This window comes from Corythoichthys intestinalis, chromosome 1, assembly GCF_030265065.1.
Source record: "Corythoichthys intestinalis isolate RoL2023-P3 chromosome 1, ASM3026506v1, whole genome shotgun sequence".
In the NCBI taxonomy this organism is placed as follows: Eukaryota; Metazoa; Chordata; class Actinopteri; order Syngnathiformes; family Syngnathidae; genus Corythoichthys; species Corythoichthys intestinalis.
The window spans coordinates 9,403,697-9,475,785 of NC_080395.1; the positions used below are offsets into that span (position 1 = coordinate 9,403,697).

General features: G+C 38.8%; 5 protein-coding genes across 7 annotated transcripts in view; 2 read left to right on the forward strand and 3 right to left on the reverse strand.

Annotated features, from left to right (window-relative positions):
• Nucleotides 1-2,567, forward strand: part of LOC130913216 (zinc finger protein Xfin-like) — a 17,989-nt gene extending 15,422 nt beyond the window's left edge. For 2 of the 3 annotated variants that reach the window (XM_057831660.1, XM_057831651.1), the window contains exon 4: nt 1-2,567. This exon is cut by the window's left edge and continues 2,933 nt beyond it. In XM_057831660.1, the coding sequence (XP_057687643.1) occupies nt 1-2,097 (2,097 nt within the window). In that variant the 3' untranslated portion in view covers nt 2,098-2,567. The other variant, XM_057831668.1, reaches the window with a different exon arrangement.
• A 4,430-nt stretch (nt 2,568-6,997) lies between these two features.
• LOC130913265 (gastrula zinc finger protein XlCGF57.1-like) lies at nt 6,998-22,793 on the forward strand. Its single transcript, XM_057831731.1, has 2 exons — nt 6,998-7,282; nt 20,801-22,793. The coding sequence occupies exons 1-2, from the start codon at nt 7,156-7,158 to the stop codon at nt 22,180-22,182; spliced, it is 1,509 nt and encodes a 502-aa protein (XP_057687714.1). The 5' UTR covers nt 6,998-7,155; the 3' UTR covers nt 22,183-22,793.
• Nucleotides 22,794-27,328: 4,535 nt separating this feature from the next.
• On the reverse strand, nt 27,329-33,093 carry LOC130913279 (gastrula zinc finger protein XlCGF17.1-like). The gene is made up of 2 exons (XM_057831756.1): nt 32,735-33,093; nt 27,329-30,156 (listed from the first exon to the last, which is right to left on the reverse strand). Exons 1-2 carry the CDS (start codon nt 32,844-32,846, stop codon nt 29,231-29,233), a joined length of 1,038 nt encoding a protein of 345 aa, XP_057687739.1. The 5' UTR covers nt 32,847-33,093; the 3' UTR covers nt 27,329-29,230.
• Nucleotides 33,094-40,975: 7,882 nt separating this feature from the next.
• LOC130927397 (oocyte zinc finger protein XlCOF6-like) lies at nt 40,976-59,879 on the reverse strand. The gene is made up of 4 exons (XM_057853202.1): nt 59,648-59,879; nt 52,520-52,600; nt 46,619-46,798; nt 40,976-43,127 (listed from the first exon to the last, which is right to left on the reverse strand). The coding sequence occupies exons 1-4, from the start codon at nt 59,832-59,834 to the stop codon at nt 41,191-41,193; spliced, it is 2,385 nt and encodes a 794-aa protein (XP_057709185.1). The 5' UTR covers nt 59,835-59,879; the 3' UTR covers nt 40,976-41,190.
• A 6,909-nt stretch (nt 59,880-66,788) lies between these two features.
• The window catches only part of LOC130920310 (gastrula zinc finger protein XlCGF57.1-like), a 9,659-nt gene continuing 4,358 nt past the window's right edge, over nt 66,789-72,089 (reverse strand). The window contains exon 4 of the mRNA XM_057843422.1: nt 66,789-68,496. Within this exon, the coding sequence (XP_057699405.1) occupies nt 67,190-68,496 (1,307 nt within the window). The 3' untranslated portion in view covers nt 66,789-67,189. The remainder of the gene's footprint in view (nt 68,497-72,089) is intronic.

Consider the following 72,089-nt stretch of genomic DNA (forward strand, 5'->3'; position numbering starts at 1 on the left):
CTTTGTTGGAAAAGATTCACCAAGAAAGGAACTTTACAAATACACATAAGAACACACCCTGGAGAGAAGCCTTTTGCCTGCTCACGTTGCGATAAAAGATTTTCTTCGAGGTATCATTTAAAGAGACATGAGCTTACACACACTGGAGCAAAACCTTTTGCCTGCACAGTTTGTGGTAAAACATTTTGTCGAAAAGAACACTTAACATCACACACACGTTCACACACTGGAGAAAAGCCTTTTTCATGCTCACTATGTGGGAAAAGATTCACTGAGAAAGGAACTTTACAAATACACATAAGAACACACCCTGGAGAGAAGCCTTTTGCCTGCTCACGTTGCGATAAAAGATTTTCTTCGAGGTATCATTTAAAGAGACATGAGCTTACACACACCGGAGCAAAGCCTTTTGCCTGCACAGTTTGTGGTAAAACATTTTGTCGAAAAGAACACTTAACATCGCACACACGTACACACACCGGAGAGAAGCCTTTTGCCTGCTCAGTTTGTGGTAAAAACTTCACAGAGGAGGGAACTTTACAAAATCACATAAGAACACACACTGGAGAGAAGCCTTTTGCCTGCTCACGTTGCGATAAAAGATTTTCTTCGAGGTATCATTTAAAGAGACATGAGCTTACACACACTGGAGCAAAACCTTTTGCCTGCACAGTTTGTGGTAAAACATTTTGTCGAAAAGAACACTTAACATCACACGCACGAACACACTCTGGAGAGAAGCCTTTTGGCTGCTCACATTGTGATAAAAGATTTTCTTCGGGGACTCATTTAAATAGACATGAGCTTACACACACTGGAGCAGAGCCTTTTGCCTGCACAGTTTGTGGTAAAAGATTTTGTCGAAAAGAACACTTAACATCACACGCACGAACTCACTCTGGAGAGAAGCCTTTTGGCTGCTCACATTGTGATAAAAGATTTTCTTCGGGGACTCATTTAAATAGACATGAACTTACACACACTGTAGCAAAGCCTTTTGCCTGCACAGTTTGTGGTAAAACATTTTGTCAAAAAGAACACTTAACATCACACACACGTACACACACTGGAGAAAAGCCTTTTTCATGCTCACTTTGTGGGGAAAGATTCACTGAGAAAGGAACTTTACAAAAACACATAAGAACACACGCTGGAGAGAAGCCTTTTGCCTGCTCAGATTGTGGTAAAAAGTTCACAGAGAAAGGAACTTTAAAAACACACATAAGAACACACACTGGAGAGAAGCCTTTTGCCTGCTCAGTTTGTGGTAAAAGGTTCACTGAGAATTCGAATTTAAAAGTACACACAAGAACACACACTGGGGAGAAGCCTTTTGACTGCTCACGTTGCGATAAACGATTTTGTACAAAGCAAGATTTAACAAAACACACAAGAACACACACTGGAGAAAAGCCTTTTTCATGCTCACTTTGTGGGAAACGGTTCACTGAGAAAGGAACTTTACAAATACACATAAGAACACACACTGGAGAGAAACCCTTTGCCTGTTCACTTTGCGGTAAAAGATTTTGTACAAAGCAAGAGGTAACAAGACACAGGCATCCAGGCAATGGAGAAAAACTTTTCTCTTGCTCAATTTGTGATGAAAAATTCACAGAGAAGGAAATTTTTAAAAAACACACAAGAACACACACTGGCGAGAACCCTTTTGCCTGCTCAGTTTGTGGTAAAAGATTCACTGAGAAGGGAAATTTAAAAACACACACAAGAATACACACTGGAGAGAAGCCTTTTGCCTGCTCACTTTGTGGTAAAAGATTCACATTGAAAGGAACTTTAAAAACACACATAAGAACACACACTGGAGAGAAGCCTTTTGCCTGCTCAGTTTGTGGTAAAAGATTCACGGAGAATTCAAATTTAAAAGTACACAGGAGAACACACACTGGAGAGAAGCCTTTTGCCTGCTCACATTGCAATAAAAGATTTTGTACGAAGCAAGAATTAACAAGACACACGTATACACACACTGGAGAAAAGCCTTTTGCTTGCTCAGTTTGTGGTAAAAGATTCACCTGGAAGAAGTGCCTAACAAATCATACAAAAACCCACACTATGGAGAAATCTTATTCCTGAGCGGTTTGCCGTGAAAGATTTGGAACCGCACGCAAGAAGCCACAGGGGAAAAAGCCTTTCAATTCCAGTGTGTGACAAGATATTCTGATTTCTTTCAAGTATTAACATTGGGGGGAAAACATTTCAATGTCCTAATTCCATTTTCCTTGAGCCTCTTTTGAAAAAATTGTTGCAGTGATTTTGCATGTCTTTTTTTCTGTCGACCAATTCAATATTCTTAAATTTGATACTTTATATTAGACTGAATTGGGCGACTTTTTTTCTGTTGCTGTTATTCCAGATCTTTCTGAATGCTTTTCGCTATTTTTTATTTTCAAATGTGTGCTTTTAAAATAGTTTGATGCTGCCCTTTCCTATGTTGTTGCTCAATTTCCAACATTGTTTCAATAGTTTCAGGGAAGATGTTTTTTGCATTGTAATATTTTCTAATCTGATTCATGATACAATTTCTATACCTTTTTTTTATTACTAATAAATATATTTGTTCATTGTGGACTTTATTTTTTAAAGCTCTTTTCTATTAATACGTGTTGTATATATTTGCCTTGCATTAATGCTCCTATTTCAACACAATTGCACTATGGAATAATTCTTATGTAAAATTATAATAACAATACATACTTGTTGAAAGTAAATTTTATTTCATCTATGAGCAATGTGGCTAACTGTAACGTCCCTCTGTTCCTCCTGTTGGCCGCCTGCTTCTCGTGAGGATCTTCATTCTGGTTTACCCAGAGATGGGTAGAGTAGCCAAGTCCCAGTAAAGAGTATTTGGTGAAAATAATGCTCAAATGCTGAGTAACTTATTATATTGTCTAATTCATTTTTAAGATAATGTCATCAGTCAGACAAAAACAAAACTGAAAATTCAGGTTTCTCAAAATAATAAATGGACACATTAAGGAACAAGAAATTCAATTTTGTGGAAATTTCAGCTTCTTTTGGCAGAAACAGAAGATACCATATTTTGTATGTAGCTGCTTTTTTTCAGTCTGTAAGCCAAACATGGTTTGTGCATGAGCTCGCTGGTGTTTATTGTCTTTAGGTTCAACATCAGAGACCATTGCCGCTGCCATTTTCCAAATGCTTTTTAATGCTTTTTAGGTCCTAACCCATTAAAAAAAAAAATTATTCTCGATATATTATGTAAAACTTTTCAACGTTCTTTGGACATCTTGGTTGGTTTATTTTTTCTCAGCACAATGTCATCTTTATGAATTCACCATATTAAGCCAAAAAATATACCTAAATTATGAAATTCTGACTGGAAAAATGTACAGAAATGTAAGTTGTCCCACGAGCGAATGCACCTTTATTTGTTGCTACTAGGGTTGTTCCGATCAGGTTTTTTTGCTCCCGATCCGATCCCGATCGTTTTAGTTTGAGTATCTGCCGATCCCGATATTTCCCGATCCGGTTGCTTTTTTTTTGCTCCCGATTCAATTCCAATCCCGATAATTTTTCCTGATCATATACATTTTGGCAACACATTAACTGTATTTGTTTATTATGACAATAAATCCTCAAGATGGCATTTACATTATTAACATTCTCTCTGTGAGAGGGATCCACGGATAGAAAGACTTGTAATTCTTAAAGGATGAATGTGACTTTGTATATTGTGACTAAATATTGCCATCTACAGTCGTGTATTTGTTGAGCTTTCAGTAAATGATACTGTTGCCATTTAACTTCTGCCCAAATGCATGATGGGTAGTGCAACCATGACTGTGCTTAGTGGTACCAATTTATATATCTTCTCTGTGTTGGGAAATAACATAGGGTGTTAAGAAAAAGATCAACTACTACCTTTCTTCCCCACATTGCTTCCCACGATATTTCTAATTGTTGAGGGAGGGATTGTAAAGCTTTAGCCAATTAAATAAAGGCATCAAAGGCTGCTAAAATTCTCTGTACTCATTTTACGTTGCCTTTTAGCTCTATGTATACGTAAAACGGTGCCATTATAGATTGAACGCGACAATGCGTGAGTGGGTAGTGCAGCGCATGTGTTACTTGCGTTAAATATTTTAATGTTATTACCGCCGTTAACACGATAAATTTGATAGCCCTACTTTAGGCCAAAACTAAAGACTCTGGATGAGTGTAAGACATTTTGTCTGTAACGTTGAAAACAATTAGAAAACGATTTAATTGAAATATATATGTATATATATATATATACAGTATATATTAAAAAAGGCATGTCTGATATTTTTTTGCCGATTCCGATACTTTGAAAATGACGTGATCGGACCAGATCATGCCGATCGATCGGGACATCTTTAGTTGCTACCCTTCCACTTCAAAATGGATTAAGGGCTTAGGTTTAGTCTCAATTTTGGTACGGACGATATAAGCATAACCTGCACGTACACTTTTTGCTGGGAACAGGGCATTAATAAAACCAAACGTGGTGAATGGGGGTCAGGCCTACATTTGTCACGAATATGAACCTAATTAATTGATAGGCTAAATGATCAAGCAAAATAAATCTGTATTGAGTTATACTAACTTTCAGTCTGCAAAGTTATAAAATCTTAATCTGTTATTTTTTCTTAAATCAAGTCGAATAATTTTCTCCATCTTGTTTTGAATTTTCAAGACTAGTTAACAGATCAATGGGTTAGATTATTCCATTTACTGTAAGTAAATATTACCATTTGTATTTATTGAGCCCATACATCTAAAAGTTGCTCATTTTTCTTCTAAATCTAGAAAAAAATTGCTTTCAAACAATGTTTTGAACGATATCTATTCTTGATTTGAGAACATTTTTGATTTTCTTTTAGATGAAATATGCTAACTTTTTGATAAAATAAGTGTGTTAACATTATTTTCAGCTAGCCATTATTCTTATTTCAAGAAATCTGAGGAAAATTTACTTGAAGCACTGGAAGATCATTTCACTTATTTCTAGTAGAGCTACAGTGAAAACAAGGGAATTTAACTAGTTTTAAGGAGGTGTGCTTTGGCAGTGCTTATGTTTTGGTTCAGGAGATACACCGTTGTATTGTTTTAAAAAGCTTCCTACTCGAGTTCGAGAAATTCACACAGATTAATGCTATGCTAACTCTGATGCAGGTCGGACTTTCAGTAGCAAAATTAGTGGTGTGTTCAACACCTCCACAACTCTGATGTGTTTTTACATTACTTACAGTTGCTGCTGCTGGCCGAAAATAACTTCTAATATTCCTCATGTTCGAAGGGGGCGGAGGAGGCTGCATGCAGTTTTTCGGTCACGGCAACAAAATTATTTTTCTAACAGATCATGTGACTAGCACCTTAGACCAGGGGTCCCCAAACTTTTTCCTGCGAGGGCCACAAAAGTTTTCCCTTCTCTGAGGAGGGTCCGGGGTCAGTTTGTAACAGAAAAAGTGTGACGATTGCAGGAGTGCCTAAATGTAAAAAATTTATGTTTTTCAGAAAGCCACAATTAAATAACCCTTTCTGGATTCTTCATGGAACAAAAGTAAATAAAATAAAAATAGTAATATAATATAATATAATAATAATAAATAATATTAATAACATTATTAATTAAATAGATAATAACCAAATAACCCTCTCTGAGTTCTTCACAGAAAAATGCCAAGAAATAAATAACACTATTGAGAAAAAAAAATTCAAAATGCTCTCTGGTATTGTTCAGGGGGCCGGACCAAATGTGGATGTGGGCCGTATCCAGCCCGCGCGCCGTAGTTTGGGGACCCCTGTCTTAGACGGTCATTTGCTTTGCTTAGCCAAAACCAACCAAGGACCAAAGTGGCCAGATGGATATACGTCATTTTTTTCAAACCTAAGCTTTCAAAAACAACAACTACTGAGCAAGAACCAATGATTGAAAATGTGGAACATTAAACGCTAGAGACCACTGTCAAAATGGAGAGGCTAGTTTCAATTTGCCCCATTAAGATGCTAATTTTACAACTAAGCCACCACCAATGTGTTGCCAATGTAGTTACCCCCCTCAAAAATTGTGTCCCCTGGCCGCGGGACCAAACCCACACACATTAGTTATGAGTTATGTCGACTTAAACAATTAATTGAAGCCAAAAAAGAACCACGGTTATATATTTTGGAGATTGACGTTTATTAAACTGGAGAAACTCCATACAGGACTTGAATTACAATAATGGCAGTTATAGGTCATCCTACGAGTAAAACAGGGAAACATTGCCTTTTTACGTTCGTACAGATGTTACGTTATATAACGAAAAAAACATTTTTATTCATTTTTTTTATGGCTGGGCCTTGTTTTAAAACCTTGTAGATAACTACATCACCAAAACACAGAAATCAGTGCAGCGCAATGGCTCCGCCCATGGGATACAATTTTCGACTGGGGTAACTACATTGGCACGACACCGGTGGGCGTACCATATTCGATGGATGACAATCTTGGCGAAAAGTATAGCCTAAGCAGCCCGATCTAGAATTCCCCTCATGAATGATGGGAAACAAAAAACGCTCATGTTCAACTTATTATAAACATTCTTGTAGGTTAATTTTATTGCTGACACTGCATTTCGGGGTCATCAACATGTTGTGCCCCCCCCCGCTCCAAAAGTCAAACTGGTGGGTGTCCAAACTTTTTTCTTTGAGGACCACTTTCAAAAAATTTAAAAATTTTTAAAAATCAAAGGATGAAACAGGAAATCCTTCCACTTTCGGGTAATTTTTTTTTTTTAAGTTTGGATTTGAAAAATTACTCATTATTAAGTACTAAATCATTGGATCAGCTGAAATGGGTTGGACGTCTTTTACCGTCAATAGGTGTTTTCAATATCAATTTCCCTCTTTTACTAATTACCACAACACGTACTTTGTGAGAGAAAGAGTTAAGATCATGATAACTTTTTAATTGATCTAAACCGAGAAAATGGTTCACTTTACATCCGCGCCACAGATGCCAACCGACGCAAGATGGCCACCAAAGATTTACGCTGTCAACTAGCCCAATAGTTATCTAGCCTCATATATAATATCTACGGTGAGGACGAAGGACATTAATCGCATACAAATGTTTGCTGAGTTTTGGCAGCTATTAAAAAAAATATGTGCGCACGAACGACAGCAGGATACCCTAAAGAACTTTGCAGGGGAGAAGAGGAGGACGAGCGACGACGTATAATTTTGGAAGCTGTTTGCAAGCAGCCTCGAGTCGTCATCCGGAGACTAGCAGGTCGGTTTTCGCACGTGTCTATTGAAACGTATTTTGCAAATACTCAAATGATTGCACAAAGTATACTTTCATTATTTTTTCCCGCATTAAAATTCTACTTTTTTCTCTGATACATTCAAATTCATTTGTATGATGTAGTTTAGAGGCCTTTTACGAACTTGAAGAGTTAAAACTACGAGAATAAAGTCATGCTGTGTAATATTACCTAATTAGAGTAGTAATATTAAGAGAAAAAAAGACATTAAAGTCGTAATCAGTGGCGGAGTTTGACTTTTGGGCCAGAGGGAGCAAATGTTGATGACCCCAAAACGCAGTGTCAGCAATAAAATTAACTTCCAAGAATATTTATAATAATAAGTTGACAATGAGCGATTTTTGTTTCCCATCATTCTTGAGGGGAATTCTAAATCAGGCTGCTTAGGACAGCTATACGTTTCGCCAAAATCATCATCCATTGAATCTAGTACGCCCGCCGGTGTCGTGCCAATGTAGTTACCCCAGTCAAAAATTGTATCCCCTGGGCGGAGCCATATGGAGGTAGATTTGTGTCTTCATTATTTGATCAAAAAGTGCGTTTGAAAGCAAAAATAAATTTGAAACTCAAAAAAATGTATTTGAAAGCTATTTTTCTTTGATTCTTTTTTCTTTTTTTTCCATTGAAGCAACTTTTTTGATTGAAGTAATGTTGTTTTGAGTTTGGGCCACATTTTGGCTAGGACATTTGTGTCTTTATTATTTAATCAAAAAATAAGTTGCTTCAAACAAGAAAAATATAAAATTAAAAAAAAAAAAAAAGACCAATCAAAAAAAGAAAAAATTTAATCATCAATAAAAAGTTTTTGAATGCGAAAAAAAATATTTGAGACTCAAATATTTGCATTTGAACACAATTAATTTTTAATTTAAAAAGTTTTCTTTGATTTTAGCAATCCTTTTTGTGTAGGAGCCAAATTATGGTTAGGACATTGGTGTCTAAATCCTTCAAGCCCCCAAAAAGTTGAGATAAAAATTATTTGAAAAAAAAAATTCCCTCCCCGATTTTTTTTTTTTAAATAATATGCAACAGTGACGTGCGGTCAGGGGAGGCAGGTGAGGCAGAGCCTCACCTGTCATCATGACAAAAAATAATTATAGCATCAAATTTATATGAATATTTGTCCATTGCTCTTTATGTATGACTCATTTCAAACATTTTCTATAGTCAAAATCGCTGAATTTGCCCATTTCCTGTTCAAATAAAGAAATGAAACGAGAGGTGCGGCAGCAACGAGTAAAGCCTCACCTCTGATTGCGCAATCCTTAACAAACTGGGTTGATACATGGAATTGGAGCGTGCTGGTTGCCGTACATCTGCATGTCGCCATTATAATGTTTCCAGATACGTTTATTTGACCTGATTTTCCTCAGTCTGGCTAATGTCTTTAACCCTTAAAGTTTAATGTTTGTTAGCGACATATTTAGTTTTGCTGATGGGAAATAAAACCGCAGTGAAAAGGCGCAGGTTGCGGCAGATAGTACTCTGCCGCACTGCAGGGGGGCGTACGTGAAACTGGACTTTCCGTTAAAAGTGGACGCGATTAACAACACCGGAGCTAAAAGGTTTGCTTCAAACTACGGGACAGAAGATAACTCGCGCTTTTCAAACGGACTGGTGAACCCGAAAAGACTGGCAATGTGGCTGTCCTTCGAAAAATCGCCTTTGCTGCTTTCCCTGCCTTTTCTTCTCAACTTGTGCCAATGTCTGGACTAACACGAGATATTGTGACATTAAAAAACTACCACGAAGCCTCAGCAAACATGAGAGCTCGACCACTCACATTCAAAGCCTGTTTGCTTTAAAAACTTTTGGAAGCTCAAGGATCGATTTGGCTTTGACGAACAGCGGAAGCTCAACGGTAGCATCCTCAAAGCTAAGGTAATAAAAGAGTTTGAAAGACCTCATTAATGCAACCTGCATCCTAGCTAAACAGGAGTTAACATTTCGTGGTAACGATGAGCGTGTAGCTCTTCTAAACGTGGCATATATGTAGAATGATTACATGGTTTTGCTGAGAAAGATGAAAGGTTAGCTAGACATTTGGACACATCCACTGTGTTTTCTGGCTTGTCAAATAGAACACAGAACGATCTAATTGAAGCAATCCTCTCCATTGAGGCGGAGAGATTTTTTTTAAAGTAAAGGAAAATAAGGAGGACTTTTACTAAAAGGGCGTAGGTTTGCATAGGGACGGTAGGGACATAACACTACCAACTTTTCAGCATGCTAAAATTGTCCCTACCAACTTTTAAGCAACCTTACCTTTTTTGCATGATACAATGTTCAGTTACATAGAGAATATAGATCTTTCAATAGTTCCATATGTTGTAAGGATAGAATTGACCCTACCATTATTAAGTGAATTATTTTCACTACGTTTATGTTTGCTAATAAAAACCAGACATTTATTCAGGAAGTTTTCAAAATGTTTCTTTAGTATTTTTTGAAAACAAAGGTTTGAATTGAACAGTGTATCATCTAAACCAATGCACGTAAAAGTTATTATCAGTAGATAAGGATTTATTTTGCATTGATCATTTTGCCTATTAATTAATTAGGTTCATATACATTAGAAATGTGGCCCTTTGCCCCCTTCATCCAATCTGTTTGGTCTAATTAATGTCCCGTCCCCAGCAAAAAGTGTACCTACATGCAGGTTATGCTGTTATATCGTCCCTACGAATGTTGAGACCAAACCTATGCCCTTCCAAAGTAACGCCGGTTTTTGTGGTGAAGGACAGGCGCAAGACCACAAACAGTTTTCATTTCAATCTTATTTAAAAAAAAAAAAAAAAAAAAAGAGCTTAGACCAAGAAAAATACAATAGAATATTTAAAAAGTAATTCTAATTCTTTGTTTTTCTTTTCACACTTTTTGTTTAGCAATATGTAATAAATTGATTAAAGTTTCAGAATTAAAAGTTTTAAAAACAACTGAATATTTCACTAAAGGTCAGAATTGAATTCTGTGGTTTTGTACACCAGGGTGTAGAGCAAATGCATGTTATTTTCTTACTTTTACGTATCGATAATATGTACCGTGTGTGCGTGTTTTGTGAAGAATGCTGATGAGATATGAAATAACCAGTAGCCAATTGAATAAGCTACCCTTTTTGGTTTATATATTTGGAAATCTGACACTAAAGGAGTCAGTGCCTCACCAACCATGAACCTCACCGCACGTCACTGATATGCAAAGCAAATGACCATCTAAGGTGCTAGTCACATGAAATGTTCGAAAAATAATATTGACCCATTATAAAAATCTTTTTTTTTTATGTTTATTTAATTTTTGTCGTTTGCTTTAATGCTTTACAACTCTTATACACATAGGAAAGTCAATTACATGCAATGATACTTTTCGGCCACTGGGGGTAGGGGTGCTGGCACCCCCTTAAACTACGCTTATGGTCGTAATACTACGTATTTTTTACGTAACATTAAAAGAAGAAAGTAGTGTTAGGTAATTTCACATAATACAAGATTAAAGTCATAATATCACGAGGATAAAGTTGTATTACGTGTCTTGGTTTAATACACTTATGTATGAAATGCAGTACGGCTAAATTAGGTGCTACATACTTTACGCGCTTGAGGAAGAAAAAAGTTGATTTTCTTTTGTAACAGGTTCTTTAACTCTCTTAATGCAGTTTTTTTTTCAACATTTTTTGAGTCGCGGCACACTTTTTTCATTAAAGAAAAAAAAAAGACAAAAAAAACCGACGGCAAAAAAAATGTGAATAAATAAATAAATAAATAAGAATAATTTTTGTGGCATATAAATATATCAAGTAGTGCACTGAATCGAAATCAAACAAACACAAAGAAAAACATGTTTTATAATCATATTTTTACTCACTCAGTGTGATTTGTTGTATTGCAGTGTTGTTTTTGGCGGCCCTTTTAATTTTCGTCTTGGGTCTTTGGGATGAAATACTTATTAGTCTTAGTCATATTTGAGTCATTTCACAGCATCTTTCTTTTTTAAAAACGTTTTATTGTTGTCACCATTGTACTTTTGCTAGCTAGCTGCTAGCTCCAATGCCGCGCTTACCTTTTACGTGTCACTAAACAAAGTAATTAGCTACCTGTTTTAGCTTTAAACTCTTAAGATCACGTAAAATTCCGTAACATTATGATTTTTTTCTCGTTATGTAAATTTATGTTGTATTGCAACTTTAATCACGTAATTGTACGATTTCTGTCTTGTGATATTGTAACTTTTTTCTCGTTACATTACAATGTATGACTTTATCCTCGTATTATTGCAATTTTAATCTTCTAATATTACAACTTCATTCTTGTACTCCTATATATATATTTTTTTCTTGGTTGGCCCTGATACTCAGTCCTAGGTCAGCATGAAAATTGCAGGATTTGTACAAAATGGTATTGTCTTTGAATTTAATTGTTGGGCAATTTCATTGCTTTTCTTGTGGAAACTTAGCTATTCATGTTACAAGTAGGAGGCGCAACCCCTGCTGTGAGCGGTTTCTTCCTTTTGGAATGCAAACGACAGCCATTAAGTGGTTGCAAGCAGTGACCAAACAATCATTTCAATAGTCTATGAATCGTTTCGAGATGCTGCACAACTCAAAAAGGTTCAAAACTGCTTTTCTTTGTTTTGGTTTTTGATGAAAGCAGACGATTATATTTGCAATTAACTAGAGGTGAAACAATCGATTAATCAATTCAGTTCAATTAATTTGTATAGCCCTATATCACAACAAGGTTGTCTCAAAGGGCTTTTCAGAGGCAATGTGATACACAGTTAGAAACAGCAGATGAAATAAATAGAGATGAAATGAATAAAGGTCAATTCCTGGGCATCCCCCATCCTTCGACCCTCCATGTCGGCAGGGAAAAACTCCAAAACTCTTTGAGAGAAATGAGAAACCTTGGGGAGTACCACAGTCAGGAGAGATCCACTCCCAGGACGGATAGACAGGATGCACCAGGACTTCTAATGGGAATTAGCAGACGGAGTTATAGTTTGTAAAGTTGTAATAGAGTAAGGGAAGAAGAAGCGGTCCATCTAGCCAGATGAGACGGGGGAGGGCAACCAGGACGTCCATCCAGCCAGTGGTCCGGATAGTCGGGAAGGCTGCAGCTGAAAAATAGCCCCTCCCCAGAGGGGAGGGGGGAAAGGGGACCCCGAGTGACTAGTGATGAAGTGACTAGTCAACTAGATATTAAAATTAGAAATTAGAAACAAAGTAAGACAAGAGGTAGGTAGAGTAAGAAAAAGGAGATAGTACTCAGTGGCTGTACTTCCCCCAGCATTATAGCTTCTAGTGCAGCTTAGACTGAACTGTGAGTCTAGTCCGACTTCAACTAGCCTGACCATAAGCTTTGTCGAATAGGAACGTTTTTAGTCTAATCTTAAATGTACAGACTGTCTCGGCTTCTTTAATACCAGTTGGAAGCTGATTCCATAAAACAGGAACGTTTTTAGTCTAATCTTAAATGTACAGACTGTCTCGGCTTCTTTAATACCAGTTGGAAGCTGATTCCATAAAACAGGAGCTTGGTGGCTAAAGGCTCTTGCTCCGACTGTACTTTTAGAAACCCTAGGAACTACCAGTAGACCTACATTCTGAGAACGGAGTGTTCTGTTGGGGCGGTATGGAACCAGAACATCGGTGAGATAAGATGGCCCCAACCCATTAATGGTCTTAAATGTAAGAAGGAGGATTTAAAATTTAATTCTAAATTCGACTGGAAGCCAGTGAAGGGCCTGGAGCACAGGGGTGATGTGCTCTTCTATTAGTTCCTGTTAAAAATATTGCTGCTGCGTTCTGGACTAGCTGAAGACCTTTTAGAGAACTTTTAGGACAAGCTGCAAGTAGGGAGTTACAGTAATCCAATCTAGATGTAACGAACGCGTGAATTAATTTTTCTGCATCGTTTTTTGATAAAATATTTCTAATTTTGGGTATGTTGCGCAGGTGAAAAAAGGCCGTTCTGCAGGTTTGTTTAATATGAGCTGTGTCTGCCTCATTTGCAAAGAGACAGTCGCTGTTTTCAAAGAGTTCGATGTGACGCGATAATATTACCGAACAAAACATGCTGACATGTACGACAACGTTACAGGAAAGATACGCAGCGAGAAATTATAGCAACTTGAAGCTAGTTTAATTTCACAGCAGCAGTATTTCGCAAGAGCCAGAGTGTCGAAAGAGAACGCCACAAAGATGAGACTGTTGAAATTATGAATTAAAAAAAATAATAAAGCAAATGTGACACACAGAAGGGCTTGCTAAAATTTGTTTAAATATATTGTTCTATGTATATCAGCCAAGGTAGCCCCCCGCATTTTTACAACACCAAATCTGGCCCCCTTTGCAAAAGGTTTGGACACACCTGTTTAACTGATGATCCGTGGACGAGGCCAGCTTCTTTCACTTGGTACCAGCTAAATATTATTCAAAATGTAATGATGGTGGAAGAAATAAGCATCTTGAATTTGAAACTGTATGTTGTCGGCGATTAGCCTCGCAATGATCTTAATTGTGGTTGTCAGCCCAAAACCCTCTAAATATATATTAAATGCATCTTACCAGATATAAAATGACTACTACATAGTCTGTGGTAATCGTTTGGAGCCCAGTTTTCTCGTCGAATTGCAGCAGTCCATCTCGCTCTCCTCTCCGGGTCTCTCGGAATACGATAGAACTTCAAGTCTCTCCGTCTATCTTCTCTGTTATTGCAACCAACCGTCACACACGCCTTCACCATTTTGATTATTAATGTTAACGAGCAGAAAAACACGCCATAATAGGAGGAATTTACGTCGCGGTAATGCGTCAACACGACGAGTAGACGGACAATATGGCGCGGAGGCGTGGTTGTGACGTCATGTGAGTAGGGTCTATAGTGGTATGCAAGCGCTTTCTTACAGTGAATACATGAAACAGTGTTCGCCTTGGTGTCCAAATGCTGCCACACTTTTGATATTTTCTGCTTTTTCTTGGTGCCTTTCTCTTCCCTTTTGGTTGTTTCCTTCATTGTTACCTCTACATTCATGCATGGTTGAAATCATATATCCACTGCCGCTGTTTTCTTGCTGTACCTATGTGACGTCAGCGCGTTGTGCCGCATTAAAAGTACTCCGGGCAAAATGTCATGCTAAGAGCTGACGACATAAAACGATTTCTGGAAGTGGAGAAAATTCCTCGATCAATTTTTAAAATCAAGTGACTCGAATTGTTCGAGTAATCGTTTCAGCTCTAATACCGTATTGGACCGAATATAAGACGACTCCTTCTTTTTCAAGACTCAAGTTTAAAAAAAGACTTTTTGACCGCCAAATTAATTTTTATAGAGAAAATAATTGCAGTACATCTGAAACAAATGCTTATAACATTATATTTGAGAGAAAAAGCATGTTATTTTACCTCATTCAAATCTTAATATCTGAACATTTAAATATGTAAACTAGAGCTGTCCCGACTAGTCGACGTCATCGATGACGTAAATGCGTCGACGGGCAAAACATACCGTCGACGGGTAATGACGGGTTAAAAAAAATTACATGCGGATAAAGTTTAGAATGGCAGGCGCTCGTGATACAAGCGGTTGTTACTGGCACCCCAAGAGGGCCGCTGTTATTTCAATGTGACCGGCGTTGTCAGATTGAGCAAAGAGGAAGAAAGTGGGCGAGCGAGCGAGAGAGAGAGAGGGAGCGAGATCGGCGAGTTGGAAAACTGCGCGGGTAGCGCCGAGTTGAGTGGCTTCATCCTCCACGTTTTTGTTTTGGTCAATAGAAGTATCCTTAAAGAGCCATCCGACGCCTCTCGGTGTTTTTATGCACGCCGCCGCCTTCCTGAGGAGGAAATCGGGCGAACCCAGACGAACCGACGACAACGAGCCAAGTGAATCGCCGGTGAGGAGTTGAAAACACCGCCAATTTTTCGAAAAGGGCAGAGATGGTTACACGTTAAAGCGGCATTAAGCCAAAAAAGCGGACCAGAATAACCAGAGCCTGGAAATATTTCAAGGAAAATATGGAGGGTGCCACTGTGTGTACTCTTTGCTAAGCTGAGCTCGCATACCATGGTAGCACGTCGGCTATAAACGAACACTTGAAGCGCTGTCACCCAAGTATAATTTTCGAAGACAACTAGAAACAACAAGCTAGCGGATTGTCCATACAACTGTCTAACGATTTTTTTAAATGGAAGTTGCCTTTATGTGTGTCGTATCAACGCGTATTTTTATTTTATAAAATAATTAATATAATTATATATTTTTTAAAATTATTATTAAATTTATTAGGATCATGGAAGCTCCCACTTAGGGAAAATATATACATATATCCTGTATATACATAATATAAAAAATATATATGGAAACACCACAGGCCTGCTTACTGTAATCCATGACTGCACTAATTACACTAGTTATTTGTTATTATAAAGTTTTACATATAGTAGTATACTATAAAATTTATACTATATACTTAATTTTTGTTACTGTGGGTATGTGGGCCTTTCATTCAAAATAATTGTGGTAATATTTCAGTGTGCCCTCTGCGTTATCTTCAGGTTAAAAAAAACAAAAGTTGAACAGTTTTTCCCCTCCCCAAAAAATGCGGAATGCACACCGGAAAGAACATCTGAACTCACACACGAAAATGATTGTCCGGGACATTGCAATTCATTTTAACATTTAGAACAATATAGACAATGACATACCGCAAAAAGAGTAATAATTGTTTTGACTCCTGTTAAAAAGGTGAAGTCACAGTGTTTCCGTTTACATTTTTTTGCACCAATTAATGCCAGCAGCATTTGACCTCATCGATTGTGATTTTTTATTGATATTTATGTTATTTATTTATACGTTAATAAAGAATTTAGGTGTTTCAAAAGGTTTTTTGTGAATTAATAAGCTTTAACAAACATTTCATTATTAAATTAGTAAAAAAAAAAAACAAAAAAAAAACTGTTAGATTAGTCGACTAATCGTAAAAATAGTCGGCTGACTAATCGGGAGGAAATTAGTCATTTGGGACAGCCTTAATGTAAACTAAAGTGCAATCATATTCGTAAATGAATGGCTTCTGGTTTTTGAAATGTAAATAAACCAATCTATTGTGATAAAACAACAAAATTGCAATAACTGCATTAACCATCAAAGTAAGGTCTAACTGTAACTGTAGTCTTGAAACAAATCTGAATAAGGAAAAACATTGCAATAAAATAATACAAACTGGTTAAACTTGAGAGAAGCTGAGATCTGTCATGACAGAACATTACTCCACAAGTTCAGCATTGGCTTCAATGATATCTGGCGCCATCTAGCGTCATGAATGGGTATAATGTCTAGTCAGCCAATATAAGACGACCCCCACTTTTTCAGTCTTATTTCAATGCAAAAAACACCGTCTTATATTTGGACCAATACGGTAAATTAGTTGTCAACAAATTTGATAATCGATTTTTGCCGGCAGCTATGAGCAGGCCCATTTGGTTCTTTGTTTGTGTGTAATGTGAGGGTGTGCGTGCGCTCCAGTGATTAGAACAAGAGAGGGAGTTCCCTGCTGCACTCAGGTTGGGCTGCTGAATCAATAATATTACGAAGTATCACGCGTGAGATTGTCCTATGTGTTGTGAGATCCTTTTCGCGATTATGCTTATCAGTGTTTTCAGTGTCCGTTTGTCATGTGTTTTGGAGTAGCACATTAGCACTTGAGTTAATATTAGGTAGTAAAGTTATCTTATTTCTATTTATAAAGAAACCACAAACATAAACCCATTCATATAACAGCTTTTAGAGTCTCCTTGTGACACAAACTCCCATTGAAGCTGTAAACTGTCAGACAAGAGAGTGTGCTTTGAAATTGGATTTGGATTGTATTTATGAACAACTGTTTGATACAGAAAACTGATTCGTTACAGTCTGCCTCCTCCTTATATAAGGGGAAAAATGAGCCATTAAGCTTTGCTCCCATGAAAACAAATGCCAATCAGCAGGACTTTTCTCTGAATGAACAAGACTTTTGTGTGATTTATGTACTGAGAAATTATTTTTGATGTTTTGTACTCAGCAGTGTTGTTAATAACGGCGTTACAATATAACGGCATTACTAACGGCGTTATTTTTTTCAGTGTTGGGTAATCTAATTAATTACTTTTCTCATCTTGGCAACGCCGTTACCGTTACTGAGGACGGAAAGGCATACGTTACTATGCGTTATTATATTGGTCGAAAAGTCTGAGGGAGACGGACTCACCGAGACGACAAAGCAGAGCAGGAGTGGGGAGGAGGCAAGAAAGTTGTGACGCCGAGCAAACGCGATGCTAGGTAGCTCCAATAATACCTGTTGTAGCCGATAGCGTACAAATTACGCCCGCATGTTATGGTAGATATGGTAGACATGGTAGATATCACATGTACTGTATATAGATATAACTAGATGCAAAATGACAGAAACGGCACTAGATGCGTTAGTAAACAGCCGCCATCTTAAAGCAGTAGACCTTTTATTGCGGCTCTGTTGTAGAGAACTTTCCTAGCGGACCTAAGTAACTTTTTATCTAAAATACTTCTAAATCGGCAAAATCTTGACTTGAATCTATCTTTAAATGATGACACAGTTTTAAAACTTTCATATGTTGAAAGTAGAGAGAAGGGAACTAATGCAATAATGGGAGCAATTTTAACAACTTTTAACAGTTGATTCAGGGTAAAGGGTAAATTAGGGTAAAGAATTGGGCTCGGGCCAATTGTACCAAAAACCTTCATAAAAAACTTTACATAGTGTGGCCAATTGCCTTTTTTTTTTTTTTTGTTTTGAGGAAAAAAAAAGAAGTAATTATCACCAATTACTTTGCCAAGTAATTAATTATTCTTACATTCAGGTAATTGAGTTACTAACGCAATTACTTTTTGGGAGAAGTAATTTGTAACTATAATTAATTACTTTTTTTCAGTAAGATTAACAACACTGGTACTCAGAACCCTGATTAAAAACTTGAACAAATATTATATATTTAAAACAGTAGTTGTAGACTATAGTTAAGTGAGGAAGCTGTAAGAAAATATTATTTTTGAAGGAAATAGTCATCCATTTTGTCTTCATTGTTATTTACAACATGCCTAAAACAATTTCAAAGGTAAATTGTGAAGGTAATTGAAAAAAAAGTGACATTTATCCAACTAATTTGTTAATTAATCGTCGGATGAAAGCAACACTTGGTAGCTTTTATATTTTCAAGTATTATAAAATATCTTCCTAAAATTTGTAACAATATGTCAACTGGAAACTAGTTTAATGACACCTCTTTTATATCGCTTTCTTTTAACTTTGAGGAGGGTGGCAGGAACTCTGTCACACAAAAAAAAACCTGCAAATGTGCTGACTGATTTACGGCATACGTCACTTCCCCCTTTCCCCATTCATTGGAAAGACGGAAGTCGATTCGAATGCTTTTGCGCAAATTCTGCAAAGCAACAAAAGAGACAAAAAGTTAGCCACAATAAGCCACATGGTTTGCAAGCATCTAATGCTATTGTTTAGCGAAAACTTGATTCAATACCTTATTACTATTCATCCTTCACATAGCCGCTGGAGACGGAAATGTTGTTTAACTCTTTAACACCGAACGTGTCGGCAGTGACGCGTTTACGCATGTCGTCTTTGAAGCTTCGTCACACTGTAATTACGTCACCCACGTGCTGCTGGTTGGTCTCATTTGAAAGTGCGGAAGTTGATGTCCACACCAGTTTTTATTTGAAGTCAATCGACCAAGAAAAACGGGAGATAATCTCATTTGAGTTTTATAGTTTTATTGCACTCATAAATATGCATTAAAACGCTGCATGGACCATGTATCTATCTCCATATTTCCATCATTTCTGGTCCTTTTTCAAACTCAAAAGCAGCACAAAAGACTACATATATCCCAAGAGCCGTTGTGATGTCAAGAAGGACGAACCGAATGTGGACATTTTTAATAAATTTCCGAGCGAGGCGCCAACTAAGGAAAAAGAGGCATGCTGAAGCAAGCAACGGCCAGTTTGAGCAATTGACTTTGAAACGTGCAGAATGAATCTAAAACTAAATTTAGCGCAAGCTAATGCATTATATCATTAACTCAAGGAAGAAGATGAGCCGTATTTGTCGTTGTTTTCCTGGGATGAGTCGGCGTCTCGGTGAGTAGAAGTGACAGGCTGACAGCAGCGCGCAAACGGCAAAAGAGTAGGCTGTGTGACGTTGTGTGTGACGCAGCTCCGTGACTTGTTCGTGCAGAAGCTTTATTGAGTTCGCAAAAAAAAAAAAAAAAACTTTATTGGGTCGTATGCCAGAAAAATTTGAATTGAACTGAACTATTTGTCAATATTTTTGAAAATACTTTTTTCCATTGTTATATATTTTTTTTCTTCACTATAATCTTTTCAAATTTTATAAAGATGAGTGTTCGAGAAGCTTGGTTGCATGTCCGTATATACTTTAGATAAGGTGATGGGTATAGTACCTAACTTCACAAAGAAATATCCTCCAAACCCTTTTTGTGTTAGATGATATATATTATTTTTTTTCTCACAATTTTGTACACTGTATATAACCGGTCTTGACCATAGTATGTGTAAAGGCCAAAAACGCCTTTGACCATACCTGCTGTTTGTGTTGAATTGTCAAACATAAAACTATTCAATCTTATTTTTTTCGATTGAATGTTTATCCTAACAAGTAGAATAAATATTATCAAGCTTCAAAACGTTTGGTCGAGCATGTTTGGTTGTCAATGGGACATCAACATTACAAATTTTGAGAAAAAAATTGGTTTTTTTTTTTTGTCTTTTTGGGTCCAAAATGTGGATTATAATTGGTCAGTGAAGAAGAAAACAGTTTGGACATGAAGTTCAAGGTGTCCTTAAAAAAGGGACCCAACTTGGCCATTGTGAACAATTTTTTCTTTGAAATATAAAGGCAACATTAAATTCATGCAATTTCGGCCAAAATAGGCTTAGGTGTTAAAGGGTTAATCCATCTGCAAGCGACCGGGAGATTGTTCGAGGATTTTACTACACTGTAGGGGGGTGCGCTGGTCCTCATGGGAAACGCAGTCTTCCTTAAGGCAAAACACTACCGCTTTTGCCCACTGGCGTCACGAAAATCGACCAAAACTGAAAAGTTGCCAAGTGTTGCTTTAATCAATTATGAAAATAATTGTTAGTTGTAGCCCTACAATTAACCCTCTATAGGGTACTTGTTGAACCCATTGGCTGTCACTGACGGCGCTAGACGTCCGATCCATTTAGACTGGAAGGAGCGAATGAATCCTTTTTGGTTCAACCCTCAAAAGGGTCAAACTTTTTGGAGCTTTTAGAGCCTTGACAAACATACTGTAGGTGCAAAGAAAAAAATGATCTGACAAAAAATTTTTTTGGGGCGGGTAAAAAATCTGTGATTTCATTTTTAAGCCATATCATCCAGCCCAAATAGCAAAGTGTTTGACTTCTTGTGTCCTGCAGATGTCAGTGAATATCTTTGCCCGAAGCAGCAGAAGCCAGAGTCCCCCACCATCAAAGAGGAAGAGACCCCAGATTGCCTTCACGTTAAAGAGGAAGATGAGTCAGCTCGCGTCTCTCACATTAAAGAAGAAAAGCAGGAGGACGAAATCACCAAGATTCCATTGACTGCCATCACTGCCAAGAGGGAAGAAAGTGACCGAGAACACACATCAACCTCCTCTATAAAAGACGGCAGCGAGGGTGAAAAGAAACGCCGCGGTGGCAAAACATGCATCAAATGTTCTCACTGTGACCGAACGTTTTGCAACAAGTCGTCGTACGCGACGCACGTCCGATCGCACACGGGAGAAAAACCTTTTTCGTGCTCGATTTGCGGCAAGAATTTCTCTTTGAACTGCAATTTAAAACGGCACATCAGTTTGCATGGTGGAGAAAAACCTTTCGCTTGCTCAACTTGCGGCAGAAGCTTTTCCACAAAAACGGAATTAAAAAAGCACGTGGAAAGACACGTAGAAGAGAAACCGTTTGCCTGCACAGTTTGTGGGAAAGCATTCAAGGTAGCCGGAGATTTAAAATTGCACACAACAATACACAATGGAGAAAAACCTCATGCTTGCATCACTTGTGCTAAACGCTTCTCCAGAAAGCAAGCGCTAGTACTGCACACAAGACAACACACGGGAGAAAAACCTTATGCCTGCTCACGTTGCGCTAAAAAATTCGCCTGTCACTCCCATTTAGTGAGACACATCCGCACACACACTGGAGATAAACCATATCCTTGTTCCGTTTGTGGCCAACACTTCTCTATAAAGGCCAATTTAAGAAGGCACGTGCGACGCCACAATGGAGAAAAACCTTTCAGCTGCTCACTTTGCAGTAAAACATTCACTGAGAATGCTTTGAAGCAACACATGAGAACACACACTGGAGAAAAACCTCATTCCTGCTTGCTCTGCGGGAGAAGATTTACAACTAAGAAGCATTTAATAAGACACAAAAAAGCTCACACTGGAGAAAAATCGTTCGCTTGTTCGTTCTGCGAAAAAAAGTTCGTCTCGGGCACTGATTTAACGACGCACACGAGAAAGCACACCGGTGAGAAACCGTTCGCCTGCAAAGTTTGTGGTCAAAGATTTGCGGCCAAGGCTGGTTTGAGGGTGCACACAAGAAAACACACGGGCGAGAATGTTTTACCTTGCTCTGTTTGCGGGAAAACCTTTATCCGACGGTGCAATTTAACGGCGCACGAACGGATGCATAGCGGTGAGAAACCGTTCAGTTGTAGCGTGTGTCACAAAAGTTTTGGTCAGAAGGCTACGATTCAGAAACACAAATGCATCGCTGGAAAGAACTGGTTAACAATTTTACACGGAAACTGACTTGCAAACCCGATAAAATGAAAATTAGAGGGATTGACAGATCCGCCCCGTGATTGAAAGTAAGGCTTGTTCAGAAGATCGAAATTAGGTAAAAAAAAATTCAAAATGTATGGATTTATTTTTAAGTATTAACTCATTGGCTGCCATTAATGTCCGCAAAATGGTTGGACGTCTATCGCAGACAGTGAAACATCATGTCAGCCTTCCCAAATAAAATGGATTTGATGTCTATAACTGCCAATGGCAGTGAGATAGCTCAATTGATTACATTGGATTATCCTTTTTAATTTTTTTTTTTTTTTAATGTCAATTCATTTAAGTAGAACAAAATACTTAAACCCTATTTTGTGCTGATTTGCTTCCCCCAAAAGGGTTTTGCTTTGCTTTGTTGAAATCACTGAAATTGTAACCTTTTTCCACCTCCTTAATTCATTTCCGAGGCATCAGATTGTGACTCTGTATCAACAGATCCTCAAAATCAGTTGACCTGGTCTCGCAAGCAAAAGTATTTGACTGGTAGGCTACAACCTTTAAAATAGGTGCCCCAAAAACTTTTAAGAGAATTTCAATTTTGCTGTATTGGGTGTAATGCAAAGCCTTTAGCGTTTTTATGATTGGAAAATCCTTTGTCTTTGAATTGTGAAAATTGAATAAAGCTCGATTCAAGGAAAACATGAATTTGTTGTTTTCATGATTTTATTGAGTCATTTTTCTAGTCTGGTGTTTATATATGGTGGAAAACAGGTGACTTGAAGTTCCGCTCTGAGACCCAGAATTTGGCCAACTTTCAAAATTGTACATACACACATACATGTGTGATACATCATTGGAAAGCTTAAAATATCAATCTTCGAGGGGAAGAAAAATTTTGAACAGGAGGGCTTTTTAAAAACAAACAAAAAAATTTAAACAGCAAAACCCTAACTGGAGGCGAGCGCATGCGAGAGCAGAATTAAAGACGCCACCATTTTAACGAGATATTATCGCATACTTACCTTTTTTCGATCCAAAAACTTTATGTAGCATGTATCACCCAGTGTCAAGACACAGCTGTGAATGGCTACAGCCAGATTTTTTTGGGATTTTATGGGTGAAACATGGTGATATAACAAGGGTCGCGATGCAGAAATCGCAGACAACAAGGAGTGGTTGAGATTTTCATATAGTTACCCTTTTAAACGCAATTTTTCTTTGTTTGGATCCATTATTTATCATCTAACATATCAGGGAAAATGTGACAGTAACAAAAAAGAAAACAATTAAGCGATAGTTATGAGGTAGCTATGCGTGACTTTCTTACAGACGCCAAATTTTTCATTGTGACGTAATTTGTTTAAAAGTTTAAAATATGCGAGTGAATAATTTTTTAAAGTCGTTTTTTTTTTTTTTTTTTTTTAAACCAAATATTAGACATCAATTAATGATTCTAAGCTAAAAATGAAAGAGATTTTCAAGAATAAATATAATTACTTACCTTCTTTTTATGGCTAGGTTGAAACAACCTATATATATAGACATATTGTTCTATCAAACACAACAGTTGTTTTGGCTTAAAATACTGCAGTTTCTTTTAAAGAGGAGTGCAAGATGATTGAAAAAAACACAATAACAAATCACATAAAAAAAATTCAGAAAATGATTAAAAAAAAAAAAAAAACACGATGGCAAATCACATAACAAAAAACAAAAACACACAATGACAAATCCCAAAATGAAATTCCATTAAGGAACCGAAGAGGTAGGTACTAGCAAAAAAAAAACATCAGTACTAATGAACAAGGAAGTTATTTCACTTCTGGCGTGGAATTTCAAAATGAGCATTACCTAAGATGCGAACAAAGCTGTCGCCCCAAATTTGGCCAAATTTAAAAAATGTCCGATATGCATGTGTGATACATCATTGGAAAGCTTAAAATCTCAATTTTTTGGTGGAAGCAAAATTTAGAACAGGAGGGCATTTTAAAAAAGTCTTTTAAACAGCAAAACCCTATCTGGAGGTAAGAGCACGCGAGAGCAGAATTACAGACAACATGACTTTAACGAGATATTATAGCGTAATTACCTTGTTTCTATCCAAAAACTCCATGTAGCATGTATCACTGAGTGTCAAGTCACAGCTGTGAATGGCCACAGCTGGATTTTTGGGGGATTTTATGGGTGAAACATGGTAATGTAACAAGGGTCACGATACAGAAATTGCAGACATCAAGGAATGGTTGAGATTTTCTTTTTCATATATGAAAAAAACAAAAAACGGTTAAAAGGGTAACTTTTAACCGTTTTTTTTTCCTTTCTTTTTTTCTTTGGATTGATTATTTATCATCTAACATATTAGAGAAAATGCGACAGTAACAAAAAAAAAAAAAAGAATTACGCGATAGTTATGAGATAGATATCCGTGACTTTTTTACAGACGCCATTTTTTGGGGGGACTTAATTTGTTTAAAACTTTAAAATATGTGAGTGAATAATTTTTTAAAGTTGTTTTTTTGTGTTTTTTTAAAAAAACGAAATATGAGACATCAATTAATGATTCTAAGCTTAAAAACGACAGACATTTTTAATAATAAATATAATTAATTACCTTCGTTTTATGGCTGGGTTGAAAAAAAAAGCGGTTGCACAACATCTGTAAACGGGGGTTTTCAGGATATAACAGACAAATTAAAAATAGTTCGGGGGCTTAAATTGCCATGAATCCATGTTCTATCAAACGCAACAGTTGTTTTGGCTTAAAATACAGTTTCTTTTAAAGAGGAGTGCAAGAGCAGAAACTGCTTTTTCAGTCGTCTGTGTTTTCCGCCAAATACATAACATAGATATGCCAACACGACGCTCCAATTGGTTGTAAATAGTTGTTGATTGCATTACATGAGTGGGTCTTGTGTAAATAAAGTATGTGTGAAATGTGAGCTTGACTCGTGTTTAAATCAGGGAAGCATATTCTAGCTGTTAATCCTTGCTATTTACGATCGTGGTGTCAGTCAACACACAAGTCTTTGTGCCTGCGAATCCAACCAATGGGAGAGTCACGTTGGCACACCGAACATACCAATAAAAGTCACGCTGACACACCATTGTGGCATCGGCAGTACGTCGACTGACGTTACAGTATAATATTCACTCACATGAAGTAAAATATTACTTCATACGTATGTCCCAAATAAAAATATTCAAAGCGGTTGAAGATCTATGGATGGACTTATAGTGGAAAACGCTTTCGCGTCTTTGGTAATGCTCATTTTCAAATACCACACCTGAAGCGGAATAACTTTGTGGTTTATCAGTACCTACCCTTGACGGTTGATTCATCCAATCAACGATGAGTGTACTTTTTGACTGGGACCTACCTCTTCCGGTTCCTTTAAGTGCCTATGCCAGCAAAAAGTATGTTTTTTTTTCCATATTTTCTGCGGTACTATATGCTCCTAAATGAAAATGGAATGTGGAAACGATCGCTAAATTTATTTAGTTTTTTTAATTCAGCGCCATGAAAATGAATGACTTACGATTCCATTCTTGAGGGCGCTGTGACGTGTATGGTAGAAGGAGTCTTCTTCACTGTCCAGCCGTACTGTTGTAGGAAAAGGACTAAGGATTCATCTGATTTTGCGGATTAATTCATTTATTTTTTGCATCACGCCAGCCAAACGGCTGCAGAAAACTTTTGCTGCACCACGGAGAGGCGTGAGCCTTTTGGGGGTTTCAAAAGGTTCCCATTCACCAGTGGATATTGGCCAAAACAAGCCCTTCTACTGTGAGACCATTGGACTTACGAGGAAGTGAGTAAACATCGTGTTTTGTATTATGTCAAATACTGGGATCATTTTAATAGGTAGTGGCTTGCATTTTGTGGCTAACATGCTCCTTGTCGACTCGGCCGACGACACCGGCGGCTTGTCGCACATTCCCCCGCCGGGAGAGCACTATACTCGGTTTAATGCCCTCTTCATGTACCCGATGTTCTGTCAAATTTTCAACCCCATTAGAAATTGCAACTTTGTATTAAAAATGGCCGTGAATACAGCGATCGTAAGGTAAACACTGCAAACTTTCTTTAAATAAAGGACTATTTACTTAGTTTCATCATGGATGGACAGGTAGAAAAGATCTCCTAAGACACATTCCGTCAGTCATTTTAGCTGCAGAACAACTGCAAGCCGCTCTTTGTTTACGTCGTTGCCAATTAGTAAATGAATTATTTTTCATTATAGTTGTGTTGACCATGTGGCAGCTACGCGTTCCTCCGATGTCGGCCGGTTTATCCGGCAGTACTCTCCAGCTGCTTCCCCGGTGAGCTCTCCTGTCCGTAGTAGCAGGGGAACGAGCTGTAACTTGCTCTTCGTCGGGCGGGTTTCCAACCGGCAAAGACAATCGACATCCCCGCAGCAGTGTGATGTGATCCGGGCTAGTTTTGTGTGATTTTTAGCTTCGAAAGCGAAAATAAGACTATGAGACGTCACTCGGTTCGGGTTAGCATGTCGGCTAGCTGTCACGCCTCTTGGTTTGTTTACATTTACATCCGAAGCCAGGGGGCAGGGAAATGTCAAAAGCCTGACTAACTACGGCAGCATAATATAGCGTTCAGGAGGTGCGACGGTAAAGGTGAAGTCGACAATTTTGACCATTATGGAGTAATTTTGCCATGTCGTATTGAATAAATGCATTTTGAATATTCAATATTCCATTCAGCAAAAGACTTATTTCTCATGACCATACCATTTATTTAGCAATTGGGGAAAATATTTAAAAAAGAATATCCTTTAAAAATATTGGAGAGACTGAAACAATGACATTTTGCGGCTCTCTTCTTCGCATTTTCCTCGTTATGAATAATTCCCCCTCAATGGGCTGCATACTAAATCAGATAAAACCGTTCTCCCGCTGACGTCATCCACCTGTTGGGGACGCTAAAGCCCTATAATGCTAGGCGTGGCTAGACGGCAGATTAAAACACTAATTTCTTGTCACCTCCGCTTTGCCAAATTGTTGTATACAGCCGAATCATCTCAAAATATGATTCTAATTCACATAATAATGCTATTTAAAGGGGAACTTTGAAGTAAGGTTGGCCAACCATGTTTTTGAATAATATCAATGGCTAAACAATTATAAGCATATTTTCATTTTTTTTTTTTACGCAACCCTTCCAGATTCTTTGTTTAACCCATAGCAACGCCCTTGACAACGAAAATGCTTTTCTTCGGCAATCTTCGGAAATCTTCGGAAATTACGTCACACCGGGAAGTGCGAGGGAAGTCCGCCATAGAACAGTATTGTTTGTTGCATTGTTTCTCGGTAAGATGCCACCGCGGTGTGTGGCCATGTTTTGTTCTCACTCAAACGAAAAGTTGTATGAGTGGCCAAAGGATAGCAGGGCACGTAAATGGACATCTTTCGTTCGCACGAAGCGAATGAATTTCATGCCATCATCGAGTAGTGTTCTCTGCTGCAAACACTTGGAAGATGCCTGCTTCCTTAACCGGTCTGCTTATGATCAAGGATTTGCCAAAAAGTAAGTGTGATTTTTGGATAGATGACTGATGACTTTGTCAAAGCAGAGGCTGCCAACTGTTGTGGAATGAACAGTATAAGCTAGCGACGTTAGCCGAGGCTATCCCCGATCATAGTTGTTGTTGCGTTCGCTAGGTTAAGCGTGTTTAAATTGTGCGTCATCTACGATCTTGTCCGAAAGGGTTAATCCACTATCAATCGGGAAAGGGGTGTGGATGTGCACATAAGCGGGTCGGCGTCGCGATAATTCACGGTCATGTTGCAGATAGCCTTCTAGTTTGTGTTTCGCCGCTTTGCGAGAGCCGCTGACAGGTGACAAGTGTTGCTTTTAATGTCTGGCAGCGAATCAGCGAGCGCGCAGGCCACGCAGTGAATCATGGGAAATGTAGTCTCGGGACAACACTGAATTGGTGCTTTGTAATCTGTTCGCTTGTGTGAAAAAACTACATTTCCTCACGCCATTAGACGCCACTTTGTTTTCTTAATGATGCCTCAAAAAAGTGGAGAAAGTCATCGGCGACTGTGATATAGTGGATATTATTTAGTTGTAATACGGGAATTGACCAGTAGAGTGTACGCATGTCATTTAGATGTGTTATTGTTTGTGCCTTACTCCTTCACTAAGAGAAAAACGTTATTGTTCAGAGTCACTTGGCAAGACGATGAGTAAAGTTGTAAAAGCCAATAAAGGTGTCGTGTGGGTCACTCGGTCAAGATATAACAACGATTCATCTCCTCCCCCGCCCCCCCAACGTTTTTGTTTTATTATTTAATATGCACGAGAGCTGCCGGATCTGCCAAAATGAACATGAAGTCTGATTTTTTTTTTTTTTTAACAATGTCATCAGATAGACAAAACCATAAAATTATGTGCAAATGCCTGCATCTTCAAATCATGAAAATAATAACAGCCTATATCTTACCAATGTTGTAATCTCGATGGGTCTTGTATCCATTCCATGTCAGGAAGTCTAGGCACATTGTTGGCATCCTGACTGGCGTCTGGCTAATAACATAAAATTCCAATCTCCTCTTCTTCCTCCAACTCTTCAAAAACTTGGATCTCCTCCCTTGCGCTTGATCTATCGCTGTTTGGATCATTGTTTGAAGGGCTTTGTATGGCGGCCGTATGTATGGAGGTGCCATCGCGTTCCCGGTGTGACGTATTACTTCCGGGTTCGTCCCCTTTCAGGCTCGAACTTCGGAAACGCGACTATTTTGTCAAATATACAACATATAAATTATTTTTTCATGCTTTATTTGTTGGACAATGTTTAATTACTTTACTTGTGACCCTATTTGGCATGTGAAGAAATTAGTTCCAACTACAGCTTTAAGCCTTTTTTCATCCTGTCATACACACTTTAATGTAATTTCATTTTTGGATTTGTCGTTGTGTTTTTGGATTTGTCGCTTTGTTTTGCACTTCAGAGCCACCGTAAAAAGATGCATTAGAAGTAGGTTAAAAAAAAAATGGTGGAAATTGTTGCCAAGATATACAACAGCCGAAAGATAACGACTTTTATTTGAGATTTCATGGAGCGCCGCTCCTTTCGGCAGCACACTTGTGCCTCTTCACGTCCCGCTTGCCATAGAAACATTTGGCACATGCGTCGCAGCTGAATGGTTTTTCTCCAGTGTGTTTCCTCATGTGTCTTGATAAACTTTCTTGTAGAAGGAAGCTTTTGTCGCACGCGGAGCAGGAAAAGGGTTTGACTCTGGTGTGGGTCCGCGTGTGCGTAGTTAAATTTTCCTTGGTAGAGAAACTTTTCGCACAAAACGAGCATGTAAAAGGTTTTTCCCCGGTGTGTATTCTGGTGTGCGTTGTCAAGTTTTCCTTGGCAGAGAATTTTTTATCACACAAGGAGCAGGCGAAAGGTTTTTCTCCGGTGTGCGTCCTGGTGTGCCTTGTTAAATTTTCCTTGGCTGAGAAGCTTCTACCACAAACGGAGCAGACAAAAGGTTTTTCCCTGGTGTGTATTCTCGTGTGCCTTGTTAAGTTCTCTTTGGCAGAGAAACTTTTACCGCAAAATGAGCAGGCAAACGTTTTCTCCCCAGTGTGTGTTTTGGTGTGTACTATTAAGTGGGCTTTCTGGGTGAATCTGTTCCCGCAAATTGAACAGGCGAAAGGTTTTTCTCCGGTGTGCGCTCTTGCGTGTATTTTCAAGTACGATTTGTTTACAAAGGTCTTGTCACAAAGAGAGCACTTGAAATGTTTGTTGTCCGTGCAGGCTTTAGAGTGGTCATCTTCCTCAAAAGAAGAATGAGACGTTACGTCGTCACTATCGGAAAGTGGAGCTAAAAGGCCGTCTGTGACACCTTCTTCGTTCTTCACGATGACAGTCAACGGGAACGGGCTGATTTCGTCTTCCTGCTCTTCCTCCTTAACGTGGGTGGAGTCTGGCTCTTCTTCCTCTTTAATGTTGGCAGAGTCTGGAACCCGAAGAGCTTCTTTGAAATCTGCAGAACACAAGAATATATTTGTTTGAGTCAAGGTTTTGCTATTTTCATTTGTACTGTATAGAGCCTACCCACGTACCACGTGGTCGCTGTATGGTTCCGCCCACTTGTCCGTCATTTTGACTCTGTATTAGCATTGTTTTCAATAGATGGCGGAATTTAAAATACATTTCATGGAAGACCCGGTGCTTTCTGATGCCGCAAACTCACTGGATCTGTTGCATAAAAGGCGTTATGAGGAAAAGCTTCGTTCTATACAGTCGCCAGATCCATATTTGATGCCCAAATCGAGGTTTTTCGACCTACTGTCTTCGCCCTGTCTGCCTGACATCTGCTACGCTGATATTTAAAATGATCTTGTCCACACAAAATCAGCCTATTCTCACGAAAAACTTCAAGAGCTTGGACGCTTATAAATACTTCGTTGCTGGTTGGGTGAAACAGGTCCTCGTTTGGCAGGAATCTATCTTGTGCTTGGAAAGGTGAGTTACGAAATTTTCAATTCGAATTCTTTTGTTATTTCTAACATCCACTGTCAAGTCTAATGTATTTCATGTCGTTTGTTAATGGAGTTAAGGCTTTTAAAGTTTATATGGTTTAGCGATAGCACGCACTACATACATACGTGTATGTTGTCGGCGATTAGCCTAGCAAAGATCTTAATTGTGGTTATTTGTCAGCCCCGTAGACGAGGCCAGTTTCCTTCACTTGGTACCAGCTAAATATTATTCAAAAAATAACGATGGTGGAAGAAAGGGAAGTCACAAACATCTTGAATTTGAAACTATGTCGTACTACGTCGTATGTTGTCGGCGATTAGCCTAGCAATGATCTTAATTGTGGTTGTCAGGCCAAAACCCTCTAAATATATATTAAATGCATCTTACCGGATATAAAATGACTACTACATAGTCTGTGGTGATTTTTTGGTGTCCAGTTTTCACGTCGAATTGCAGCCGTCCATTTCGCTCTTCTATTTGGATCCCTCGGAATACGGTAAAATTTCAAGTCTCTCCTTCCATCTTCTCTGTTAGTGCAACCAACAGCCACACACGCCTTCACCATTTTGATTATTAATGTTAAGGAGCAGAAAAACACGCCGTAAATAGGAGAAATGTACGTAGCCGTAATAGGTTAACACTATGTTTTGACGGACAAGTGGGCGGAACCCTACAGCGAACACGTGGTACGTGGGTAGGCTCTATATACACTACTTTTTCCATTTTTATTAATTGAAACATTTTTTATACTACTTCAAAACTGTTTCTAGTAGGGATGTTCGATCACATATTTTTGCACCAGAGTCCGAGTCACCTGATTTTGACAATCTGCCGTTACTAAGTCCGATCCAAAAACGGACTTTTTTTTTTTTTCTTAAACAAATGTTCCAAACATTATACAGTACTCTACTGTTTACAGTACTTCTTCTCCCTCTTTTTCCGGGAGTGTAAAACTTATATATTTTTGTTTCTTTTAGCACGGCCATTGTATTTCTCAAGTATTTTGTTACTTTTTAGCCCTTAAAATATTTTTCTTTAAAAAAAAAAACATGAGAGTACTGCCCAAAACGAGAGACAGCGAGAACGAAAAGTGGTATTTGGTATGTGGCAAAATGTATTTTGCCATGTAGCATTTTTTTTGCCATGTGGCAAAATGTATTTTGGCATGTGGCATTTTTTTTGCCATATTGCAAAATGGATTTTGGCATGTGGCATTTTTTTGGTATGTGGCAAAATGGATTTTGCCATATGGCTTTTTTTTTTTTGCAATGTGGAAAAATGGATTTTTGGTATGTGGCATTTTTTGGGGGGGGTATAAGGCATTTTTGCAGGCCATGCACGTCCATGCAATTGACGGCTATGCACGTCCAAAATTTCCATTCATTTTCAATGGCAGAAAAACATGTGTGGCTCTGATTTTTCACCTACACACAAAAAATCACAGCCACGTTTTTCTGTAATAGGTTTAAACCCTCATGACGATTAGCAAAATAAAAGATGAATTGATGAATAAACATTAATTTATATTATATTTTAAGTATTTAAATCTGTTTTAACACTGTCATACCTGAATAATGATTTTTTTTTTTACTTAACTCAATGCTGCCATTGATGGCTCAAGATATCCAATCAATTTTGACTGGGAAGGGCAACTGAATGCACTTGAGCATTCACAGGCAGTCTTCCTGCTTTAAAATATTAAATTATTATATGTATATTTTTTTAAATTTGAAATGACTAAAAATAGCGATTGGCCCTAGATAAAATGTTACATTTCATAAGTCGTAAAAAAACAACTTTTAAATTACCAAAAATGAACATTCCCCAATTTTTTTGGGGTACAATTTTGATGTATTCGTTTGACCTATTACTTCATTTTGGCACTCCATGCTTCAAACTTAGTAAACATCTAGGCAGCTATGAAATGAACAGATAGATATAATTTTTGTCACCCGATTTGACTTAAAACAAGGAAAAGTTTAACACAGGAAAGGATCACGTTTCGATCGCTTGCAACCCTCCCAGTTCAAGTGGATTAGACATCAACCAGGTAAAAAGTGAAGTGAAAGAAAAGCCACCTGCTTTGACTTGAGGCTTGTTCGCAAAAGCTTCCACTGGTTGACGTCGTCGCTCCTCCTCTGCTCCACAAACATCCTCCTCGTACTCTTCTTTGACCATTTTGGCTGACATTTCACATTATAATAATGAGACTTGGCAACGAACGTGCCTCTTACGAGCAGCTAACAAGCTAAGCTAAATTAGCTTACACTTGACACCGTTTTCTGCTCCCCCCCAGACAAGAAGATTTAACAAATCACTTTAGTGCCCAGTACAGTAGCAACGAACGTCGAGGGTCCCCCTGTTTCGATACATACAGTATTCCCGAAGAATTGGTAAGTAAACTGCGTGTGGTGACGTAAAATAACATCACCCGGAAGTAAATGTGCGACGAACTTTGTACGGCGACTCAACTTGGACAAACTTTATTGTTTCACTGTAATATACTGTATTTTAATTAACCATTATTATTATATTTCATGCAACAATTAATTAAAAAAAAAAATTGCATTTACATTGGAAAGTGGTCTCAAACATGCAATATTTTGCGACCCCAATTTGAAATCCAAGCAGTTTTAATGTATCCCACAAATATTTTGTGATTGACAATCAAAAATAAATAATTGACCAAACTATTTTTGCGAGACAATATTACCAATTTAAATACTAGTAAATAAAAGTTTAAAAAATAATAATATAAAAGAAAAACATGAACGTTTTATAATTCAATTAACTTCAAAAAAAAATAAGACACATTGTAATAATTAAAAAAAAAAAAAAAAAAAAACTTAGATGCATAAGTGGGTCAAAAATGACCCGGTGAGGTTGTTTTCTTGAAATATCTTCAGAATGGAAAATTGTTATTAATTCATATCCCAGGTATTCCTCAAAAAACATGTTTTTGATATAATGCCATTCAAATTTTCGATGAATTTGTTGACACATTTGAAGAAATTGTCATTTTTGTATTACTACCCTAAGCTTCCACAAGTGGGTCAAAAATGACCCAAATGCATTTTCTATGGAATCCAATGGGAATCTTTCATTCTTATCAACTATGGCTGTCAGAAATAAATTTACCGTGGACCACACAGACTAGGTATGTAAAAAGTGACATCCCTTAAGATTATTTTACACAGCAAGAGCTGCTACGTGTACTATTAGAATTATGTCCATATAGTATTTTGTGTGTCTTTCATGACTCTTTTTATTATTATTTATCAACAAATGAATCTACTTCATAACTAGCTAGCTAACTAAGGCTAGGTTCATACCGCAGGTCCTAATGCGCAATTCCGATTTTTTGTCATATCTGTTTTTTTGGCGTACCGGTTCAGACTGCTTTTGTCCATTGAGCCTGTTCAAGTATCACACATGCGCTGTAATTCGCAGTCCGGGATGCGCTGAGCAAACTTGCCCGCATTCCGCCTTCACGCTAGGCGCTAACGCTATTGCACAGCTGTACCACTACCGTAGCACCCGGTCCCTCTCGCTCTTTGCTGATGTTAATTGCTGCATGAATGCCAATTTGGGGGACTTGACAGTTCGGACTGCAGCCACATTCTGGAAAAATGTGGCCCGGATGGGATTTTAACCAAATACGAACGTGATCTTGACCGAATTTGAAATGGTCCACTTTTTTGCGACTTTTCCTGTTCAGTCGAGTCGGAAAAACACGAAAAAATCGGATTCGAACCTAGCCTAGGTTAGCTAACATTACTGTTTATATATAGTGTGTTTTGTATTTATTTATACAGCTACACATTGATCTATTGAAAACACTACTCTTAGGTTTCCTTATCCAAAATGTCATAACTGCTAGATTTACAGCTGAAATGGACCTATAGATGTTGGATGATAGAGAGGCAATGACAGGGTTGGACTCAAGTGTCCAAAATTTCTAATGATGAGGACCCAAACTATTGTTCAGGTGGCAATGGCAGTTGTCCACCTGGAAATCCAACTGAACAGGATCAATCTGACTCATAAGACTCCACTTATGTGTCCTCTGAAGAAGAAAGTGTCCAAATCATGGCTAACCGAATGAGTTGGTAGGGCTCTTACTAGAGAGAATTACCTACCACCCAGGGCAGAACACAGAACCACAATATCCTCAGAAATCGGTCAGTGCCTGCAAAAGGGCTTAGCACCGCTGTATCACCCAAAAGATGCATGGGAGCTCTTCATCATTGATGATAAAATACAAGGAAGGATAAAGTCTATAGACCCTACTCACATGACGTCACAACCACGCTCCCACGCCATACTGTCCGTCAACTTGTCGTGTATACGCATTACCGCTACGTAAATTCCTCCTATTATGGCGTGTTTTTCTGCTCGTTAACATTAATAATCAAAATGGTGAAGGCGTGTGTGGTGGTCGGTTGCAATAACAGAGAAGATAGACGGAGAGACTTGAGGTTCTACCGTATTTTGAGAGACCCGGAGAGGAGAGCGAGATGGACTGCTGCAATTCGATGAGAAAACTGGGCTCCAAACGATTACCACAGATTATGTAGTAGTCATTTTATATCTGGTAAGACGCATTTAATATATATTTAGATGGTTTTGGGCTGACAACCACAATTAAGATCATTGCTAGGCTAATCGCCGACAACATACCGTTTCAAATTCAAGATGCTTATTTCTTCCATCATCTTTATTTTTTTAATAATATTTAGCTGGAAACAAGTGAAAGAAGCTGGCCTCGTCTACTACGGATCATCGGTTAAACAGGTGTGTCCAAACTTTTTGCAAAGGGGGCCAGATTTGGTGTGGTAAAAATGTGGGGGGGTACCTGGGCTGATTTACGTAGAACAATACATTTAAAGAATTTTTAGCAAGCCCATCTGTGTGTCACATTTGCTTTATTATTTTTTTAAATTCATAATTTCAACAATCTCGCCTTTGTGGCGTTCTCTTTCGACCCTCGGGCTCTTGCGAAATACTGCTGCTGTGAAATTAAATTAGCTTCAAGTTCCTATAATTTCTCACTGCGTATCTTCCCTGTAATGTTGTCGTACATGTTTGCGTGTCATGTTCGGTAATATTATCGCGTCACATCAAACTCTTTAAAAACAGCGACTGTCTCTTTGCAAATGAGGCAGACACAGTTGTTCCGTGTTTTATTGAAGAAATAGTCCAATATCCAACTATCCTTGAAGCGTCAGCCATCGCAGTCAACTTTTTTTTTTATTGATTGTCGCCATTTTAGAAAATTGGATCACACGGGTAATGTTGAATAGAGTGCTGCTCTTAAAGTTTTTCAAACTTTCGTGAGAATAGGCTGATTTTGTGTGGACAAGTTAGTTGTAGATATCAGGGTAGCAGATGTCAGGCAGAGAGGGCGAAGACAGCGGGTCGAAAAATATCGATTTAGGCATCAAATATGGATCTGGCGAATGGATAGACTGAAGCTTTTCCACATAACGCCTTTTATGCAACGCATCCAATGAGTTTACAGCGTCTGAAAGCACCGGGGCTTCCATGAATTGCTCTATAAACTGAACGACTAATTGAAACCATTGAGAATAGGGCTAAACAGAGACTGACAATATGGCGGCCGGATACAGCGACACGTCATTCTGTGACGTTGGTGAGTAGGGTCTATTGCTGTTCAGTTTTTTTTTTCAAGTGTTAATTGAATCAAAGATATTTCAAGCATGAAATCATTCTTGTGTGGCCCTAAATATAAAACTAATTAATATACAAGTGATTATTCTCCACCAAAATTGCATTAAAACACATTGGTTCTAATATGGGTCATTTTTGACCCACTTATGGAAGAGTGTAGGGTCCAGTAACTTGTGCATGTAAGGGTTAAAAAAAGAAACAAAAAAAATCAGACAGAGTATTTCTTTCTCTGGGATATGTTAAGATATGTAACTACGGCAGAGTAGTTAGCACGTCTGCCTCACAGTTCTGACATCATGGGTTCAATCCTGGCCTACCTGTGTGGAGTTTGCATGTTCTCCTTGTGCCTCCGTGGGTTTTCTCCGGGTACTCCGGTTTCACCCAAATCCCAAAAACATGCATGGTAGGCTGAATGAATACTCGGAGTCTAAATTGTCCCTCGGAGTGAGTGTGTGCGTGAATGAGTGTTCGTCCCCTTGTGTCTTGTGATTGGCTGGCAACCGATTCAGGGTGTCCTCCGCCTACTGCCCATAGTTAGCTGGGACTGGCTCCAGCCCCTTTATGACCCTCGTGAAGATAAGCGCCTTGGAAAATAAATGAATAGTGTAACTGTGGTCTTAACCCGATCTAGCTGGAAACTGTGCTGCAGCCCAACGATCCATCTGGCGGCAGCACCTCCAGCACGGCGTCCAGAAACTTGAGAAGGACCGAAGTGACCGACGGACCAGGAAACGTAAAAAAAGACAAAGCCAATGTCACACCCACACTCCCAGTCAATGTCTTCACCTGCTCTGCCTGTGGCGAGCAGTGTGGATAGTGGATTGGGCTACACACCCACTTGAAGTTGACTCACAAAAAATAGCCAAATAAATTACCCCCCCAAAAAATCTATTTAAAGAATTGTAATTATATATTTTGTATTGAATTTATTATTTTTTTTGTTTGTTTTATAAATCTCTTGTGACCTTACAGAGTTCCAGAGTTGTGGGTATAGATTAGCTTTGAAATTATTTTTCCTACCCTGGAACCCATGGGGGCTCCATAAAATTCAAAATCCGGTTCCAAAGATAATTCAAAATCCAGTGGCACAGATTTCCTTGCATACGTATGGCCACATGTGTTTAAGTTTGAATTCATTCATTATTTATTTTACACGTTTTTCAAAAGAATGCCCCTACTTTTAGGATTTTAAGTGATAATATATTATATTTTGAATGCAGGGATACCGAAATATACAAGGTGATTTGTCTTTTTCTATTGCTGGAAAAAGGTTATAACCAAAATGTACTTTAGTTTAATATTGATTTGTTATACTGGGTTTCTTGACTCAATAGCAACGAATGAACCTCTTGGGTGATTTTTTTTTCTAATACTTTACAAATCTGGAAATAAACACGGACTATTGGCTTATTTCAGATTTTTTTTTTTTTTAATACTTTTTCTTCACCTGTGTGCGTTCATACATGTGCCGTTAAATTGGTCTTTTTAGCAAATCTTTTGTCGCAAACAGAGCAGGCGAAAGGTTTTTCTCCAGTGTGCATTCTGGTGTGTATTTTTAAATCTCCTCTCGGCACAAATCGCTTGCCGCAAATGAGGCAGGCGAAAGCTTTGTCCCCGGTGTGCGTTTTGATGTGACCTACTAAAGCAGAACAAAATTGTTTTCATACATTAAAAAAAAATAATAATCGTTTACACGTCGTTTCCACAGAAAGAGCACACATCACTAATATCATGAAATTTAGCAAGAGAAGGATTAGTTGGATATATCCTATGCAAAATATTTAAATGTACAGATATCACATAAGTGATATCTGTAAACAGCGGGCATCATTACTTGTCGGCCATTTTTTTTTTTGCATCGGGGTGACTCGATAAACATAACATTTCAGTTGATGGAACGTGTACTACTTTGATATGATTGAAAATCGGTCGAAAATTGAGCAAACAACTTTGTTTATCATAAAGTTCTGGAATATCAAAATTAATATTACAAAATCCGGCTAGAATCATATCCACATTGATATGGTTTGTTGTAAACTTAAATATTTGGAAATCAATCACAACACGAACAAGTTAGGAGTATTTTAGTGAAAAAAAGCATCCAACTTAGGTCCACTACATTGAGATGAAGTTCCCTGACGCAAGATGGCGGTCGGTTGCTTACACTACAGACTTCCTCTTTGGACATCTAGTGTGCAGTCATCATATTTCATTAGAATTAAAATGTCGTCATTCAAGAGAGAAAATAAAATATATTATTAGAGACGGAAGGAGGAACTGTTTTTTTTCTCCCATTCGGGGGACTTCAAAGATGGTGTGCCAAAAGTTCTGTGGGTGATATTAAACGCGCGTCAAAAGGTAGATGGACTCACATCATTATTAATACATCTAGCTTTATAAATTCAATATCTATGATCAAATCGTCCACAGGTATCACATACTGTATAAAAATGTCGGTATCTGATGTGATTGGTCGTCGTCATTTGTCAGCTATTTTGTGTCGGGGATCTTTGCTAAGAAATACATAATCGTTAAATAGGGCGTTTGCTCTGAAATGGCTATAAATTGCTCACTTTTCAAGCAGCTTTATTCCTCCTAAATATCACAGATGCAAGAATTGTATAGGTAAAAAAAAAAAATCCAGCCTGAATCATAGCCACTGCCGAGGTAAAAAAAGGCATTGTAAGTTCATAGGACTCCGCTTGAGGCTCTGGAAAATTGCGTTACTTTCCTCTTATCAGCATACTTTATAGTTAGAGTGAGTGGAGAATCAAGAATGACTCACACGCTGATAGCAATTTGCTACAGTGCCTTGCAAAAGTATTCGGGCCCCTCGAATCTTGCAACCTTTTGCCACATTTCAGGCTTCAAACATAAAGACATGAAATTTAATTTTTTTGTCTAGAATCAACAACAAGTGGGACACAATCGTGAAGTGGAACAACATTTATTGGATAATTTAAACTTTTTTAACAAATAAACTGAAAAGTGGGGCGTGCAATATTATTCGGCCCCTTTACTTTCAGTGCAGCAAACTCACTCCAGAAGTTCAGTGAGGATCTCTGAATGATCCAATGTTGTCCTAAATGACCGATGATGATAAATAGAATCCACCTGTGTGTAATCAAGTCTCCGTATAAATGCACCTGCTCTGTGATAGACTCAGGGTTCTGTTTAAAGTGCAGAGAGCATTATGAAACCCAAGGAACACACCAGGCAGGTCCGAGATACTGTTGTGGAGAAGTTTAAAGCCGGATTTGGATACAAAAAGATTTCCCAAGCTTTAAACATCTCAAGGAGCACTCTGCAAGCCATCATATTGAAATGGAAGGAGCATCAGACCACTGCAAATCTACCAAGACCCGGCCGTCCTTCCAAACTTTCTTCTCAAACAAGGAGAAAACTGATCAGAGATGCAGCCAAGAGGCCCATGATCACTCTGGATGAACTGCAGAGATCTACAGCTGAGGCGGGAGAGTCTGTCCATAGGACAACAATCAGTCGTACACTGCACAAATCTGGCCTTTATGGAAGAGTGGCAAGAAGAAAGCCATTTTTCAATATCCATAAAAAGTCTCGTTTAAAGTTTGCCACAAGCCACCTGGGAGACACACCAAACATGTGGAAGAAGGTGCTCTGGTCAGATGAAACCAAAATTGAACTTTTTGGCCACAATGCAAAACGATATGTTTGGCGTAAAAGCAACACAGCTCATCACCCTGAACACACCATCCCCACTGTCAAACATGGTGGTGGCAGCATCATGGTTTGGGCCTGTTTTTCTTCAGCAGGGACAGAGAAGATGGTTAAAATTGACGGGAAGATGGATGCAGCCAAATACAGGAACATTCTGGAAGAAAACCTGTTGGTATCTGTACAAGACCTGAGACTGGGACGGAGATTTATCTTCCAACAGGACAATGATCCAAAACAAAGCCAAATCTACAATGGAATGGTTCAAAAATAAACGTATCCAGGTGTTAGAATGGCCAAGTCAAAGTCCAGACCTGAATCCAATCGAGAATCTGTGGAAAGAGCTGAAGACTTCTGTTCACAAACACTCTCCATCCAACCTCACTGAGCTCGAGCTGTTTTGCAAGGAAGAATGGGCAAGAATGTCAGTCTCTCGATGTGCAAAACTGATAGAAACATACCCCAAGCGACTTGCAGCTGTAATTGGAGCAAAAGGTGGCGCTACAAAGTATTAACGCAAGGGGGCCGAATAATAATGCACGCCCCACTTTTCAGTTTGTTAAAAAAGTTTCAATTATCCAATAAATTTTGTTCCACTTCACGATTGTGTCCCACTTGTTGATTCTTGACAAAAAATTAAAATTTTATATCTTTATGTTTGAAGCCTGAAATGTGGCGAAAGGTTGCAAGGTTCGAGGGGGCCGAATACTTTTGCAAGGCACTGTATGTGTTCATTGATATTCCAGAGATATTGACAAACAAGATACAGGATCCTGGCTGATATTCACATGGAATTGAGCAGTTTACATGTTAACAGCATGTTTTAAAAAAAAAAAAAAAAAAAAAGGTCACTACAAGAGGAACACTCTCACAAGCACCCTGAAGAAGCAGACGTTTTCCACTTTTTAGCAGAATAAAAGCCCAATAAATCACACATTGCAGGAAGAAGTACTTGTTGAGGTTTTTATTTTTAAGTTGGTCCATAATTACAGTGTCGCCGCTATTTCCTACTTGCTAACATATGTTAAGTGAGTGCTCAGGGTGTTGAAGCCTTGGATAACCAATTGCTAGCATCACGATAACTGATGTTGGCAGATTTTATATCAACAACAAACATATATCAATGAAAAATTTTTTTTGCGCCACAACTCTACTCACCTGTATGTCTTGTTGCATGGCGTGCTAGAGTTGACTTTTGAGAGAATACTTTCCCACAAACTGAGCAGGCAAAAGGTTTCTCTCCAGTGTGTGTTATTGAATGTCTTGTTAAATGTGACCGTCTAACGAACGTTTGAACGCAAACAGGGCAGGAAAAGGGTTTCTCACCAGTGTGGCTTCTTGTGTGTCTTTTTAAATCGTACTTTCTAGAGAATCTTTGAGAACAAACTGAACAAGGAAAAGGTTTCTCCCCAGTGTGCGTTCGTTGGTGCTTCGTTAAACTTGACTTATGAATGAATCTTTTATCACAATCCGAACAGGAAAAAGGTTTCTCTCCAGTGTGCGTTCGTTTGTGATACATTAAACCACCCTTTTCAAGGAATCTTTTACCACAAAGCGAGCAGACAAAGGGCTTTTCTCCACTGTGTGCGTTAGTGTGCATTTTCAAATCGCGGCTTCTACTGAATGCTTTACCACAAATTGAGCAGAGAAAAGGTTTCTCCCCAGTGTGCGTTCCGGTGTGTGCTAGTAGGCTTTGGTTTGAAGAGAAGTTTTGACCACAATCTGAGCAGGAAAAAGGTTTTTCTCCAGTGTGCGTTCTTGCGTGTAATTTTAAAGCAGATTTGCGGTAGAAGGCCTTGGTACAAATTGAGCAGCTGAAAGGTTTCACTCCCGTGTGCGTTACTACGTGTCCTGCTAAGTGTGACTTTGCAAAGAATCCTTTCCCGCAAACTGAGCAGACAAAAGGCTTCTCCCCAGTGTGTTTTCTTGTGTGCGTAGCTAAATTTGTCTTTGAAGAGAATCCTTGACCACAAAGTGAACAGACGAAAGGGTTTTCCCCAGTGTGTATTTTGGTGTGCGTTTTTAAATTGTCCTTGCTTGAGAATCTTTTGCCACAAACTACACAGGCAAATGGTCTTTCTCCGGTGTGTGTTCGTGTGTGTCTTATTAAATCTCTGTTGCTCGAGAAACCTTTACTGCAAAATGAGCAGACAAAAGGTTTTCCTTCAGCGTGCATTCGTATGTGAGCTGTTAAAATAGCCTTAGTAGCCAATCCTTTACCGCATACGGAGCAGGCAAAAGGTTTCTCCGCGGCGTGGACTATAGAGTGTATTTTCAAAGAGAACCTTCTAGCAAATCCTTTACCGCAAACGGAGCAGGAAAAATGTTTCTCGCCGGTGTGCGTCGCTCGGTGCTCGTTTAGACTTTGCTTTGAAGCGAAGGCTCGACAACAAACCAAGCAGGCAAAAGGTTTTTCCCCAGTGTGCGTTCTCGCGTGGATTTTTAAATTGGACTTTCTATAAAATCTTTTATCGCACACTGTGCAGGCGAAAGGTTTATCCCCAGTGTGTGTTTTTGAGTGTCTAACCAAACTTTTCTTGTCGGGGAATGTTTTACTACAAACGACGCAAGCAAAAGGTCGCTCCCCAGTGTGGGTTCTCGTGTGCCGGACTAAAGCGTTCTCCGCAGAGAAGGTTTTACCGCAAACTGAGCAGACAAATATGTTGTCTCTAATTTCTGCTCTTTTAGCATGCGTTCCCGCGTGTCTGATTAAACGGTACTTTCTAGAGAATCTTCGACCACAAACCGAGCAGGGATAGGCTTTTTCTCCCGTGTGTATTTTTGTGTGTCTTTTCAAGGATTTCTTGTTGGCAAAGCTTTTGTCACACTGAGGACATTTCACGCGTTTGTCGTCAGCGAGACGTGACACATCGCCTTGCCAGTCTTTATCGTCAGAGTCCGACCTTGCGTGGTCACTGTCTGATGGTGAAGCAGAGAGGCCTTCTGCTTGGGATTCTTCTTGGGTTCCCTCACTTTCACGTTTGACACGGACAGTGGTCGATTTGGTCATTTCCTGCTCTTCTTCTTTCACGCGGGGAGTGTCTGGCTCCTCGACCGCTTTCATCTGACGGAGATCTTTGGTGACATCTGTAGGACACGAGAAGACAACAACAAAGGGTGCGGTCTAGTTAAGCTTTGATAAGTCTTGTCCATCTTCCCACTGGCGGAAAACACAGACAAGACTGATAAAGCAGTTTCTGCTCTTGCACTCATCTTTAAAAGAAACTGCTATATTTTAAGCCAAAAGAACTGTTGTGTTTGATAGAACAATATGTCTATATGCTGCCATAGCAGATTCATGGCGCATTAAGCCCCCAAACTATTTTTAATTTGTCCGTTTTACACAGAAAACCCCCGTTTACAGACGTCGCGCAACCGCTTTTGTTTTAAACCAGCCATAAAACTGAGGTAATTAATTATATTTACTATTCAAAATGTCATTTTTAGCTTAGAATCATTAATTGATGTCTAATATTTCGTTTGAAAAAACTTATTTAAAAAAAATATTCACTTGCATATTTTAAACTTTTAAACAAATTACGTCACAATGAAAAAAATGGCGTCTGTAAAAAAGTCACAGATATCTACCTCATAACTAGGGGTGTGACAAAATATCGAAATGGTGATATATCGTGATACTTTGTATCACAAAAGGTTATCGATATGCTCCTGCCAAGAACTGCTATATCGTTTTAAAAAGGTTTCAATGTCTAACAAAAAAAGTAAATAATAAGGAACCAACAAGTTGCAACCAAAATCTTCCACCATAATAGTGTCTCAGTGAACTCTAAGGCTGCATTGACGGTGCACGACGCCGAATCCATTTAGACTGGGAACGTTCGTTCATATGAAACCAGAGAATTCACAGTCATTTGTCTGATTTTCAGGGCATTTACAGGTCGTTTCCTGTTGAGTTTGAGTCACTGCCTATTCATTTGGGTGATTCCCAGGTCACTTCCTGTTCTGTAACTCAAAATAAACAGGAGAAGTGACCCGTAAAATACCCCAAAATCAACAGGAAGTAACTGAAAATCAACAGGTAAATGACCTTAAATAGCCCAAAATTACCTCATCGCCTGGCATTGGCTGCCACTGACCGCCATAGATGTTCAATCCTCATTTGCTGCCACCCTCCCAGTTCAAATGGATTGGACGTCTACTACTGATAAACTCATTCCAATTCACAGCAGAAGCTTGTTTATTAGTTGTTTGTAGAATATTCTAGAATGATTTCCCGACCAATGTATCGGTAATCGTTCTATCGCCGTATCGTCAGATCATCGTTATCGTGAGTTTTGTACCGCAAATCGTATCGTATCGTGAGGTACCAAGAGGTTCCCACTCCTACTCATAACTATCGCTTAATTGTATTTTTTTTGTTAGTGTCGCATTTTCCCCAATATTTTAGATGATAAATAATCTATCAAAACAGAAAAATTGAAAAAAAAGTTGAAAGGGGTAAATATATGAAAAAGAAAATCTCGACCACTCCTTGATGTCTGCGATTTCTGCATCACGACCCTTGTTATATTGCCATGTTTCACCCATAAAATCCCCCAAAAATCCAGCTCTGGGCATTCACAACTGTGTCTTGACACTCAGTGATACATGCTACATGGAGTTTTTGGATCGAAACAAGTTATGTACGCGACAATATCTCGTTAAAGTCATGACGTCTATAATTCTGCTCTCGCGTGCGCTCACCTCCAGATAGGGTTTTACTGTTCAAAAAACATTTTTTTTTTTTTTTTTAAATGCCCTCTTGTTCAAAAATTTTCTTCCCCCGGAAAAATGGAGATTTTAAGCTTTCCAATGATGTATCACACATGCATATCGGACAATTTTGAAATTTGGCCAGATTGGGGGTCTCAGAGCGGAACTTCAAGTCACCTGAGTGTTTTCCGCCCACTTCAAATTGATTGGACGTCTGCTGTTGATTAGCTAATTTGTATGAGGGTGTATCTTGGAAATGTGTTGCATTATATGATATTACAGTATTGTAAATGGGGTTCAAATAAAGATTTATACAGAATGAGAAGTGCAGAGAGTGGGAGATAATGTCTCAGCTTAAAGAACAGAGCAGTATATTTCGACAGTTTATTTGTGAGGTCATCAATGTTTAGTTTTTTTGTTTTTTTTTAATTAAGGTAATGATCAATATGGACCCCCAGGAATTTTGTAGAGCTGACTATCGACCAGAGCTGGGAATCTTTGGGCACCTAACGATTCGATTACGATTATGATTCAGAGGCTCCGATTCGATTATAAAACGATTATTGATGCACCCCCCTCTTTTTAATGTTTTGTACATTAGTTCCAAAATTGTTCAAAAATCCTCTCAGGCTAAACCAAACTACTATTTCAGTATCAAGTTAACATATAACAGTAAACAAATATACAAAAATAACAGTAAATAAAATACTCCAGTCCCCATTCTGTATCAGCAGCTTTAAACTACATTCAGCTAATTTATTGTTGTGAATCAACCGTTACAGTTGTTAAAGTTGCTCCCGTTATTCCATAATTTCCCTTCTGTCTACTTTTGACATGTGAAAGTTTTAAAACTATTTTGAAGATAGATTCAAGTCAAGATTTAGCCAATTTAGGAGTATTTTAGATAAAAAGTTAATTAGATTCGCTACAACAGAGCCTTCTAGTGAAGTCTACTGCTTTAAGATGGCGGCTGTTTACCAACGCCGGCAAGTCCGTCATTTCGCATCTCGGTTCAATAATACATGTTCTAACACTACCATCGTCTGTCATTTTCATCTAGTTCTACATATATATGATATCTACTGTAGCCGTTTCTTTGTAGCAACTAGCAACCGGGCATTGTTTGTAGCGGCCGCAGTCAGGTATAATTTTTTTTTTTTAAATCTAGCGGCATGAGTTGAACATGATATTTACTCTCGGTCCGTTCCTCATTGCGTCCCAAAGACCGCGCTGACTGTGTTTTACTTCCGCTTTACCTTGTATAATTCAATAATCGGAATTTGAAAGTTTGTGAATTGTTCTCGAATCTTCCACGGTCGAATCGCGAATAATCTAAGAATCGGAAATTTCGCACGCTTCTACTTTCGACGCCGTCGCCATTTATTTTTAAGCAGATTTGTTTAGTGGCTTGTTTTTGCGAAACACAATGTAATATGTTTTATTCATATTTAGAGAGAGTTTATTACATTTGAACCTTGTGTCCATTTTCTCTAATTCACTATTTATGATTTGCTCAAGTGCAGTTGGATTTTTAAGGGGAAAAGAATTTTATACTGTTAGAAAATATTACTTTATGTAAAACGGATGAGGAATTAACCAAGTATTCAATGTACAGGATGAAGAGGAGCAGCCCTTAGATAGAGCCCTGGGGGATTCCATGGTTGATGAGTTTGTATGATGATTCAGAATTATTACTGTTGATCAATACTGATGTCTTCCAGACAGATAGCTACGGAACCAGTTTAACGCTAGGCCTCTAATCCCATAATGCTGCAGTTTATTAATTAGTATATCAGTCTACTTTATTAAACTTTCACACAGGGAACATTCTACGTGTTTGTTGTCAGTGGGACGTGCCACATCACCTTGCCAGTCTTCATCTTCTGCTTCGTCATAGTTCGAAGAATGTGACGTTGCGTGGTCACTGTCTGACGGTGAAGCTGGGGACTCGCCAAGGCGGGTTCCGTGACCTCCTTCACGTTTCACACCAACAGCTGGGGATTTAGCGATTTCATCTTCCTGCTCTTCTTTCATGCATGTTTTTTCTGGCAGAGGTGGGTAGAGTAGCCAAAATATTTTACACAAGAGTAGCGTTGCTTCAAATTACTCAAGTAAAAGTTGTTATCATAAAAAGCCTTTGGTTAAAGGACTTCTCAAGTACTGAGTAACTGTTTATGTCTGGTTTATTTTTTTCAAACAATGGTATATTAGTTTCCCAGAACCCTATTTATCTGAACAGTTGTTATTTTACTGTATTATGACTTATTAACTCATTTGCTCCCAAAAACGTATAAATACGTTCTATTTTTAATTGTTTCAGTGTCCCAAAAACATATTTATACTAGGGCTGTCAAACGATTAAATTTTTTAATCGAGTTAATTACAGCTTAAAAATTAATTAATCGTAATTAATCGCAATTCAAACCATCTCTAAAATATGCCATATTTTTATGTAAATTATTGTTGGAATGGAATGGATAAGACAAACGACGGATATATACATACAACATACTGTACATCAGTACTGTATTTGTTTATTGTAACAATAAATCCACAAATGGCATTATTAACATTCTTTCTGTTAAAGTGATCCACGGATAGAAAGAGTTGTAGTTCTTAAACGATAAATGTTATAGTTACAAGTTATAGTAATTTTATATTAAAACCCATCTTCATGTTTTCGTTTGAATAAAATTTGTAAAATTTTCAATCAAAAGTAGAGTTAATATAATAATAAGAAGAATAAAAATAACAATAATAAAAATAGAGTGAAAAGTTTTACGTGTATTTGCATAGCTAAATTGATATGGAATGCCAGTTTATTTAGCATTGTTGTTTAACTGTGTGTCAGAATAGGGCCTCATTACTATAGACTGAAGTGCTTTTTTTTTTTTTTTTTAAACTTTTTTTTTTTTGAGAGATAGTAGTATTATTTTTGTTGTGCTTTCACTAAACGATACTTATGTTTGTTGTGAAGGAGAAGCTTATGCCAATAAACGGCGCGCCTGTGTCCACTCCCTTTACTGTATAACATATACAGTGAGGAGAACAAGTATTTGATACACTGCCAAAACCCATTGGCAGTGTATCAAATACTTGTTCTCCCCACTGTATCTGTACCTATCTTACCCAAAATAAAACAAGAGACACATAATTGCCACTAAAAGAAAGAAAACTTACCAAAATATGTGTGGAGCACTAATAGCAATTTGCATTGCATTGTGAATACAGCATAAACGTCTCACAACTACTAATTCTCCCACGTTTAGAAGACATAACATGAGCTGCCCCCAAGCGGCCGGTGGCATTCTCTTCACTCTTAATGTCCATAAACGGCCTCATTGTAATGTTTGAGGCAATATGCCAGCGGGTGCGTTAATTGCGTCAAATATTTTAACGTGATTAATTTAAAAAATTAATTAACGCCCCTTAACGCGATAATTTTGACAGCCCTAATTTATACGTCTTTCACGTTTGTTTTGACAAGGCATCTTTAGGTTCTGATGCACTAAACTTCAATGCACAATGCGCCAAACCCATTTTAAAGCAATAAAACTGGCCACTGGAGGGCATTAGCGCTTTTGGTAAGAACTCATCTCTGGCCAAGAAAGGAAGTGAAGAAAAATAGTCAGGAAAGGGAAGTTGGAGGGATCTTGTCAAAGAAGGATTCAAAAAAATCTATCTTGATGAGACAGACCGTAATGAGAGAGAAGTTTACCCCGTCTGCAGAGACGGCCACAACAGCATCAAGGTTCAACATGCGTTCTGCGGCGCTCACGTTGCGTTACTCCAGAGCCCGAGGTTGAAACCAACGATGAAGATGATGAAAAAAGTGAGGCCGATCTTGATCCGGACTCCTCAGATTACTGGGAGCCACCTCATTCAACCGGGAGCAGCCGAGAGCCTTCCCAGATGTTATGTTCAAGTAAATTGTAAAGATGTCCCGATCACGTCATTTTCAAAGTATCGGAATCGGCAAAAAAATATCAGACATGCCTTTTTTTAATTTTTAGTTTTTTTTAAAATTTAAATCGTTTTCTAATTGTATTTAACGTTACAGACAAAATGTCTTACACTCATCCAGAGTAGTTTTGGCTTGAAGTAGGGCTGTCAAATTTATTGCGTTAACGGCGGTAATTAATTTTTTTTGATTAATCACATTAAATAATTAACGCATGCGCTGCACGACCCACTCACGCATTGTCACGTTCAATCTATAAAGACACCGTTTTACCTATAGATAGCGCTAAAAGACAGCGTATAATGAGTAGAGAATTTTGACAGCCTTTGGAGACATTTTTTATGTGGCTAAAGCCTTACAATACCTCTCTCAGCAATTAAAAATAACGTTGGAGGCAATGTGGGGAAGAAAGGTAGTAGTTGATAATTTTTTAACACCCTATGTTTGTTCCCAACGCAGAGAAGATATATCAATTGGTGCCCCTACGCAGTCATGGTTGCACTTCCCATCATGCATTTGGGCAGAAGTTAAATGGCTGCAGTATCATTTACTGAAAGCTCAACAAATACACTAGATGGCAATATTTAGTCACAATATAAAAAGTCACATTTATCCTTTAAGAATTACAAGTCTTTCTATCCGTGGATCCCTCTCACAGAAAGAATAATGTAAATGCCATCTTGAGGATTTATTGTCATAATAAACAAATACAGTACTTATGTACTGTATGTTGAATGTATATATTCGTCCGAGTTTTATTCATTTTTTTCTTAATGCAAAATGTATATGAACGGGAAAAATTATCGGGAATGATTGGAATTGAATCGGGAGCCAAAAAAAAAAAAAAAAAAAAAGCAATCAGATCGGGAAATATCGTGATCGGCAGATACTCAAACTAAAACGATCGGGATCGGATCGGGACCAAAAAACATGAACGGAACAACCCTAGTAAATTGTTATGTGCGCAAGTAGTTCAAAAGTTAAATATAGGGCTGCAGCTATCGAATATTTTAGTAATCGAGTAATCGACTGAAAATTCTATCCATTAATCGAGTAATCGGATAAAACATTTTTATTTTTAGGTAAAGAGCAATTATAAATATAGACAAGAAAACAAGACATTTCATCTAATCTTGAACCATTTTCAGTCAACCGGTCTTTATTTTCGATGTACATTGTTGAAAACAGCCAACAATTGTGTCTCAAATGTGACTCAAATGTGACAAAAAAAAGACTAATTCACTGCTTTCACTCCAAAAACTTCTAAATCTTATAAAAAATATATATATTTCTTACCTAAAAATGTCGTTATTCTTGATAACACACATTACTTAAAAGGTGTTTTTCCCACGTGTTTCAATTGAATTTCCTCTTGTGTCAAGCTATAAGTTCTAGTTAAGTTTTAAGTTATTCTAAACTGTAAGTCATGATAGGATTTTGAGTTTTTGCAGTGTTCCAAATAAATGTTGTGCTGTATTGGAGCACATTAGGCACCAGTGCTACTTGGTGTTTTATCCAGCAATGACTGCTGAGCTAAAATTGACCGTTAGCATTATTAAGTTTTTATTTTACACCCTAATCACTCTACAGCGCTTTTTTCACAGATTTAAATAAAGCCTGTATGTAAGAGTTAGCCACGCATCGACAGTAGTCATAATGAACAGAAACCTAGACCTCCGCAGGGCTAACGTTATGTAAGCGAGTGACAGTAACATTAATCTTATTTATGAGCGCTGAGAAGTGTACCACTTTAAGATGGCGGCTGTTTTATTAACGCCGCCGAGTTGGTCATTTCGCATCTAGTTCTACGTACATGTGATATTTATGACACGCATTCAGACGCTACCTGCTACCACGTAGCAACATGCGGGCGTAGTTTTAGCTACGACGGCACAGTTTGTAACGGCTGTCGGCTGCAGTAAGTTTTTTTTTTTTTTGTAATTGCTTCTTCCTCTACGCACGTGACGTCAGCGCGTTGTCCTGCATTAAAAGTAGTCCAGGCAAAACGTGATGCTTAGAGCTGGCAAAATTAAACAATTCCTCGAGGTGAATAAAATTACTCGGATCAGTTTTTAAACTCGAGTTACTCGAGTATTCGTTTCAGCTCTTGATCAATAGTTTAGTTATGTGTAAATAAATTGTTCTTTTGCTATCAAAAGCTCTATTTGTCTTGTTGTTTATGTTATTTTGTAGAACGAAAACGTTATTCAGATGTTTGGGATGTCACAAAGGCAAAAAATAGCTGTGTTAAATTCAAAGTTATGTTTGAAATGAATGCTTTAACAAAAAGCTCAATTTCTCGTTTTTTTCATCAGAAATTGGAAAATTGCTCAAACTAAGCTATTTTCTAATGCTGATTTCTAAAGAATGGAAAAAGACGAACTTTTTTTCCTGCTGAGAGAAGAGAGTCTTATCTTTCTTTTGGTGGGCTCCATGTTTATATACCAATAGAACAGAATTTTCTGTGGGTCAAAATCCCGTAAAACGGGCGGGAGCGAAGGGGGTTGTTCGGGTGAAAATGGCTGGGAGTGAAAGAGTTAAATGACCATGATAGGCCCTCCTAAAATATCAAATTCTAACTACAAAAATCAACAGAAATGACACATCACCCGTCCAAATAGCAAGAGTGCATTCTATGAAATTAAAACGATCATATCTCCGGTTTTCTGTGGTCTATCAGTGCTAAACAAAAAGTGGGAGGGGCTTTGAAATCCGCTCACGTTGACAGCAGTGCTCTACAGGGTGACCCCAAAAAAAGTTTACACTGCCATAATACAATTTAAATGCCATGTTTATTCATCTTAGAATTAGAATTTAATCACAAAGTATACATTATTGTAAAGAACACGTACAGTACACTCTATCTAAGTGTCACAACAGCCTCCAGGCGCCTGCGGAACGCTTGACAGGTCTCCTTTATGTAGCATGCTGTCATCTTTTCCCAAGATCTAACAATGGACCTCTCCAAGGCTGCCACAGAAGTTTGTGGCTTCTTACAGGCACTGTCCTCCACAGTTGGCCATATGCTATAATCCAAGGGATTGAGATCTGGACTCTGGGGTGGCCACATATCACCTTGTTAATCAACTTTTTGGTCCGCACAGATCGGCACTTCCAGACCCAGGTTTTCGTGAGGTTGTTCCAGTATCTTTCAGCTTCTTTTTAACTTTGTAGACTGCACATCTGGATATTCTCAGATTTGCTGCAATCTCAGTAGGTGTCACACCGGCATGCACCAATTCAGGTACAGCTAAAGTTTTCTTCATTTTCAGCAGAAGCACAGGAATTGTAGAGACGAGAGATTACCAGCTGCATTGAGTGACCTTAATGAATCACTTAAGCATGACAACGTATTTAGATATGTTTCAATGGCTTTTAAACAAGCAGTCAACTGAGTGTAAACTTTTTTTTGGGTCACCCTGTATGTGAAATAGTTCATTTTTTACAGCGCGTTAAAGAAGCTATGTGATTGAACACGTTGGCGTGATTATAGGACTTGCCACTGCAAGCTTGTGTATGGTCATGTGACTATTATGTGTTTGGTACAAAGGAGTCATTTTTTGATTATTGTTGCTACGTCTCAATGATGAAAACTGATAGAGCCACTGTGCTGGCAAAGATTAAGTGGAAAAAGAAATGTTTCTTGTGTAGCCCTTGGGATTGGAATAAGAGTAGTGCTTGTTGTTCACAAATCTAAAGTAAAAGCAAAAAGTATTGTTCGGTATACTACTCCTACAAGTAAATTGTTCCTCATAAAGTTACTCAAGTAAATGTAACTGAGTAAATGTCTCGTGTTACTAATCACCTCTGGTCTCTGGCTCCTCTACCTCTTTCATCTGACGGGGTTCTGGATTCTGCTGCTCAGGACGGAGATCTTCGGTGACATCTGTAGGCACGAGATGACAAAAACACAGGGTCGAGGTCAAGTCAAGATTTGACGAGTCTCGTCCAGACCTGAGCATTTTTTTCAGCCCGCTGGCCTCGTCAGCAACATCCAATCCATTTCAAGTGAGAGGTTGGCATTCTCCCACTTCAAATGGATTGGACATCTACAAAAGATAACTTGGACGGAGGGTGGATCTTGGCCAGAGGAAAAACACATTTTAGTTATTTAAACCGGGTGAAAATTGTGTTGCTAAAAAATGTCAATTGATGTTTTTACGCATTTTGGGGGCTGATTATTTGCTGTGGACGTTAAGTGTTATGAACAGTAATTACAGCTTTTACAGGATATTAAGTCTAACTAGCCAAAAAAATACCTCAGACAAAGAAAAAAGTCAGAATGGGCTATCAGTTGTACAGCTCACTGACGGTACCGTTAGCTTAGCTTAGCTGTACAGTAGCGGTTTCCCATTCTCCACATTGGCTCCCGGCTTCGGTTACTAGTTTCCTGTGCCCATGTGTGTGTCTTCCAGCTGGCCTCCAAAACATTCTGTGTATCTACGTTCCCTGCTAAGGTCACATATTTGTCTTCATGTGACTGCAGAGACCATTGCAATCCGTCCAGATTTATTTAGCTACTTTGTGTAGCTTAAAAATGCTATGAAATACTACAGCAAGTAACTTTAAAATGATAGCAGACCATATTTTGGACACAATCCTCCCAGAAACATGGCAGAAAAGGATTACATGCACATGTTGCATGTTTTTTTGTGTTGCAATTATGGTAAAAAAATTATATATATCCATGTCAAAGAAAATATCAAAACGGTGATATATCATGATATATTGTATCCCAAAAGGTTATTGATACGCTCATGCCAAGAATCGAGATATCGGTTCAAAAAGGTGCCAATGTTTTTTAAAAAATAAAAAAATAAAAAAATAACGACCCAACAAGTTGCTACCGAGCTCTTCCACCAGAATAGTTTCTCAGTTAACTCTATGGCTTCCATCGAAGACGCTCCACGCCCAATCCATTTAGACTGGGAAGGGCGAATGGTCATTCGTTCATTCAAAACCACAGCATTTACAGTCACTCTTTCCAATTTTCGGGGCATTTACAGGTCACTTCCTGTTGAGTTTGAGCCATGTCTATTAATTTGAGAGATTCCTGGGTCACTTGCTGTTCTGTAACCCAAAATCAACAGGAATCTCCCATAAAATGTGACCTATAATATGCATAGGCGGATCTACTATTCAGGCGAAGTAGGCGATCGCCTTAGGCCCCCAACCAGTAGGGGCCCCCCAACCAGCTGCCCTTGCCCCAACGAGCAAGGGCTTGGGCCACCAGGCCAGCAGCACCCCCAACTATTCGTCATGTATACCTATGTCAGCATACAAAACTAACAACTAACAAAACAAAAAAGAAAGCCATTTGAATGCTGCATTTATATGACCCCCCCACCCCACACACACGCACTACAATGGACTGTTCCACGATGACGGACTGAGTATCAGTCGCTTAGCGCCATTTAGCGTCGCATAGCTCCGTTTAGCATCGCTTAGCTCCGCTTAGCTGTTCGTTAGCTTCACTTAGCGCTCCCGCGTTTTTCACGCCACTAAGCTTGCTATTTTTACAGCTCACTTGCTACTTTGCACATTGGCAATCGTTTATTTCGAACACATGAGCGAACGTGCGCTCAATGAGAGCCAAAGTGCAGTGAGGGAGAAGTTGAGAACAGGCCGCTAATGCCTCTTTTAACTTTCTTCTTCACACCAAACATAAAATACACGACAGCACACCATGTGGCGAAACAATGCAGTACAGTTCCAATCAGTCATAAAATAACACTCAACAGCTGGTTAACAGCATTTGCTAACGAAAAAAAAAATAAATCTATTAGTGACACCACAAGCAATGATGGAGAATGTTTTTTACGGAGTGTAAAGCTTTCGGTTAACGGTTTAGCGAACGTACCTCCGGTGAACATTTCAAAATAAAAGCACGTCATGTTCATATAAATAACGATTTCTGGAGTTCATCCCACATACTTCAGAATTAATATTATAATATGTAGAGTAAATACTACAGAATACAGATTCTACACTAAGAAAATCTTTCAAATGACATTTTGACAAATATGATTGGCAATGAATAATTATTATAATTATACTACTATTATAGTATAGTAGTGTACTGTAATTATAATAATGCAAGGATTTTTTTTAAAGAATTGTTTTGAATAATGTTGGAAAGGCAAAGTCAATGATCTGAATGTTTACTTTCCATTCTTTTGCACTAGTAAATGCTATCAGCATTTAGCCTCATTGTTTATTTGTGATTAATTATTGTTATTTACATTATTTGTACTTTGATGGAGAATTTAAGTGTCCCAAAATGGTTTTGTGAATTAATAAGCGTCAACAAAAAGTTAATTGCTAAATTAGTAAAAAAAAAAAAAAAAATTATTAGATTAGTCGACTAATCGTAAAACTAGTCGGCTGACTAATCAGGAGAAAATTTGTCGTTTACAACAGCCCTAGTGTACAAGAACATATTTTCTTCACACCCTTCTCACCTTTTTAACCCCTGCCCCATGAAGAGGGTCCCTGGATATGTTCGCCTTAGGCCCCAAAATTGCTAAGTCCGCCACTGATAATATGCCCCAAAATCAACAGGTAATGCCCTGAAAATGGCCCAAAATTACCTTGCTGCCTAGCAGTGGCTGCCACTGATGGCCATAGAAGTGGGAAGGATCCGTTTGAAATGGGAGGGGTTCATGCACTGCCAATCCCACAGTTCAAATGGATTGGACTTCTACTAGCGATAAACTTACAGCAGAAAGATGAAGATAGCTTGTTTTTCTGTTTACTAGTTGTTTCATGGAACGATTTCCCGACCAATGTATCTATCATCGTTGTATCGCAATATCGTGAGATCAGCGGTATCGTGAGCTTTGTGTCGCAAATCGTATCGTGAGGTATCAAGAGGCTCCCAACCCTCATGTGAACGGCATGATTGGCAGCAAGAACCTCGATCGCAGCATCTGTGGCAGGGGCGGATCTAGAAAGGTGGCGAGAGGGACGCAGCAATGCTTTGAAGGTGGCAAATATTTCATGATGGTATTACACATCATCGATTCTTTGGACAATGATACCATATCCTGCAACGATTCGATTCAACGAGGCCTTTGATTGATTTAATACAAAATGAAGACATTTACCACTTCCGATTTGCCTAAAGCAATATAAATCAGTTTTGATATGTGTGTTAATTTGTTGATGAAACTCTTTTTGACCAAGAGGCGTAGCGCAAATAGACATTTTGCATTCTAATCAAATTACATTCAGTTATGCTTAACAAATCCATATTGATCCACATGATTAACTTTTACACTCTTAGCGTCAACATATGGCAGATGTGTACACATTAGGAATGTCCCGATCCAGGTTTTTGCACTTCCGATCCGATACTGATACTGACCAATACCGACCTATCTGAGCATGTGTTAAAGTTTAAAGTTATTTAGCCTCCTTACTTAGTTGTCAGACTCATGTTGAAAAAGGTTTTAGTACTCTTGATAACAACTAGCTAGCTGAATTAGGTGAGTTTGAATAACACACAACGGTTGGTAAGAAGAAACTGACCTGTTTATTCAGTGACAAACACAAAACATTATAAATAACAAACAGAAATGGCATAGTCAGTCAGTAAAACGTGCAAATAATATTGTAAACTGTCTTAAAAAAAGCAAAACACACCAACAACCTCAGTGGAAAATCCAACAAATCCCCCAAGCTATTAGATGCTTTTAATGTTTCGTGCATTAGTTACAAAAATTGTATAAAAAGCCTCTCAGGTTTAAATAAACGACTATTTCAGTATCAAGTTAACATTTTAAAACAGTAAATTAAATACTCAAGTCCCCATTCTGTATCAGCAGCTTTAAACTACATTCATTTAATTTTGCGAATCAACTGTTCAAGTTGTTAAAATTGCTCCCGTTATTCCATAATTTCCCTTCTGTTTACTTTCGACATGTGAAAGTTTGAAGATAGATTCAAGATTTTGCCGATTTAGGAGTATTTTAGATAAAAAGTTAATTAGGTTCGCTTGGAAGGTTCACAACAGCCTACTTGGGAAGACTTCTGCTTTAAGATGGCGGCTGTTTACTAACGCATCTGGTTTTCAATACTTCAATGTAGCTTCTGTCGTGTAGCATCTGGTTCCATATACATATGATATCTGTTATCTCCAGTAAAACGACGTTGACGTAGTTTGTAGCAGCTGTCAGCAGCAGTCAGGTATTCTTCTGTTTTTTATCCAGCGGCATGAGTTAAGCTAAAGCCGTGAGTTGAGCATTGGCATTACCCGGGTCTAAGACAAGTTATGTTTATTTTCGGGACGCAATGCCGTCAGTTTCTCATTGTGTCCCGAAGACCGCGCTGTGAATTAGTTCCGCTTTACTTGACATATTTCAATAATCGGAATTTGGATGTTTGTGAATCGTTCCCGAATCTTCCACGGCCGAATCGCGTGTTGGATGGTGCGTCTTTACTCACGTGAGATAATGGCTCGTCATCCAGAATGAATTCTTCGGCAATGACTCTTGTTATTCCCTGGGCTTTGGGACTGTCGAGTGCCAGTTTGTCACGCATAGCAAAAGTTTCTGCCAGTGTTAGTTGTGTAGGACCTTTCTTTTTGTCTTCAGTTTTATTAACATACTCCTCATATTGTTTGTGGTGGTATTTCGCTAAATGCTTGATTAGGTTGGTTGTATTAAAACTTCTTACAGCTTTACCACTACGCTTGACTTTATTGTGGCATATGTTGCTCTCTGCCTCTTAGTCTTTGTCGTCCTTTAAGGTGAAATGATCCGGGAGACAGTGATGTAAATGTAGTGTGTTGAAGGTGTGCCGTAAAATGCGGAGCGGATTTTAGGGAAACGGAAGCAAAAACTGGAATGGATTATGTAAATCAGTGCGCTGGAAAACCCGGACCGGACGTTTAAAAACTGGATCGGAAGTCTTGATCGGAAATTTTCCCGTGTTCCGATCCGATACCAATGCGCATTTTTTTGCCCATATCGGCGTCCGATCAGATCCAAATATCGGATCGGGACATCTCTAGTACACATATTAATTTTTACACTCTTGAGGCCGAGTTATGCTTCCGCGTCAGACCTACACCGTCAAGGAAGACCCGATTTACGACCCTGCGCCATAGCCTGACGCGGTCCTATTGAATTTTCAAACCCTAGCGTCACTTCGACGCATATGACGTGACGGAAATGGGCCGTGATTGGTCCGCTCAGACTGTTGTTTCCGGTTCAGCTCGAAATCGCCGCCATTGTACACGTAAAAAAAAATGGACTAAGCCGAAGGGAGTATCATCGAAGAGCAAGTCTCGTCAAGACATCATTAAGATTGCCAAATGGAAAGGTCAGTGATTGAATAAAAAAATGGGAAAACCACCGAGACGTGTGTGTTCGAAATCGAGTTGCCACACGAAGCGGTGATCAGGTCAGCCAAAAACTGCCAGCTTTTTATCACTTTATGTTGTATTTTTGATTGGTGCACATCATCATTTAATGTACACATGTGTTTGATGCGAGTCTGTGACTTATTTACGTGTCACACTTCAAGAATATGAAGAATAAAGCACAGGTTTGGTGTCAAAAGAGTTGTTTTGATGTTTCATTTTCAACAACAGACAGTTCACACACGATACATCATAACTGATTGAGAGTGCCTCGGTGCCTTTATGATAACGTTAACATCAAGGCTTCCAACGCAGTTTGGGAAGTTCCATAGACACCAGAATTCTGCTATGGCTTCCAACTGGTTGGTTGTAGAACACGGCAAACAAATCAGGCTGGAGGGCTTTGCAGACCTCGGACAAAACGCTGGAAGCAGTGCTTGACCCCAGTTTGAAGCTAGCCGCCACAGCCAGTTGGTTTTCACCCAAGGCTAAAACTCTATGCAGCATCAAAAGTTGGACATACCGCCTCGAAACAGTCTTCTGCGTCGCCTGCGCCTCAACATTTGTATGATCAACATTTATTTAATGTTGATGAGCAGAAGATCCACATCCAAGCGTTCCATCTTGCATTGTTTATTTTTTCTCCGTTAAACTAGACAAGAGGAAGTCAACAAGCATGCCCCAAAACCGTACAAACATAACGCCACACCCCTCTAGTGGCTTGGCGGTGAATTACAGAGCAACGCGTCACCTGGCCGGAGAACCATAGAATGTCGAATGACGCTGTAGTCGCTGCGCCGTCACCGCAACGTGGGAGCATGACTCAGGCTTTAGTGTCAACATATGGATTGGACATTGAATCAGAGTTTGCTAAGAAATTGTATGAGGCCACTACTAACAGGTACATTTACAAACTGATAGAGAAATTAGCCTCATACAATAGTTTTTGTTATTATTATTATTATAAGGATCCTCACTGACACCACGACTTAATAGATGGCAGTAAATTACAAATGGAAGTTTTCATCAGTGGCAGTCGAGGTGGCAAGCCTATCTTTTAGGGTGGCAGCACCCCACCCCCTCCCCACCCCCAACATGCCACCCTGATGGATCCGCCCCCGCTAAAAGGAAGCTCTATTGGCAATAGATGGATAGATGGACTTTTTGTCATTCTGGTATGAACAAGTGATTACAGATAAAATGTCGTCGCATTTGACCCGAACATTGTTGTGAATAAAATTGCATTAAAAAGTACATACAACATTCAAACATACTTTGGCTGTGATTCCCATCTAATATGTTCAAATGCAATTTTCGTGTAAGCCTTGCAAAGCCTAGTTTGAAAGTCTGTAGCGGCCATTTTACCGACGCGGGCTGGCAGCTGCCATTTTACATGACAAAAGGTCCTGCCCACATGTTTTCTTTTTAGTCTAAGGACTCCAAAGTGCATTTGCGTTGTGGCCACTGCGCACTCATTTTGGACTCGAAATGTGCACATACCGAATGAAAATCCCACAAAATTGTGGCTACTGAACTGTAGATATTAAAAAAGGTGAAGAGGGGACAAACCTGCTCCGTGGAAGACTTCATGAGGTTCCGACGCGCGAACGGATTGACGGTGTGACTCGTTCTCATTTTTTTTTTCACAAAGTTCCATTTTCGTGGATGAAATTACGATGGACAGGGAAGCGATCGTGGAGAGAAAACGTGTTCGGAGGCAGGAATTGATTTGCACTGCGTCTGCGGCAAATATCATGCAGATGAATCTAGTCTTTGGCGAGCAATCGTGCGCATGCGTAGCACGTAAAATGGCGGCGGTCGTGTCACGTGACATGAAGCTCGAGCCATGCCGTCATACAGACACGGCTCGTTTGAGATTTATTTTTAGGACATATTTTAGCTGTCTTTAGAAAATGTTCTTTTTGACTTTATCTCATTTGATAGAGTATTTCATTTTATTTGTAGCATTAGTTTTTATTCATAAATGCAAGTTCTCTGTAAACAAAATCTCATTTTATTGCCTTTAAAAAAAGAAATTACACTGTGTATTGAATCAAAATGTAAAACTTCAAAGGCTATAAAAACCCTACTTGTGCTACAAATATTTTTGGTGCTTGTAACCCTTTAACACCCAACGTGTCGGCAGCGACGCGTTTACGCATGTCATCTTTGAAGCTTCGTCACGCTGTAATTACGTCACCCACATGCTGCTGTTTGGTCTCATTTGAAAGTACGGAAGTTGATGTCCACACCAGTTTTTATTTGAAGTCAATCGACCAAGAAAAACGGGAGATAATGTCATTTGAGTTTTATAGTTTTATTGCACTCATAAATATGCATTAAAACGCTGCATGGACCATGTATTTGTCTCCATATTTCAATCATTTCTTGTCCTTTTTCAAAACCGAAAGCAGCACAAAAGACTACATATATCCCAAGAGCCGTTGTGATGTCAAGAAGGACGAACCGAATGTGGACGTTTTTAATACATTTCCGAGCGAGAAGCCAACTAAGGAAAAGGAGGCATGCTGAAGCAATCAACGGCCAGTTTGAGCGAGCGACTTTGAAACGTGCAGAATGAATCTAAAACTAAATTTAGCGCAAGCTAATGCATAATTTCATTAACTCAAAGAAGAAGATGAGCCGTATTTGTCGTTTTCCTGGGATGAGTCGGCGTCTCGGCGAGTAGACGTGACAGGCTGACAGCAGCGCGCAAACGGCGAAAGAGTAGGCTGTGTGACGTTGTGTGTGACGCAGCTCCGTGACCTGTTCATGCAGAAGCTTTATTGAGTTCGGCAAAAAAAAAAAAAAAAAAAACTTTATTGGGTCGTATGCCCGAAAAATTTGAATTGAACTGAAGGACTTGTCAATATTTTTGAAAATACTTTTTTTCCTATGTTATATATATTTTTTCTTCACTATAATCTTTTCAAATTTTATAAAGATGAGTGTACGAGAAGCTTGGTTGCATGTACGTATATACTTTAGATAAGGTGATGGGTATAGTACCTAACTTCACAAAGAGATATCCTCCAAACCCTTTTTGTGTTAGATGATATATATATATATTTTTTTTTTTTCTCACTATTTTGCACTGTATATAACCCGTTTTGATCATAGTATGTGTAAAGGCCAAAAACGCCTATGACCATTCTTGCTGTTTGTGTTGAATTGTCAAACATAAAACTATTCAATCTTATTTTTTTCGATTGAATGTTTATCCTAACAAGTAGAATAAATATTATCAAGTTTCAAAACATTCGGTCGAGCATGTTTGGTTGTCAGTGGGACGTCAACATTACAAATTTTGAAAACATATTTTGGGATTTTTTTGTCTTTTTGGGTTCAAAATGTGGATTATAATTGGTCAGTGAAGAAAACAACAGTTTGGACATGAAGTTCAAGGTGTCCTTAGAAAAGGGACCCAATTTGTGCATTGTGAACAATTTTTTCTTTGAAATATAAAGGCAACATCAAATGCATTCAAATTCAGCCAAAATAGGCTTAGGTGTTAAAGGGTTAATAAAAAACGTAGAATACAGTTTTATTATAGTTTTACTTTCTTAATGATTTATTATTTTACCTCTGTCTTCAACGTTTAAAGGGATCCTCGATCTTAAAGACATGTAGGCTCTAATAAACCACAATTGTTCTCTTGTACTAAAATATATTGTTGGAAACACATAAAATCTTAAATCAATGCCAATATTTTATAATATTTAGTACATATTTTGACCGATAGTTTGCGCCGTGTTTTGCGGGCTCGGAGTGATGAAGTAATTGGGATGTTTCCAATTGTGTACAGCAGTTGTGTATTGCTGCCTAAACTCGCTAAGTAAAATGCCACTATGTGCTGCTTTTGGATGCAATTTCCAGTCAGATGGAAACAAGGGGAGTGATGTGAGTCTCCACAGATTTCCTATTTACAAGAAGAGGAGAAAGGTTTGGGAAACATGCCTGTAGACTGAGAAAACTTCCCAAAGACCCGAGGACAAAATTGTTTTGTGTTTTTAAAGCAACACTTGGTAACTTTTTAGTTTTGGTCGATTTTATATGTTTGGGTGGTTTTAGTTAAAGCAGATAGTGTATCACACTGTATCTGTGTGATTTTGACAAAGATCAGATCACATTTGATGGTGATTTTATGCAGATCTAATGTTCAGATACTTTTTCATACCACTGTACATTTGTTTACAACAAGTTATAATTTGTTCACAAAGATGCTTGAATGTCTGATTATATGTATGTAATTTGTACGTAATTAAGGACATAAATAAGGACGAAAACACCGCTTTAACTCTTTAATTCAACACTCAATTGACAGGAAGAACAAACGGTCACAATCACACTTTTGAAAATAATTCATTAGCTGCCATTGATGGGTGCATTCGCTACCAACCCTCCCACTTCAAATGCATCAGACGTCTACTATGATAAACTCATTAAATTTGATAGCAAAAGAATGACTGGAGAATGCTTTCCCAATTCCAGGGTGAGCTCTAGAGTACTTCTGAAGTCAGCTTCAGAACTTTTTAGCACAAACGGTGCAAGCGAACCGTTTCTCCCCCGACACATGTCCAGTTTGTGAGAATTTTAAAGGGCAACTGAAGAGGTTTTCAGATTTCGCTCTTAAGTGTTTTACTCAGTTGAATTGTATAAAATGCATCATTCGCTCTCTCAAAAAGTCACATTAAAAAAATAAATAATCGACCGCATAGTTTTTGAGTTATGGCCATAGCAACACCATAGCAACGAGGGACGCGCCGTCCTGCCGACCACAACCTGATGACGTAACTTCCAGGAAGCCTCGCCACCACTCTGAACACGGAAATATAGCACCACGCTATCCTCGCAATATATTGCAAACATTTTCTGGGTTTTACTCGCGGGATTCGTCATGCCATCTCGATGTGTAGCGATGAATTACTCACAGGAAGACTCCAGACTCTAGGAGTGCTCCAAAAAAAACTTCTCCTGCAAAGGTTTGGACCATTTTTGTTAGCATGCATACAGGTCCCCAATCGGCTCATTGTTTTCATCATTTCAGCCACGACAGCTTTGAAAACCTACAACAATGCAACCTTGGTTTTACAAAGACGTAAGTAGAACATTAATGGCTTTTTTTGATAAACGAGGGGGACTCCTACTGCCTGTTTGTTGAAGTGCAACATTTTTTTGCTGTTGCTGTTGGCCTGACATAAGTAGATAGGTTGGCTGACATGTCGTCTACTCACGTGATTCTATTACTATATCAATAGGTATTATGTAAATTCAAATGTCCCCAGCACCAAATAGGTCCTTGGCTCATTGTTTTTGGCCTGTAACAGGGTAGATATAAAGCCGACAACAACAAAACAATCCACCTGTCAGGCCCTAATGTATCAAATACATCTCAATAAAACAATAACTTGTTATACTTCAACATCAAGGTCTGCCTATTTGAAGAGGGAACAATAGCATCAAATAGATGCTGCTTTGACTGGGGCATTATTATTTGATCACCAAGAAATTATTATTAAATTAAAATTAGGATTCATCCAATATTTTCATGCTACTGTGATTTTTTTTTTTTCTCCAGGAAGCCAAACATAAAAAATTAAGTGGCGGAAACCCTCAACACGATGAAAAAAGTGTTGCAAGTCAGTCGCCACCCAGTTTCCCGAAATCAAGAGAGAGTGGGTCGAGTCATATGATGACCCAAGTGATGCGGTGTCCAGCGATGACGACTGAAGAGATCCTATGAGGCCTGCCAGATGCTGAATTTCTTCCGTCTGCGACATCAGATGACGATGACTTAGGAGAAATAAATGTAGTAAATTTTGATGACATGAAATCATAAACTAGTCATATATACAGTTCACATTTTTTAAAAGAAAAATCTAGTTACCTTCATATATAATACATATTTATCATATAAATACATATTTCCCACTGCCATTATCATTTTTCAATGTTGCGCTAGTCCGTTGTTATCCTAACTTTGTTTTGCTTACTAAATTTATGCTCTTTGATGTGTGCTATTGTGTGCTTGGTATAACTAGCTCATATGTTGTGTCACAATCTGACAGCGAAAGCTGATGCTGATTCAACATAAATCTGGTATCATTTATTATTGTGGCCTATTGAATATTTTTTAAGAATGTAATATAATTACAATATATTATATACCAATAGAATGCAATAAACAGTCAACAAAATGTGTCAATGTTGTTTACAATTTAAGGTTTTATTTTTTTAATGTAATTCATGCCCCTGTCAGTGCTTCGGCCTCCTCAAGTTTGGCTCTCATGTCTGGGATCTCCTGACGACACAGGCATAATATTGGAAGGGTAATTACTTGACGGTTTACAGCAACACCTGGAAAATAAAATCGTTTTGTCATTTATTTTGAAAAATCAATAACATAGCATTCATTTAGCCACATTTGGGCTAGCTTTACCATATTTAGATCGGAAGGAGCTGTCCCATTACCTAATATCCAGTTTTAGCTATGTGGAGAGTATGGAAAAATATACAACCACGTAGTCGCATTCTCTCTAATAAAAAAATCACAATGCTGGATTTAGGCTTACCACTCACTCTCCCGTTCGTGAAGTGTCGAGCTGTCAAATGGTGTCATGACGCCATCTGCTGTGTCAAGTAAATCGCTGTCATCTGACGCGTCAGGTTCAAACATGTAGGGATTAGTTGTAGTTCATCTTTCCTGGGAGTCTTTGCCATCGGTAGCGTCACGAAAGAGCGATCCTGAATGGTTACCTTTGGTGGAAATATCACTGACATCGTTGTTGCTGCTATGCTAGCTGTGGGTAGTCTTCTGTTGCCTACGTCACACTTCCGGGTTTGTGAAGGGACCATTAACGGAGTGCAAAAAAACTTAAAAAACGCAAATTATCCTTACAATTACGTGTTGATAATGTCATGGTTGTTTTGACGAACTCGTCCAAAGTTTATATTCATAAAATTACACTAAAATCCGGAAAGGTCTTCAGTTGCCCTTTAAGTCGATGTCTGACAGAATTGTCTTAAACCAAGCAGGAAAAGGTTTTTCCCCTGGCGCGTCTCTGTTGGTAAACTCTCAAGGTATTTTTAAGAAAGAATCTCTGACTGCAAACCGGGCGGCCGTAAAGGTTACTCACCACTGTGTTTTCGCACGTGAAGCTTTAGAGTCTGCTTCCAAAAGAATCTTTCATCGCAAATTGAACAGGCGAAAGGTTTTTCGCCAATGTGGGTCCGGGTGTGACCATTTAATTCAGTTTTCCTCGCAAATTTTTTCCCACAAACTGAGCAGGCGAACAATTTCTCTTGAGTGTGTGTTTTTAAGTGTATTTGTAAAGCATACTCTTGGAAGAACATTTTAGCACAAACCGGGCAGGAAACAGATTTCTCCAACTCGGTGTGTGTTAATTGATGTTTGTTTAAATGTGAAATGATGTGGAACAGCGCAGGCAAAAACTTCTTTCCCAGTGTGTATTTCTGTGTGTTTTCGTAATTGCGACTGCGTGGTGAGTCGACTACCACAAAACGAGCAGTATGAGTTCCCGTGTGTGTTCTTAAATCTTGGCTTCTTAAGAATTTTTTACCGCACACTGAGCAGAGAAAAGTTTTTTCCCCGTCGTGTGTTCTTGCATGAAATTTTAAAGCGTACTTTGTTGATAACATTTTGACACAAACCAGGCAGCGGAGGGATTTTTTTGTGCGTCAATTCATGTTCTTTTAATCGCAACTTTGTAAAGACTCTTGTCGCAATGCGAACAGGTAAAACTTTTTTCCTGAATGTTTTCTCGTGTGGGCTTTTAAATTGGACTCGGTATAGAATTTTACACCGCAATGTGTGCAGGCAAAGGGTTTTTCTCCAGTGTGTGTTCTTGTGTGTTTTGTCAAACTTGACTTTAAAGAAAAAAAATTGTCACAAAGCGAGCAAGTAAAAGGTTTTTCTCCAGTGTGAGTCCGCCTGTGAATTTTTAAACTGTGGCTCTGGGTCAATCCTTTACCGCAAAGTGAGCAGGGATAAGGTTTTCCCCCAGTGTGGGTTCTGGTGTGGATTTTTAAATTTGGCTGAAAGGAGAATCTTTTACTGCAAAGTGAGCAGGAAAAAGGCTTTTCCCAAGTGTGTCTCATGTGTAATTTTAAAAGTCCATGCTAGGCAAATAACCTAACCGCCACCCTCCCTCCAACTCGTCAGCAGTGGGGTTAGCCACACGGTTCCTAACCGTCATATGCTATTGTTTAGCCACAACTGGATTCATTACCTTATTACTATTCATCCTTCACACAGCCACTGGAAACAGAAATGTTATTTAATCCATCTGCAGGAGACCTGGAGATTGATTTTTGATTGATGATTTTACGACACTGTGCGGGTGTGCGCTGGCGTGTGGCTCATTGAAAACGCAGTTTTCCTTAAGGCAAAACACTCCTGCTTTTGTGCACCGACGTCGCTAAAATCAAAAACTGAAAATTTACCAAGTGTTGCTTTAAATACAGAAATTGGACCTGCAACTGATACTACTCCTTTTAATACAGTACGCCTTATGGTCGCGAAAACATAGTAGTCACGTCATGCGTGATTGGATATAAGTGATGCAGTCTTTCATAAGTCACTTCCTTTACTAAAGAAGGGAATGTTCCAAGGCAAGAATGAGAATCAGAAAATTGTGCAACAAGGTTTTTAAATCAAAGTCAATCTTTAATTTAAAACTCAACTTACAGGAAGAGGAAACAGTCACAATCACAATTTTGAAAATAACTCATTAGCTGCCATCAATGGGTTCAATCGCTGCAAATTCTCCTGCTTCCAATGTCTCGGACGTCCACTACGATAAACTCGTTTCATTTGACAGCCAAACAATGACTGGAGATGCTTCCCCAATTTCAGAGTGAGCTTGAGAGTGTACTTCTAAAGTGGACTTCAGAACTTTTTAGCACAAATGGTGCATGCGAACAGTTTCTCCCCCCACACATGTCCAGTTTGGGTGAATTCAAAGTCGATTTCTGACAGAATTGTCTTAAACCGTGCAGGAAAAGGTTTTTCCCCCGGCGTGTCTCTGTTGGTGAACTCTCAACGTATTTTTAAGAAAGAATCTCTGACCCAAAACCGGGCAGCCGTAAAGGTTATTCACTGGTGTGTTTTTGCACGTGAAGCTTTAGAGTCTGCTTCCAAGAGAATCTTTCATCGCAAATTGAACAGGCAAAAGGTTTTTCGCCAGTGTGGGTCCGGGTGTGCCCATTTAATTCGGTTTTCCTTGCGAATTTCTTACCACAAACTGAGCAGGCGAACAATTTCTCTTTACTGTGTGTTCTTATGTGTATTTGTAGAGCATACTCTTGAAAAAACATTTTAGCACAAACCGGGCAGGGAACTGATTTCTCCAACTCTGTGTGTGTTAATTGATGTTTGTTTAAATGCGAAATGATGCGGAATCTTTTATTGCACACAGAGCAGTCAAAAGCTTTTTTCCCAGTGTGTATTTTTGTATGTTTCAGTAAATGCGACTGGTGGGTGAATCGATGATCACAAAACGAGCAGACGTAAGGTTTCTCTCCAGTATGCGTTCTTATGTGTGCTTTTAAATCTTGGTTTCTTAAGAATCCTTTACCGCACACCGAGCAGAGAAAAGTTTTTTCCCCATCGTGCGTTCTTACGTGAATTTTTAAAACGGACTTCGTCGATAACCTTTTGCCACAAATCAGGCAGGGAAAGGATTTCTCCCGAGTGTGCGTCAATTCGTGTTCTGTTAATCGCGACTTTGTCAAGAATCGCTTGTCGCAATGCGAACATGTAAAACGTTTTTCCCCAGTGTGAATTCTTGTGTGCGTTGTTAAATATGACTTTGTACTGAAGTTTGCGCCACAAGTTAAGCAGGCAAAGGGTTTTTCTCCAGTGTGAGTTCTGGTGTGGCATTTTAAAGTTGACATATTTAAGAATCCTTTACCACAGAATGAGCAGGAAAGAGGCTTTTCCACTGCGTGTTTCTTCATGTGTAATTTTAGAGGTCCGTGCTGCGCAAATTGTTTCCCACAAACCGTACAAACAAATGCTTTCTCCACGCCGTGTATTCCTGTGTGTCTTTTCAATGAACTCTTGCTGGCAAAAATTTTGTCACACTGAGGACACTTCACGTGCTTGTTGTCAGCGGGACGTGTCACATCATCTTGCCGGTTTTCATCATCATTGTAAGAGACAGCACAGTGTGACATCACAAGTTCTGATGGTGGAACAGAAAGAACTTCTGCTTGGGATCCTTCATAGCGCTCTATGTCACCTTCACTGTTCACACGAACAGCGGTCAAAGGAAACTCGCTTATTAGGTCCTCCTTTGTTTCCTCTTTAATATGTATGGGCTTTTCTTCCTCTTTAATCTGAACGGGTGCTTCTTCTTTAATCTCCTGCTGCTCGATGAGGAGCTCTTTCGTGACATCTACAGCACACAAGAAGAGCAAAACACATGGTTTTGTCAAGTTGGGCTATGAATAATGAACACATGAAAAAGTCAAGACTCATGCATGTACAGTCCCTGACAAAAGGCTTGTCGCGTATCCATTTTGTAGAAACAATTGCTAATAACCTGACTTTTAATTATTCAATTGGTTTCAGAAATGGCTCATATAAAAGCTAAGACCCTCCCAAATGATGTTGAATGTACAAAGATATATATTTGTTTCACTGAAAAAAGATTGATCATTTAATGAAGACATATACACTCACCGGCCACTTTATTCGGTACACCTGTCCAACTGCTCGTTAACACTTAATTTCTAATGAGCCAATCACATGGTGGCAACTCAGTGCATTTAGGCATGTATACATGGTTTAAGACAATCTCCTGCAGTTCAAACTGAGCATCGGTATGGGGAAGAAAGGTTATTTGAGTGACTTTGAACGTGGCATGGTTGTTGGTGCCAGAATGGCTGGTCTGAGAATTTCAGAAACTGCTGATCTACTGGGATTTTCACGCACAACCATCTCTAGGGTTTACAGAGAATGGTCCGAAAAAGAAAAAATATCCAGTGAGCGGCAGTTCTGTGGGCGGAAATGACTTGTTGATGCCAGAGGTCAGAGGAGAATGGCCAGACTGGTTCCAGCTGATAGAAAGGCAACAGTGACTCAATAACCACCCGTTACAACCAAGGTAGGCAGAAGAGCATCTCTGAACGCACAGTACGTCGAACTTTGAGGCAGATGGGCTACAGCAGCAGAAGACCACGCCGGGTGCCACTACTTTCAGCTAAGAACAGGAAACTGAGGCTACAATTTGCACAAGCTCATCGAAATTGGACAATAGAAGATTGAAAAAATGTTGCCTGGTCTGATGAGTCTCGATTTCTGCAGTGACATTCGGATGGTAGGGTCAGAATTTGGCGTCAACAACATGAAAGCATGGATCCATCCTGCCTTGTATCAACGGTTCAGGTTGGTGGTGGTGTAATGGTGTGGGGAATATTTTCTTGGCACTCTTTGGGACCCTTGGTACCAATTGAGCATCGTTTGAACGCTACAGCCTACCTGAGTATTGTTGCTGACCATGTCCATCCCTTTATGACCACAATGTACCCAACTTCTGATGGCTACTTTCAGCAGGCTAATGCGCCATGTCATAAAGCTGGAATCATCTCAGACTGGTTTCTTGAACATGACAATGAGTTCACTGTACTCAAATGGCCTCCACAGTCACCAGATCTAAATCCAATAGAGCATCTTTGGGATGTGGTGGAAAGAGAGATTCTCATCATGGATGTGCAGCCGACAAATCTGCACCAACTGTGTGATGCCATCCTGTTAATATGGACCAAACTCTCTGAGGAATGCTTCCAGCACATTGTTGAATCTATGCCACGAAGAATTGAGGCAGTTCTGAAGGCAAAAGGGGGTCCAACCCGTTCCTAGCATGCTTTACCTTATAAAGTGGCCGGTGAGTGTAGGTCAAATTTTGGCAAGACATAAGTTTTGTCGCCTACAGAAAGTAGTGTGAAAATTGAACAAAAAATGTACTTCAAATACAAAAATATGTTACATAAGTGAATTAAGTAGTGGTGCTGTGAGATCCAAATGTAACATTTTATATGACTTCCATGGGCTTGAAGGACTGCATCCATGCAATTCGGCAAGGATTCATACAATTTATTGATGAAGTAATCAGGAACATCAAAGAAAGTAGTCTTGCATGCCTCTCAGAGTTCACAAACATTCTTGGGTTTCATCTTCCATGCTTCCTCTTTCATCCTGTTCATGTCTGGTGACTGGGGTGACCGGTCCTGGAGGATCTTGATCTTCTTTGCCTTGAGGAACTTTGAGGTAGAGATTGAAGTATGCGATGGAGCACCATCCTGCTGCAGATTTTTTCCCTTTTTATGGTTAGGAATGTAAGAGGCAGCTAAGATTTGTTGAAATTTTAGACTATGTTGCCTTCCACCCTGCAGATCTCTCGCACACCCCCATACTGGATGTAACCCCAGACCATGATTTTGCCACCACCAAACTTCACCAATTTTGACCAATGCTGTGCTTTATGAAGAGTGAAAAAAGCAGAATTTAACACAGACGAAATCATTCGACCAATCAGAGTGAAATATTACCGTGTAACGAGTTATAACAGAATTCCCCGGCGGAATTTATGTTGGCACGTTGTATAGTTCCCGGGGAGAGGTATTTTGTTGAGGGAACAGCCGGAAAAATAGTTATATTCCGCGGGTTGCATGTGAGCCAGACATTGTTACCGTATTTTGTTGCAGCCTAAATGTCAATAAAGCAACGTGGATTTGCTCCGTTGTTTGATACTCCGCCTCCTACTCCTTCCCTAGCTCGCCACGACCGAAACAAAATGATGACGTCACGTACCGTAATGGTCGGCAACAGATCGCCGCATACGTTTCTTCATCACAACATGGCCATGTCAAAAAAAAAAAACACAAAAAAAACAACGGTCTTTTTATATATATATATCAGAGGTTGCGCTAGACATTTTCGTTGTCTGTCATTTTGACTGACAGGGTCATAAAAATCCGGTCATAATCTATTTTTACCTGTCACTTAAATGTTTAAAATGATAATGATGACATATTCAATAGTATTTAGTTTTCATTCATTTTTAATTAATATTGTAACGTTTGCTTGGCGGCGAAAAATTAGACACTGAAGTCGTGGTATTTTTCTCCCTCTTTTTACTCTGCTTACCGCCAACAACACCAACAAAACAACAACTCCGCCCCCAAAGAAAAAGAGGCAACTATATAGACCCCAATCACCAACGTCACACAATGATCTTAATTGTGGTTGTCAGCCCAAAATCTTCTAAATATATATTAAATGCATCTTACCAGATATAAAATGACTACTACATAGTCTGTGGTGAACGTTTGGTGCCCAGATTTCTTGTCGAATTACAGCAGTCCATCTCGCGCTCCTCTTTGGGTCTCTCAGAATACGGTAGAACTTCAAGTCTCTCCGTCTATCTTCTCTGTTACTGCAACCAACCGCCACACACGCCTTCACCATTTTGATTATTAATGTTAACGAGCAGAAAAACACGCCGTAATAGGAGGCATGTACGTAGCGGTAATGTTTAAACACGACGAGCTGACACACAATACGGCGGCTCCAGTCAGGGGGGCGGAGTTGTGACGTCATGTGATTGGGGTCTATACACAGGCGGCAATTTAGTCCACCAATCGGATGACGCGCTGGCACACGGGGTGCCTCGCGTTGATGTGTCAATCACGGTGCCGCCGCCAGACCCCGGTGACGCTACAATATTCTGACAGGATAGCCAACGACGTCATGCATTAAGAGAGACAATAGCTAATTGATATGCTCACTCGCCACCCTGTGGTCTGGGGTGTGAATTGCAACCTGTCAAAATATGGACTTCAGTTTTTTCCGTCACCGTTTTTAAAAAACGGTCAACGACAGAAAATATTCGGTTAACGAGACCCCTGCTGTTAATATCGTTTTTTATTGACATGCTAGGAAGGGACTATTGAATCGCGCTAGCTTAGCCACGCCGGAGCCCTGAGC

Bases quoted from the DNA above. Each gene is read 5' to 3' on its own strand.
- LOC130927397 (XM_057853202.1), bottom strand. From the start codon at position 59,834: ATGATATTTGCCGCAGACGCAGTGCAAATCAATTCCTGCCTCCGAACA. The intron at 52,601-59,647 runs GTTTGTCCCCTC...TCGTGCCTACAG, and splicing joins TGAAGTCTTCCACGGAGCAG to ATGTCACCGAAGATCTCCGT. The intron at 46,799-52,519 runs GTGATTAGTAAC...CACCTCTGCCAG, and splicing joins AGAGGAGCCAGAGACCAGAG to AAAAAACATGCATGAAAGAA.
- LOC130913265 (XM_057831731.1), top strand. From the start codon at position 7,156: ATGTGCGCACGAACGACAGCAGGATACCCTAAAGAACTTTGCAGGGGA. The intron at 7,283-20,800 runs GTCGGTTTTCGC...TGTGTCCTGCAG, and splicing joins CGTCATCCGGAGACTAGCAG to ATGTCAGTGAATATCTTTGC.
- LOC130913279 (XM_057831756.1), bottom strand. From the start codon at position 32,846: ATGTCAGCCAAAATGGTCAAAGAAGAGTACGAGGAGGATGTTTGTGGA. The intron at 30,157-32,734 runs GTGGCTTTTCTT...TGTGTTCTGCAG, and splicing joins CAAGCCTCAAGTCAAAGCAG to ATTTCAAAGAAGCTCTTCGG.